Source organism: Struthio camelus, chromosome 1 (genome assembly GCF_040807025.1).
Source record: "Struthio camelus isolate bStrCam1 chromosome 1, bStrCam1.hap1, whole genome shotgun sequence".
Taxonomy (NCBI): Eukaryota; Metazoa; Chordata; class Aves; order Struthioniformes; family Struthionidae; genus Struthio; species Struthio camelus.
The window spans coordinates 75,397,990-75,470,078 of NC_090942.1; positions in this window are offsets into that span (position 1 = coordinate 75,397,990).

Consider the following 72,089-nt stretch of genomic DNA (forward strand, 5'->3'; position numbering starts at 1 on the left):
TATGCCACTGATGAATCCTGTTTTTTTGTGCCACCATCATGCTTTTACGATCCAGCTGGCCAGCCCGGCCTGGAGAGCTTTGCCACGGGAACAAGTGGGGCCCAGTGCTGTGACTCACGCTTCAGTGAGGGGTGCAAAGCAAAGGGGGCAGGAGCAGAGGAGACTGCCGGGCAGGTGACTCAGGGCCAAGGAGGCTTTAAACAACCTGAGGTCTTTGGCTCATTGACCCTGGCGCTGAGAGGCTTTAGCATCCTCAGTGCCTACGGGAATGGCACTGCGGTGTGACACAAGCAGCCCGGGGGCTTCTGGAGGGGCTCTGGGATGACTTTACTCCAATACAAGTGAAAAGGTGATATCAGTACTGTGGCTTCAGGTTTTAATTAAGAAGTATATGTTGGCTGGCTCTTGGAAGGAAGTGGAGGATTTCCCTCCAGGTCTGTCAGTAAGCACTGTGCCGAATACATTTGCTGTTCGTACTTCACAGATTACCCATTACCTGATACCAGCATCTCTGTCATGAACATGAAGAATTTGCATTTAACTAAGGCTAGTAACTGAGCTGGGTATTAGTTCTCAAGGAATTATTTTTATGGTCAAAATACCACCAGTAGAGAAACTGACGGATAATAGATCTGAGGTCAAGACAATTCAGGAAAGAGTTTATTAGAGCATAACATCTAGAAAGAAGGTTTCAAGCCCAGAGGAGCTGCCTAAACCCTGATATTTCCTCAAGAGAGCAGTGAAAATCCTGTAGCTGCATATAGAGGCCGTTATAGACAGCTGTTTGGGCCTCCCTATTAGTAAAGTCTTGTCCTTTTGAAAATAGCCTTCTCTTTTGATAAGTGGTTACCAGCAAGAGAAACCAACTGATGTATTTGCTACTGGTTTATATTTCATCAAAGCTAATGGGATTACACTGAGTGCAGCCTTGTGGTGCCAGGTCTAGGCAGCTCTTGGCTACCACGTTCCCTGGAGAAGACCCTCCCACCTGCGTGCAGGTTTAGGCCACACAGCTGATCTGCGCATGACTCAGTAACTTACCGTCCTCCTCAGCCCAGAGTTTTTGGAGATACTTAGTTTGCCTCAGCCATGAGCGCCAGTAACATACATGTGCACACAACGCATCCTTTCCATTCAAAGCACAGCTGCCAGGGTCACCTTCCCTTCCCAGAATGCGAAATATATTATTTCCATCTTTAAACCTCCAAAATAGGAAATCGCTTAAACATATGATTAACCTTAAGTGTGTGCTTAAGCCCAGCCCTTTTGAAATTCATTCCCATTGCAGTCGATGGTAGTTCAGCTTGTGCCTGATGGCTTTGCTGAGACAAGCTCTGAAACTTTCCACAAGTTTCTCCTATTTTACAGCATCAAGTCCAAGCACCTTTTAGGTTTAGGATGAAGTCCTAAACCATTGTATTTCCACTGTATTAAATACATGGAAAAAAATTGCCAATGATTTCAACAGAGCTAATACTTTGGAGTTTTGTTTTTAAGTTGCACGCTTTAAAGAGAAATCTTTCCTTTCTCCTCTAAATCAGTCTCCATTAAAGATCAAACTAAAGCTTAGGAAGCAAACCAAAGCTTGTGTAAGGACTAGTAAAATTTTCTTATCAGTTGTAATCCATAGTTAATAGGTCAGAAAATGATAGCTGTAAATTATAAGACAGTCATGTTAAAAAATAGGATTCTGGAAAAAAAAGTAACCCTTCTCCCCACAGGAAGTTGGCAGGGTACAGTTTGATTGCAACTACCGTCTTTTGGAGAGTAAGAGTAGCAGCATCAGGCTGAATACATTGTACTGGTCAGTAACCACCTGGTAGCATTGGGATGCGGAATTCATTTACTGTTTCACAGACAAAACCCCATCTATAGCCTACGAAAATTCCAGGTGTCTGTTCATAAAAGAGTAGAGTCTCAGTGTTAAGTCATTAAACACTTATTTTTCAAATATTTCCATCTGTGAAATCCCCTTTTGTGGAGAACGCCAGTTACTAATATTGCACTCCAGCAACTACTGTTCTAACTTCTGCAACACCAGCTCCTCAATATTTTAAACATTAACTTAAACCATTAACAAAAGAGATTTACATTTAATATGTGGCAGGGTAAAAAGAGAAGCAAAGCGCATCTCCAAAAGGAAAACATTTATAAAAGGGTGTATACACCATCACTTGGGCATGCTGAGTCTCAGAAGTAATGCAAAGAGACAGAGTTTGTTTTCCTTTTCTTCTGCAAAATTACAATGAAGTGATAATGACCTCAGGAGTGTATGTGTGTGTTTATTCCATCTTTGGCCCATTTGATGTGGTTTTGGCCTAAGGAAAAGCTAAAGGCTAAATGTATTTTAAGTGGGCTAAAACCAAGATAAACACATGTCCCTGAGGTCATTATTTCCATTAGATGACAGCTTGCATAAAATATCAAAAGCATTGTAAAAACAGTGTAAACTTTAAAAAGTATATTCTTTTGTAGGTCAGCACATCTTTTAGAAAGTGTATACCGTTTCTAGGCAATTGTTTCTCCTATTGTCAAAGCTGCTTCTTCGGGAAAAGAGAAACCAAAGTTTGTTTGGACTTTGGCTGTGCATGACAGTGTCTGGGCTTTGCAAATCCTATACATAGCACTGCAAAATGCAAACAGTGTATCCAAGCAGTAATCACACTCCTCACGTGCAGAATAACTGTGTACATAGAAATATCCATCAGCTACAATGCAACTTCAAAGAGTCAATCTACGTGAGAAAGATTGTCAGGGCTTGTGAAACCATGCTAAGACCTGATTATGGGTACACATGCACCTTAATAAGGTTTGATTTTGCATTTGGTGTGGAGATAATCCATGTTTGTAACCTAGAAAATGTCTTTAGGATAGTTTTGTCTTGCTTTTTGGCACATTTTGCGGGGAATCATAACCAATGAACCAAGAAACCTGCAGCTAACCCAACATACTTGAAAGACATACTTCTCACTCCACTGTTGCACCCGAGGAGCAGGGAATTGTTCCCTCGTATCAGCGCTCTGGCTTTGCTCCTGCCCCCTCAGACTTTATTGACAAAGTTTATCAATAAAAGGGTTCTTCAGAAAACTCCCCCCTTTTCTTCTCCTCTCCCCTGGATCCAAAATTTGCATCCTTTGTACAGCTTGTTTGCAAGTTTTTCTGTCCTGCTGATGCCCTTAGAGTGTTTTTGTGGATCACAGTTTGAAAACTACTTTCTGCATAAAAGGCAAGTAATGGAAAGATTCACCTTCTGGGAAAAAGAGCACGCAAAAACCCAAATCATTCTTTTTCCCCCTTCATTTTAAAGCATTAGCGCTGCTTACCCTGTAGTTACCCAGATCATCTTTTTTTTCCCCTCATTTTTACATTCTGAAAATCAAAAAGGAACCCCAAATTTTACCTTTGTTTTGCCAAAATTATATTGCTGGATCCCGGGTTGAATTAAATGCTGTAAGCATTTCACAGTGCACAGCAACTGAAGCAATTGGGAAGGCATTGTGCCTTCAAGATGTCAATTGTGCTCTGGTTAATTTACAACTTCTCTTTCCCAGCCACTCAGAATAGAAAGAGTGAAAAGCTTTTGTCAGCTAGCAAGAGCATGTCGGAAGGCAAAAGTGCTGCTGAATCTAAATCCACACCTGGGTTTAATCTAAGTTCAGTCTGCTCCCTTCTCCTCAGTCCTGTTAGGCTTTAATGTTGTCCACAATGATTCTTTACTGTAATATTATCACTTTACTGTTGGTTTAGGCAAAGCGCAGTAATTTTTTAACCTCCTCTGAGTGACAGGTGGAAGACCTTTCTACTTAGGGGGCAGGAAAGCCAGGAGAACAGACAGCTTCCAACAATGCCATCGCTTTGCTCTCAAAGGCAACTTTCCTAAAACTAGGTTTTTATAAAAGTTTGTTTGTAATAGAATGGTTCAAAACAAAGGGGGGTAGAGCGCTTAAGCTAAGATTCCTCTTCCTTTTTTTGGATCATTCATCCTTTCAAAGATAATCTAACTGTACTATGCTCTGCTCTTAATAACTTAGCTCTTTTTCACCTGGCATTAGATGAGTGAATTGCATAAAATATCTGGATTAATTTCTGTAATCACTGAAGTGTCGTGATTTTTGTACTTTTATACAATTAGAGAACATAAAAGCATTGTTATGAGTGAAATGTAGGGCTGGGTTCTAGCAGGAATTTTAGGATTCAGATTGGAAGATTATGTGAGGAGTTTAGCAGTATGACAGACATTGCTTACATAACCTAAAAAGGCTTAGAGCAGATTTCAGTTTTATCATTCCAGGAGAGATTTCTTCCATTATTCTCTGCTACAATCTGCTGAACTCTTATTAGCCTCAGTAAATCAACATTCACACTGAACTGGAACGATTTGCATGTAAATCTGCTATTGTCGCTTCATTTATATGGGTACAGTTGTAGCCCGGTTCAAAGTAAGCAACAATTACAGTGTCCATTTTCACTGCATGTGTAGCTCGGCTTCTTCTTCTATGCAGTTACAGGCAACGATATGTTATCACTCCATTACTAGAAGTACTGGCGCTGGCAAAGAAATTATAGGGGCAAGACGAATCAAGTTACGGTGCAGCAGTGAGCTCTGGCTCAAGGTTTTCCTTCCCAGTGCCCCGCATTGGATAACAGGCACTTTCAAGGCCCCTGGTGCTTATGATAGCCACAGTTTCATTTGCAGGGTTTTTGTTTGGCTGGGTTTTGGTTCTGCCATCAAGCGCTCCTCCCATCAGTGACTGAAAGCTTGTCAGTTGTACTGGCAGTAAGTAGAAGAGATATAAGCTGCAAAATACTGAGAAAAAGAGAGAGAGAAAGAAAAGGGAAGGAAGTAATCAGGAGGAACGTGGTGATCAGGGTGGACAGCAAGGAGTGGGGCAAACGGAACAGGCACAACGAAGGGCAAAGGAAATTTGATCTCTTACACTGCAGAAAGTCCATTGATTTCAGTGGAGTTACTGATGATTTCCATCAAGGCTTTTGTTTTCAAAGAAAACAATAAGGAGAGGATCGGGGTGGGGGGGGGGAGGAGATGAAAGAAAGTAAATGGGATTTAGATGGGAAAAGGAAATATTGAGATAGCATAAAAAAGAAACCAAACGCTAACATGCAGTACAAGCCGTTGGTTCTCCCTCTCCTGCTCTGCCCCAGCTGTTTCTTCAAAATAACTAGATTCAAGCTATCTGCCCTTATTAAAAATGTTATTTTCATATTCCCCAACACTGCAGAGGCAACCCTGTATATCAAAATACCGCAAATGCAAAAACAATGAATTTCAGCTGTAGGAAATGGAGGAAATCAAGGCTCGTGACACTGCTGTGAGCCCGCACGGCTCTGTTTTGCAGGGGAATGCAATGCAACCTACCCAGTTAAACTTTTGTAAGAGTTTACACACTGCTCATTTCTGAGGTGTTTGCCTCTGTAGTATTCTGGTTGCTAGGTTTCCTGGCCCCCTTCCCCTCACTTCTCCCTCTCCCCCCAGCACTCATGAAATGACACTGAAAAGAAAGGAAGGGAGGAGAGATGGCTTTAGAGCTTCACTCTTATTTTCCATTCTCTTCTTTCCGTGTCTAGTTCTCTTAGAATGTCAAGTGAGACGCACTTTTTTTCTTCCCCAAGCAGCCCCACTGTACGTATTTTCTGCAATAGCCATATTTTTGTTTTTATTAGTGGTCCTCTAATTCCTCAATTTCCTTTTACAGTCTGATCTTTACAGTATCTTCCTATGACTTTTTTTCAGAGAAATATATGACTGTGTTTAAACTTCATCCTTTTCTCCCTCTCTCTCTTTTTTTTTTTTTTAAGAAAGGAGTAAAATATGCAAGGAGAAATAAAAACTCCTTTGAATAAAAGGGCAATTACACTTATATAACATTACATTTCCTGTATTGAATTTGCATACTGCATCAATAGTTTTCAGAAGACTTCCAAGAAATAACAAAGAAAAGAACAAGAACAGCCTATGCCAAGAACATCCCTAAAGAAAAAAACAGCCATTCTTTTTGAATACTAAGAAAACAGTGTTTTAGTGCTCAGAGCTCACGATATCCTCCCTCATTAGAGAAATATCTGCAAGCTGTAAAGTATCTGCCCTGGCAGAGGATCCACAAATCACAACAATTACCTGCTTCTTTTGGATATTGAATCAGCTAATTACCCACCAAAGTTTGGATTGGACATCTGCTACCTGACTTATTTTAGTATCCACCACAGAGTGCTTCTTGGCAAAGCTTTTCTGCTTTTCCCCTCACCCAACTCTCAATAGGAAAATGGAAAATGATTTGGACACCATCACTAAACATTAAGTAAAACGAGACTACTCCGGTCGAAGGTACCTGATCCCTGGGTGACCTATAGAATTTCTCCATGCTTGGAGCCAAAGTGAGCACTAACGCAGGTGGAAGAGGACCAAATGAGAGGAGGAAGGAGTGGGGGGGAGAGGGGGAAAAGGAGGTGGAGAGAGAGTCAATTAGACTTCTAGTGGGCTGAAAAATAAATAACCAGTAGCCCCTAACGTAATATGAATTACACTTTGGCAAGCACTAGGGATGAATCACAACATCTGGCATCCTAGGTGTTACTGTTTATCTAGACTACCAATAGCATCTGTATAAGCAAGTCCTGTCAGTATCATTGTCTAGTAGAACCTTTTGCGTTAGGAAAAAAGCATAAAATGTTAAAAAGGATTTATTAAAAAAAATTCTTAAACTCTCTGCCAAAACTTCCTCCCCAAGGAGAAAATTCACGAGGGTGTAGACAAGGGGCACTCCCGCTGAAATCATAGGAAGTTCCACCCACTCAGCCTAAGCCTGAATTTGCCCCCAGTAATAAAGGTTTCTGCCTCATGTAAATGAGAGACAGCTGCCTAAACTAACTATATGTACAGAGCCAATGACTAAAGGACAACATGAGCCTAGGGACTTAGACATCCTGGCTGCGATATATATGCCCTGATATACACATCCCTGATATATAGTCAAAATGATATTCCTTTTCTGCCTTCTGACCGGATGTGCCAAGTTTAAAACTCCATCTATATTCATTCTCTAAACTAGTGAATAAAGATATTTTGCAAAAGTATTAAAAATTTATTAAAATATTTAAAGATATTAAAAATTTGAAACAGCAGCATCAAAAAAAAGGCTGTTTTCTTTAGATGAGGACCAGTTCTCCATTAAAATCACTATTTACACTGGAAAAGGATGGACCACATGACCTGACCAGACTTGTGCAACTTTAGCTTCTATGAGACTAGAAAATATAGAACAATGAGATTTACATGGGTAATTTGCCCCAGCACAAGAATTAGGATGAGGATGGCATTTGTCCAATATTATACAAGATCAAGGCAAAACATTGAATATATCGCCATGACTGGCATGTTCTGCTTTGGTGCTTCATTGAACTCACGTTTACAGTAAAGGAGGACTCAAAACTTTGCTTTCATCTCCAGAGATCTCCAGCTGAATTTTTTTTGTGACTTCCACTATTTTCTTTATCAACCAGAAAGAAAGTTATAGACCCCATTATGAAGCCCTGCAAAGATTTAATTAATTAGCTCACCACCCACCAGGCTCAGTAGCTACTAAGTGTCTGTCCCACTAGGAAATATGCAGAGATACCTTGTTGCTGTAACTTGTAAGCTCGTTCCTACATATTTTGCAGTTTCAGCACTGTAAAGGATGTTCTGGGATTGCCCCTGACTAAATAACTGTGAAGGACACGTCACCTTTCCTTAAAAAACTAGGGGTAGGAACTACCTTCCAAGAAGGAATATGTCACTCTACTACATGTTGAAAGCTGCTGCAACTGTGAGATCTGCAACTCAACTGCTGCTTGGACAAGTCGCTACATTTCTCATTGCTTCTCTTTTCCTTACCAACTTTCTGTCCGAAATGTATTTATATATGAGTTGGAACAAGGCCTGCCCCTGACTTGGGGTTTCTATGGTCTCAAACGTCATACTGCGTGCTACATTACATAGCACGCAATACTGTATCATCCACCTCTGAATGTTAAGTCTAGAACTGAACAATGGCTATTTAAATATCAATATTAACTATTTTCACCTGCAGGAACAATTAGAAAATACGTTGATTCAAGGGCATTGAACACTGCAGCTGGAACATCCAGATTTTGTCAGTTCACGCAGGACTAAACAAGCTGTGTTTGGCTCAAAGCAAATTAAGAAAGGTGAGAGGATATGTTCTGCATGTTCAAAACCCAAATTATCTCACAAACAGGATGCAATGACTCTAAAGTGTTCTGCACAAAGCCTTGAGTTTTTCTCCTAAAAACTTGCACCGTGCAGGCACACACTATCATAACAGAGTTTTGTGGCATGTTGAAAATGTAAGGGAAGACAAAAAATTGCATTTGATAATGTAAACTACAAGGATTACTGTACCAATTGTATTATTCATGTACATATTTAATTCAGTAAAAAGGAACTGAACCTGAATTTATTTGTAGCTGCCACAGAATTCCCATTTTATAACAAGATTCCCCAGGGTGCCACAGAAAGAAGAGGGCCTTGATGCAGAATTTAGATCTAGCCTCCACACAGCACATGGACTACGTGAAGTGCAAGCCAAGAGCAGGCGAAGAACTGAATTCTTCCTCCATTTACTCTACATTATTGAAGTTAATGGAACTGCACATAGTGGTATCTGCCTGAGTTGAAAATCAGGGCCAGCAAGTCAGGCTAACGGATATAATTTAAGACCTATTAATTCTGAAACATAGCAACCAGTAATCTGCAAATCTATAGAGGCCAGAAATGGCTTTAGGCCTGGGACATAAACTAGAAGTGGAAACATTTATCCAAAGTTTGGTCACTGTATTTGAGCCTCCACTTTGTGGTTAATTTAGCTTTTAAGCTGAAGTTAATATTGTTGAGAGCCATGAAATACTCTTCCTAAATTTAACAGAACAATGAGCAAAACACTATATTAGTTGCAAGAGTTTTGCTGGGCATAAAGATCTGCTTGAAAGTACCCACGTTCAGATAGAGATTCAAATTCACGAAAAAGTCTTTCACCAAATAAACTGGAAGTACTCAACCCCAGCAGTGACCTCTTGCTATAAGCACACACTTTCCCAGACTATTTCCAAAGTCCACTGCAAGGATAAAAAAGCAAAAATGCTCCTCATTCTGCACGTGAGAAGGACATGTAGCTTCATATGCTTTTCCACTCTTTCCCCAGGCTCAAAGCAGAATTTCATTGTGCAGCCGCGCAGAAAAGGTGCAAGCCCTTGGAGCCCAGCTCCGCGACGGAGCTGCCATGAGGCCGTCTCCTGCTGAGCGGTTGAGCAGGCGGCTCTCTGCAGCCCACGGCAGGCTTTATGCCAGGACTTTGGAGCGCCTGCAGTAACAAAACAGCACCATCACCATCGTGAGTTCTGGGCTTTGCACCACCACGCTGGCCTTATGGCCTGCAGGGACATGTGGGACCCTCCTTAGAAATGTTCCAATTGCTAACCATTATTATGAGTAAAAGTTTTTTTAAAAGCTAGCGAGTTTCCTTTTTGTTAACATAAATAATCATTCCTCCCTTAATTCAGTAGAATTTTGCATATTGAAGGAAACAGAACGGCTAGCATAGAATACATGTTGGCATTTACCCAGTTTTAATAATTAAAGGACAATACAAAATCTGTTATATGATACCAGAAAAATCTTGCACATTGAGAAAGACAGATAGATGGACAAAAAGAGAGAGGGAGCAAGAGAGAATGGGGGCGAGAGAGAGCATGGGTGAGCGCGAAAGCAGAGTAGGCACACACATGAAAGAAAATGTGCATGAGAAGAAAGCGAGAGCGAAAGAGTGAGAAAGAGAGAGAGCAAGAGAAAGAGATCGAGAAAGAGATCAAAAGGCAGAGAGGGAGAAAGGAGAGGGAGAGCCCGCATGAGGGAGAGCGCAAACAAGAGGGAGGGAGAGAAAGAAAAAGAAATAAAAAATACTTCTTCACCTTAAGAAAAGCTAGAAAACAATTTCTGTAATTCTTTTCATCCTAGATTTTTTTTTAATTCAGTTGCCTGAGAACTAATCTCCTATGTGATCTGAGGAACCAAGTGATATGACTCTCAAACATTTATCCTTCATTAACAAAAACATAAAAGAGAAGATTAATAAAAATTAGCCCTGACCTGCTGTTACTGCTTTAACTGTCACCTTGGAGGCCGATCACATTCTGTTTTAATCTCCATAATGACTAGTTCAGAATTCCAGCCCTGAATTTGGAGGCGAGTTGCATTTTAAACAATTAATAGGAAAGAATTAAAGGTGTGCACTACGAGGCAGTGACTAAACGCAACAGGAGAGCTCAGGAAAGCCTTCCCAAGAAAATGGTTGGTGCACGCATGACAGCAGCTTTCTAAAAGAAGTATTGGTCAGAGCAGAGGCCGGAGCATTGGGATAATTTCAAGCAAATAAGTTTGGGGCATTCAGGCTGAAACAACTGATTCAAGTTTGGCCTGCAAGCAATAGTATCTGTACTCTCTTTGTAAATACTGACAGAGGTCGCCAGGTAATTATTTTTCCAGCTATACGTGAGTATAAAATCCTTCACTCTTTCACAAGAACATTTGAAGTCTTCCATAACTGACTGATGTTTCAAATGGATTGATTTTTTTTTTTAGTGGAAGGTACTGTAAAGATGTCTATCATGTTCCTATCCCCAACTGTACGTTTTGAGTCACCAGCCTTGCTTCTTCCATAAACTCTAAAACATCTATTTTTCCTCAAATATTCGCAAGAGTAATACATCAAGATACTTAAGCTTATGATCAATGGTAAGTGGAACAGAGCCTACGTTCTGCAGTGATAAGGGGACAAAAAATGCCAGTGTTGGTCAAAATGGCATCTCACCACAAACCTTGATAGTTTATCTTTACAGGGCACTGATGGGGCTATTCCTACAATAACCACTTTGATTTGGGGTGCCTGATGTCAGAAAGAGCCCCAGAACTAGGAGGGATGAACCACAAGGTGAAATGATAGGAAATAAAAGTAGGTGGGAATACGGGCATACAATAAACAAGGACAGAAGGGGTTAATTACAGGCTGGAGTTTGAAAAGAGTAAACACCTATGAGGAACAGGAACAGTTTAGCAACAGCAAGGAGTGAACTAGCAGCAGTGTGATAAAAATAAGCAAAGGAAAAATTTAGTCTGAATAGGAGGAAATATTTCTTAATGGCAAGGTACGTTAGACTGTGGAATAGTCTCCCCAGAGACACCTCAATTGCTTGAGTAATTTAAAACTAGATGAGACAAAGCACTTGAAAATACACTAGGAGAACAGCCATGCCCTGCCATTATCTAATAGGTGTTTTCCATCTCCAACCTGTGCAATTCAACTGACATTAATTGACATTAGGGTGCGAATCAAAATAAAATACAATCCCTAAATGTTACCAGACATCACAGTGATCATTTTTCCTTTTGCTGCTTTTCAGCAAAGTGGAAGAAAGTAACAATAACTTGAGAGACCTGAATGTCATGATCAGTTACAGCAAACTTACGTCATGTTAAGAAATATTTTTAGAGTAATTTCATTCTGGTATGTTATGCTGACAGCTAAAATCCTTAGCACCTACAAAAGTGCCTTTCAGTTGAGATGCCTCTCGTGGTCCACAAAGAGTAACTGAATCATAGACTGAAGAATTTAGGGTAGGAATAGAGAAACAATTTTCCATACAGAACAAAGTACTGAAGCTGGGGAAGGAAGATTAAAGTTTCCAAATACAACAGCAAAAAAAGCTCTTGAAAGGGCTAGTTAAATCCAGGTTATTTCTCCCATCACCTAACTACTTATACATTTAATTTCCACCTCTCTAGTAGTCATCTAAAGCTTACATGCTGCACAGTACTCCTATCGTGTTTTTTAGTCACTTTGTTTGCATTTGTGTGTAATAGCCTTTACCTAAAATAGCTAGAATCCAAGCAGCCTTCTTCCTGATCGTAATCAGTTCTCTGTTGGTTTAGCTCTGCTCCCACAGAAGTGAGAAGGATAAAACATTAGCTGAATGCTGAAGGCTTTTGAAAAACTCACCCCACACTCCTGATATTGTTACTGAATACACTGAATAATATTTAATACTTTCAAAGCAGTTTTATCCAGGCTAGCTGGTAAATTCTATTAAAGAGTTGAAGGTAACAACAGTTTTAATTTCTGGAATCAGGGGACAGTAGAACATCTTCAAAAGCTTCACAAAGTACTGTAAAATACTGCAAAAGGGTTACCAAGCTCCTACTTTAGAAATGCAGAAACAGACAAGAGAAGCTAAGTGACTTGCCAAAGAGCCATCTACTGGGACAGAAGACAAAAAACTCACCCAGGTAAAGCTGGATGGCCATAAAACCCTAGCATCCAATTGCAAAGCCTTCACTGTAAACAGGCAGGGGAGGTAGCTAAGTCCCAATGCAACCTCAAAGCCCCAGGGAGCAATGCCAGAGCAAAGGTGGTTCAAAATTGGAGAACTTCTGTGCTGCCGGCTGGCAAATTGGTAGAGAAACACTGAAAAAGAGCCACGGACAAGGCTAAAATGTTTTGGCTTTGCATGTATTGTTTCATTACACCTGAGATGCATTTCTGTTAAAAGGGGACTCATGTCATGAAACGGAGGAAATTTGGTAACTGTAAGAGTGCAATGAGATTTAGGCCAATTAATTTGGTGTGAATCCTGGGAGTGGTTCCCCAAATGGAAGGCAATAGCTTCCAGCATTGGTGTACAAAGTTTGTTGTAATTTTATTTTCTCCCTTCCAAATAATACTTTTTTTAAAGCAATGATTCATGTTTGTGAGTGGGAAAAATTAACTCACTGAGCCCCAGAAATTTAACTTTTTCTGATTTGAGTATAGTTTCAATATATTAGTACAAATCTCCTTAAATTTAAGCCTGGGTCTTGCTGATGTTAGTCAACTCCTATCGAAAACTTTCCATATATTCTCAAAGCATGCCTTTTTATCTTATTACCTTAATTTTACAGGAACAGCAGCATAAAGAAATTAAGCAACTTGCCTGAAGCTGCACAGGAATCTGTGGCAGAACAAGGAACCGAAGCTTAGTTTTCCACATTCCTGCCAAGTGCTCCAGCCCTTGGATCATCATTTCTCTTCTTCCAGCACTGCAAAGGAGGAATGTGTCTATCAGCTTTCTGAAAACCTTACACAAGTTGGAGAAGTCTTTGTATCCTAGGCCCAGGAACAGAATAAAGAGTTCAGATAGGAATTCATGGACACCAGGGTCAAAAGAAGAAAGTAAGCCAAAGAAGCTCCAGCACTTGCAGTCGAGTTCAGACTTAATTCTTTTCTGCAGTTCTACCTGTGGAGAAATTTCACTCTGCAATTTTTCCATTTTCACCAGAACCAACAATTAAAAATACCAAACTGCTGCAAAGAGTGATGCCTTTCATAGTAATCCTGTCCAGGACACAAAATGTTAATCCTTCAAGAGTGCCGGTTTTAACAAGGATCTTGGCTACATTTTATAAGTAAAATGCATCATGACGGTTCAATTTAACACATGATATTTTGGACTCCTATTTATACAGGCAAAATTTTACCCCTTTTTTTGTAGTCAAATTATCCTGACCTTCCTTCCCAATGATAAGGATGCCAGTGAGAAAGATTCCCAGAGACAATTTAAACTGTCCTGAAACATCTGTAACAGCAGATCTGGCCCAATTTTAAAAAAGGTTTCCCAGAGCATTATTATATAAGCATTGGTAGAGCTGAAGTGGGGGAATTGGGAGCTGAATGACACCAGCCTGCTTGGGTGACTGGAAACGGTGGGCAGAACCTACCGCTGGAGAAAAGCCCTGTCCTGTATCATAAAAACTCATGCACTGATCCACCAAGAAAACAAGGACAAGGTTACAGGTGAATGCGGATCCAGAGGAAGACAGTAAGCATGGTTTTGTGCCATTAAAAAACAGACAAAAACGTGTACGCAAATAGAGCAGCACTATGCATTTCTGTATATAGCCACCTTGTAACAATGACAGCCCTCACCCCGAGTGGCCCATCTTTTGCGGGAGAACGGAGCGCCCTGTTACTGAGACCTAGTTTGCTCAGGATTTTGTAAATTTTCCCTGATCGAAGTTGCCTAGCAATAGAAGTGTGCAATGTGGTCAGAAGACTTCTGCTGGGAAATGTGCTCCCATTTAGCCCACTAAATTCATTTCATGCTGGCTAGGGAAACCTACTCAGACAGTTTGTGTGTTCAGTGTTTCTTCTGACCTGAAGTAGATCTGAACTAGCAAAAGGAAAAGGCTCACGCAGCTGCTAATGAAACACCTCAACCACGTATTCCCCTGTCCTGACACAAATTTACACTTTTAGCATCCATTCCTAATTTATAGTTATTTGAATAATTTTTGACATATGAAGAGCTCTCTCTGAGTCATCCACACCACATAAGGCAACCCACATTGAAAGTTGACTCTTTGACCTTTTATTCTCAGGCCAGGGAATGAGGCATGCCAGGCACTAACACACTCTGCCCCGGGCACTACTCTGGGTAAGTTACTTGGACAGCACCTCTTGCCAGCTGATTCACAGAGTGGAATCTGCATAAGCTCTTGAAAAGAAATGCTCATTAATATTCCTAGCCAGAGGCAAGTGTGCTACAACTCAGTGAGACGAAGGGTCAGGGGAAGGGAGGAAAAAAAAAAAAAAGGAAAAGAATTGAAGGCCTCATAGAGTAAGTCAATACCCCAAGACAAGTGGTTCCTTTGTTGACCGAAGAACAGACCATTCTCCTCTTGGAAGTTTTATTCAAATAGACTGAAAACAAGGAGATATTTTCTAGTCTATTTTTATCAATAACCCAAGAGTATCAGACTAGGACAGCCCCCTCCACTAAGACACTTGAACAATTTAATGAAGCAAAACAAAAGGATCAGGGAATTCCATGGAGCATCAGCCCCCCTTCAGCCAACAGAGCAATTGCTAAAACTCCGCATTTAGCTCTAAATGTTCCAGGGATATGTTCACTTTCCCAAGTATGCTCTCATCATCTATCCATCACCTCCTCCTCTTCTCCCCATGTGCCTTTCCTCATAATATCCTCCCCTTGTGCTGCAGAATTTTCCATCTCTGTACAGCAAATGGCAGGTATTTTGCTAGTACTGGGAACTGTATGAAGACTACAGCAATACATATGTTTTTATCTAAAAACAGGAATTGCCTGCCATTTCCCTCCCCCACTTCCCAAAAAAGCAAAAAAAAGAAAAAAGTTGAAAAGAGGTGGTTATGTTATAGTCATTCATTTTCTTTTGATCTAAGTGATATATCACTTTTCCTATTAGGATTTAATTTGCTTTAGTATGAAGAGATCAGCAAGTGAGTTCTGTTTTAATTAGACAGGTACTAAACAGTTTGATAGCAATTTGAATACTGACAAGCCAGAGTGTTCACTGGTCCATGAACAGAAATGATATTACAGTGTTCAACCTACTTGAAGAGAAAAAGCCCCTTAAATATTTTACATGCAAGGGAAAAATGGAAAAGAAAGGTATGCTGAACGATGAGATGAAATATGGGCTATGAGATACCAAGATTGATCTGTAACCCACCTGTAAAACTTATAAACCTACCTGTTTGTTGCTTCTGCTCCCTAACAAGTGACCTCATTTAGCAATATTTACTGCAGGTAGGGGTGTAAAGTTAGAAAACAGAACCTAGAATACTCTCTATTGTAACTGAGATTTTGGAGCAATCAGTGCAGACATCAACCCCCAAGCAGAACGCGTCATAAACGTGCCATAAAACACAGCTGAATTCATGGAAATGAGGAGCACACAGGTGTTGAACTCATCTGGGTAAGCTTGTTGCTCCTTACCATGGTGCAGTCTCTGTGGGCTCCTTCAGAGTCTTCACAGAGACTTTTCGTCTTTTGCTGTTCTACATAATTTTTGTGCTGGGGCTTTCTCCCAGTATCCCATTAACAACAGTAGGTCTTTGCTGACACTTTTGCCTCACCTAGCATATGTAAGTGCTTGCCAGTAATCAATTCCTTAAGAAGGTTACGTAGGAGTCTTTTCTGGACCAGAATAGACTCGTTTCTTCACTCATTTCTCTTTTACTCCTCCTATAGGAGCTCCTTCTTTCCCTCCTTGCCATTCTCTAGGCAAATCACACTTCCAGCAGTGGTGGCAGTAGCCCAGCAAGCAAAGGGTCCGTTTTGTTTAGGTTCCTCTGTTATTGCAGTCCAAAAGCTAGAACCAAAAGCAGTGCATCAGTATTATTACTTAGCCAAATAGAAACACGCATATCTGTACAGTCCCACCTCTCTTCTAGGAAAAAGCTGGCACCTCCAGCTCCCAAAAGCATCAATACAAGCCATTGTAAATAGTATTAACTCAAATGTCCTAATCATGTGTTGCACCCACCAATAAGGCACTAAATTGACTTGGGAGAAACTCTCTGTATCATTACATGTATTCCTTACAGTAAAATCTATTATCTTTGCTGCTGTCATTTGCATCAGAAGAGATATTTCTCATGTCACTCGGGCAATGAGATAGGTAATATTAAAGATCCAACATCAGGAAAAAACAAAACAAAACAAAGCAAAACACCAATAGCGATACCAGTGAAAAATAAAAAGTGCTAGGCCTAATGAAAGACCTCCCCATAAGACACCCAATAGCTCAGATCTTCCGTTAGTGGACAGAAACGGAGACAAGCAAGTGGTTCCGATAGTCTAACGGTGAAGTCTGACATCCAGAGTCACAAATTCTCCTTTAGCATTTTAAATAAACGAAACAACAGCTAGCTTTAAGTGCAAGACTGGGAATTTCAAAGGAGCCAGGTTCTTCAACGTTTTTGCAGTATGAATGCCTAACTCCTGCAATTTCTTTGAAAGTCCCATCATAGTATTTAAAACAGATTTGTCTGACGGACCATGTAGCACTCGTGGGGAGTTAGAGCTGCCTAGTGACTGGAAGAGGACAGTAGAGGAGTCAATGTTATTGGTTTCCATTCAGGCTTTTTGACTGAATCACTGTGGATAATATAACCTTGCTTTCTTAGTTCACATGTAGATAAAACAGATGAATATTTCCTCTAGTACCTCAGAATTATATTGTAAAGCTTATTCAGTTACAATACAAGGTTGTATCTTTCTCATATAATCACCTGGAATTAAGCTAATCATTCTGATGGAGACCTGCGTCATTTAATACTGGTCTTCTAAACTGCTCAGCCTGTGTAACAATGATTTCTCACTAGTTAAGGCCACAGCCTCTCAAAATTTCAATTTCCCACACTTTAAACTTATCCACTGCATAACACTACAAACAAATTATCACTTACTCTGGGTATCTTTCCCTGTGTTTCTTATTCCGTAGCCTTAGAAACTTTTCATTTCCTCCCTCTTCCTGTCTCTTCTCTTATGAAAATGAATTTTGCTTTGGAAATAACTTTTCTCTGCTATTTAGCACTGAGGGTCAGCTCACTAAAACCTCTTCAGCAGACCTCAGCTTTCTGCCCTAAGCACAAATATATTCTGTTAAATGAAATCGTAAAAAAGTAAGGTCACAGAGAAAAGCAGACAAACAAAAGTATTCAGATCCAATTTGCAATGGTTTGCTCAGTCTGGTAACTTCATCCAAACAACAAGTTACAGGGGTACGTGCTGTTGCCTCTGCTGTCACGTCTAGAGTTTCTGGAGCTCCGTAGAGCAAACACATCCCCTGAAAAGCAACACGGTTTCATGCTGGTTGCTGTAATAACAGTCTGACAAGCTGGCATGTTTGTAAGCAAGACAGATATTTATTCTCTGGCTTCAGAAATCTGATATTGGTCAAATTTTAGAAAACTCACGGCAGTTCAGTTCATCAAATGAAGAGATAACAGTGACAGTATGCTGGAAAGACATTTATAAGTGCATTTAATGGCATATTTAAATGCCAGTGGAGGTAGACAAGGGCCAACTGTTTCACTGAGTTGCATGTTGACCGTTTTAACTTATGTGTTTCAAATAGCACTTTTGCAGCCCTCAATGCCCTTCTTCTCGACTTTTCTGTAATGTCCCTTCTTTCCAAGTTTCTCTCCTCCTTCTTTGTTATTTTCCAGAATTCTTGTTCCATCTCAAAGCAATCAGCTCTAGGTAAAATCTCTTGTTCTCACTTTCTTTCTTTCCCAGGAAAAACCTAACTCTCCCTTTCCGTTGCTGCCTTGCGTGTCAAATCTCGCTTACAGCCATCTGCCCTTATTTCCTTCCCTTTACGTTATGGTAAAAATATTGTGATGAGGACCTGCAGTTTAAAAATGCTGATCCTTCAGGTCCTGGCATTTTCTTACTCCTCTTCCCTAGCACTTTATTTTATCAGTTCCACCAGTTTCAAAGTCTTCTCCTCCTCTTCAGGTTCACCTTTTCCTATGAAATACTCCTGGAGCTTTGAAAAGCTCTTCCAGTGTCTCCCATTGCATCCCCTGCAAGGACGACTTCTGTTACTTCTGATAGTTCTGTAACTATCAAGTTATAAAGCACAGGGAGATGAACAATAGTGACTACTTATACTTTTTGTATTGCATCACAGATTTTGCTTATTTAGGGCCTTCAGCTATGCTCACCTGCTGTCTAACATCCTCTCACTTTATTCTCCCACGAAAGTCAGTCTGGAATTGGATGGAGAATAAAGCTTCCAGACAACTAAACACATGCCTTTAAAGGGATTGCAGGAGGCTAATTCCCACTGCTTGCAATACATTCAAAGATGATAACTGCAATGACTTTGAATTCTCCATTCTGCTTTCAAAAGTGGCTTGAAATTCAATCAACTCTAGGTTCGTAAGTGCATGAGGCCCTTGTAGAAAGAGAACTTAGAAGCTTGTTTTAAATCTTACCCTCTTCTGAATAGGGACTTTCTTTTTTCTTTTATTTTATTCATTACCAAAGCACAGGTCAGACCTATGACCATTATGGCAGGGCATCACTACTGCTTAACATTTTTTTCCTCCATTCTGCAATATTTAAATACATAAAACTAAAACACATAGAAACATCCAAACTGTGCTCTTAGCTAGAGTCATGCCAGAATAAAGGGTTTTTATGGGAATAAAAGACTATTGTTAGTCCCTTAAACACGCGTATCTTGCACGTCACTTCTTCCCTGATTTACAAGCTCTCCACAGTAACACCTATTGCTTTCTTTGAGACAAACTAGGAGATCTGATTGGGTCATCCTCAAGCGATTCAATCTGAAGGTGATTCTTTCCTAAGACTAAAATGCCCAACAACTAGGTGTGAATGAAATCCCATCTTTGTTCAGCTTCTACCTAAATTTGTCATCACCAGTCTTTGCCAGTGAGCACCCCTATTTCAAGTTGAGGTCTCAGTCTAGTAGCTGTCCTCAGAGCATACTGACCAAATGAAGCCACTTAGGGCAACTGGGATAAACAGATCAGGACTTCTGAGGCCAGAGTAAAGTTGACTGCTTGCACATAAATGTATAGTCCCATGGCTACTAAATTTTAATATATGGAGTTATTTAATAGCCCCACAGTTTCACTGCTGGGCTGTGGGAGATTCACCTTTATGTCTTCATTATTTGCAATTAAAAGAGGTGCTGAGATTCAGATCGTCTCCAGCCTGCTCAGTGACTGTCCTACCACTGTACAGTTTGTGTGTTGGGGGAATGTGGGAGAGGAAGGAGAGTTTCCCTTCAGTCTTCTGATAGGGTAGGACACAAGAGCATAAGAAAGACCCTGCTAGGACTGACCAGTGGTCCATGCAGCCCAGTAGCCTATCTCTGACAGCAGCAAGAGGAGATGTCATTTCGGGGGAGGATGCAAATAGGCCACTTCTGCCATCCATCCTCTCTGCACTCCCTCAGCACCCGTAACTGTTGTATTAACAACGTTAGAGGGAGCTTCTCTATCTGTATCTTCAGTATGTGTTCAGGGAGCTGATGCCCGTGGATTTGTCTAATGCCTTTTTGAATCTGCTGATACTAGAGGCTGGTATGGTTCTGACAAGTGTCAGGAAACGGTACGTGACAGAGAGTCCTAGATGGAGAAAAACATCTCTTTCTTGTCTGAAGCTAAATGCCCAAGTCATTTTGAGCAAAAAGGCACAGGCTTGTCCCCTTCCTATATCTTCTCCTGTTGGCTACCTCAAGTGTTCCCCATTCATCTTGCTTTTTGGTGTAGGATAATGATTAGAAGCTAGCTCCCTATGTAACTGATGAAGATTTACCGAAAAAGCAAAGAAAGGACTGGTACAACACCGCTGCTAGATACAACGGAAACATGAAAGTTAAAAAGAAATCAAAACATTACTTGTGGGAGAAGATTAAGAAAAAGCAAAATGAGCATTACTCCATCCCACATATAACAGTAATACATTGAAGTCAGCTAAGTTCAGTCCAGCACATTCTATTTAACAAAAAGAGGACTATGAAGCTGTACGTATCTAAAGAATGGATGCACTCAGAGAGAAAAGGCTACTTACATTTCAACTAATTTTAACAGAAGGAGAATTCAGCAGTGGTAGTGTAACAGGAGAACTGTGTTGTTCTAAAAAAGCTGTAATATTGCTTGGGCTCCTGGCTTACGGAAATAACCGGCATAGGCTGAAATCTTGTCCACCCTTAGAAAGCTCCAATCGAGTTAGAGCCACAGTGACACCTATTAAACTGTCCTTCCTTTTTCTGCCATTTCCTCAGCACCTCTGATCATTATCGTCCTTCTTTCTCCATATTTTTTATTCCTTTTATTTAACCTGAATTCTGAATTTTCTGAACATACCATGTTCAGTTTCAAAGAGCTGGAAGGGACCTCGTGGGTTCACCTTGTTCCTTTTCCTGTCCCAAGGCAGGATTTATTCCTTCTGTACTGCTCCTGGCAGATGTTTGTATAACCTTTCTATAAGGGACGGAACAATGGCGTTTCCATAAGCTCCCAAGGCAATGATGCAGCTCCCCACTACCCTTGCTGTTGCAAAGTGTTTCCTAACATTTAACCACAGTTTTTTCTTGCTGCAGGTTAAACCCATTATTTTTTGTCTTAGCCATTTTGAACATGGAAACGGCATTATTCTCTTTCCAGCAGCTTTTATGTAGTGGCATACAGTTGCCATTTTCCCCCTCAGCTCTCTCTTCTCTGCCTTAAAAGAGGTGTATTTTACCCTTTCTTCACCATTCACATTTCCTGGACCTTTGATCACTACTCCGATCACTGTTCTCTTGTGGATTTTCTCCAGTCCATCCACAACTTTCTTGAAGTGCACTACCCAAAATCAGATGCAGCCTTAAAGCTAAGGTCTTACTGATGCTAAATAAAGCAGGAGTATTTCATGGGTCATATAGGCCATACTCCTGCTTATATATCCCAGCATGATGTTTGCTTTTTCACAAGAGCATGACACTGTTGACTCTTGTTTGGCTTTTGCCCTACTGCACATCTCCGATCCTCTCCTACATAACCTGCAGGACACTGTCTAAGGCTTCATTCTGCACCCTGTACTTCTGCAGTTGGTTGTGTGAGCCTGAGCGTGACACTTGCAGTTCTTCCTGTCAGACTATTTTTTATTTTTTTTTAACTATTTCTCAGGTTTTTTAGTTTTTTTTTTTTATTCTAATCCAATTCTCCAATATCCTTTCAGTCTCTCCTAGCATCATGCTGTCTGGGAATTTAATAAGCATACTCTCTGTTTCGTCACCCAGATTGTAATTGAAATATTGAATAGTACCAAACCCAGGACATACTTCTGCAGAACACCCTCTGTCCATCCTTTTATTTTGACAGCAACCCCCTAAAATAACTCTCTGCATTCAGTTTTCTAATTGATTTTGTTCCCAATCTACAGTAATTTTGCCAATATTAGGTTTCCCCTACTTACTTATCAAAATGTCAGGAAAGACAATGTCAAAAGAGTAACCAAAGTGAAAATATGACATCTGCTGCTCTTCCTCTATCCACAAGATCTGATACCCTCTCATAAAAGGAAATTGGATTGGTTTGACATGATTTGTTCTCAACAAATTCATTTGGTCACTATTCATCTTGTTAACCTCTCTGTGCTTACACAGCATTTGACTGGCTACTTATTCCAGAATTTTGGGGGGGGGGGGAGTTGAAGCTAAGATGACAGGACTAAAATTCCCTAGCTCCTTTTTCTTCTCCCATGCAAAAGCTGATACAATATATACCTTTCCCATTGCTTTGGTGCCTCATCCATAGTTCTCAAAGACAAACCTTTGACAGCTCTGGAATGACTTCAGTCATTACATTACGCAACCCAGGACAAAGTTCATCAAGGCCGGCTGATTTTAACATGTCTAGGTATTCTCTGTCCACTTTTAGAAATAACTGAAACAAAGTGATAGTGTTCTTTACTCTGAGTTATTGATCACCAAAACACAGTTTTTACAGAGGAATATTTGTAAGACTGACCTAGTCTACGAGCCTGCAACCGGCTGCAAACCTGAGTCCAAAGTGAGGCAAACACTCACAAGTTCCATTGTAATTAAGCCTGTTTAATTGACCCTGTTATGGCTCACTTTCTCAGCTCTCTTGTGACTTGAGAGATGATATTTTCCTGTTCAATGTCTCTGAAAAACATGAGAGTGGCATTTGTGGTGGTAGGTCAGCTCTCTTGACTGTGTGAATAATCACAGACAACAGCCTACTGTACTTGCACTAAGTTAATATTTCACTATCTCCAAGAAAAAGATTTTTAAAACACAAATAAACAAACAACAACTCCTTTTGTTTGCTGTCCTTCTTTTCAAGTATCAGATATATCACAAGACACTTGAAGTTAGTAAGAACAGGAACAATAAAAGCAAACTAATGCCAGCAAACCAGTCATATGCTTCTTGCTTTTACACAAATCGATCATGTGTTGTCTCCTGCAGCTAGATAGGATGTAGCTTTGTAGGTACTTCAGATCTTTCCGATCTGTGGTTAGTACAACTCTTTTCCCCTAAGAGTTGTGACCATTACCAGGACATATATGCTGGCAGTTGTCGCTAGTTCTGCTCACATGGGAAAATCCCAGAGGCACTTTTTCACAGTTATTTTACTTTCCAGTTCTACTGTCATTTGGATGAAGGTCAATCAATGGATTAACTTCTGTTCCCTGAAACCCACTTACTGCAGCCAGGCAAAAAAAAGCTAATCGCTTCTTGGAGTAGTTTCTTCTTCTCGCCCACCACCAACTAACTAAACTTTTTGGAAGCTCACTTCAGAGCTTGTCTCACTAAAATAGAAAGGCAACATTGAATGCCGTGATGTAGTCCAGCAAGCCTGGCTTGCCACCTAGAAGTGAGGTAGGTGCACATCTTAACTGCGGCAGTTCTGAGCCTTTCCAAAGACAAGTACCTGATCCTGCAAGCGCTTACCGTTGCGTGAAATGGTCACAACCCCAAATTCCTGCAGTGAAATCACTACTATTACGCAAGTCTGTAATAATCCTCCAAACCAAAAGTGCCTGCTAGTCTCGGTAAACCTTGAAAGAAGAAATACCTATGTGCCTATAGATAGCAAATGTGATCCTCCGCTGCTGAATGGCCCAGGCTGCTTCTCTGCCAATACAAAATGCTATTAGAAACAGCTGTACATAGTTGTGCTTTGAATTAATGTCACGGATGTATCTCCCTCAGATTCCTAACCAGACCTCACTGAATCTTCCCGATTAGCAAGCTGAAGACGCCTCCAATAAATGTGCCTGCTTTTCTCCCTCTTTTTCAGAGAAAATTGAAAGCAGTTTCTGCTTGGTAAAATATCCTCACGGATGTTGGGAGGAGAAAATAATTTGGGAATAACGGCACCAGGGAAGCTGGAAGTCAAACTCCTCATTACTCTAATCCCCAAAGCTTTCTCGGAAATATGCTTCTTGATTTTCCTTCTTCCTCTCCCTTTGACTCTTTCAAATATTTGGATGAAGCACTCCTTTTGCAGTCAGAAGTGACACCCCATTTGCTTTCTGCCTTCCCCTAGATCAGCATAATTTTTTTTCTTAAGGAAAAACAAAGCATTCTCAAGTTGCAGCTCTTGACGGGCAGCAATGCCGCATCTTTCTATCCCTGCATGCACACACAGCGAGAGCAGCAGCAGCTGCCACCGGTGCACAGACCTCCTCCCCTCGGACTGACAACCTGTCTTAATGTTGAAAAACAGTTCAAGGTAGCACTTGAGACCAAACGTGCCATTTTCCTTGTCAAAATGAAAGCTGTAAATTTTAAGCCTAATGCTTAATGTATCCAGATATTGAACAGAGGGACTTTTATCCTCAGCTTAATGGTCTGTCTAAAATCATCAAAAAAGATTACTTAAAAATTCAAGGTCCTCAGAGGTCCCATAAAAATTGTGTGGAGCATTTTTTCAGTTTTTGGTCGTTTCTTTTCCTTCATCTTTTTCCCCCCGCATGCAACAGGAAAACATGTGGCGAGAGGTTTTAATCTCTTTTTCTTTTCCCCTCCTCTGAACTTGCAAGACGCATGGACAAATCTGGCTATATTCAAAGGACCAGAGCGTCAGCTAGAGTAAATCATCCCAGCTCCACTAGTCTGAAAGAAGCCGGGATGATTTACACCACCGGCAGATCTCGCCTGAGCCGTTCCCTTCAAGAGCGGCACCGCGAAGTGAGATCTAATACATCCAAGCAGCCCTCAGAGACGGCAGTTCCAGAAATCGCGTCTCACTCAGCCTGCCCGCTTTGCGGGTTTTGTTTATTTGGCTAACGTCGCTTAGATGCCGGCGGATTTCAACGTGCCGTTTATTTCGTTTTCAGATGTTAGACTGGGAGAACCGGCTGCTCTTTTTTAGCAGGGATTTTAGCAAGGGCTTGCACAAACCTACCCTCTGTTGCAGTCCTGAGCGCAGAGGAATTAATGCCAGCGGGTTCGCAGCGTTATCGCACGCTTTCCCCCTTTCCCCCAAAACAACGAAGCCTCCCCTCCTCCCCGGCGTGGCGACACCTCCAGCGCCACGACACGGGCTCGCACCGGGAAAAGGCTAGAAGCGCCGGGCAACGCTGCCTTCAGAAAACTTCAGTTTTAGCACGTAATTACTATCCCTGCCATACACTAAAAATCTGCGTAAATGTATCCTGACAAATCTCGCTCCCTCGCTGCTTTAGTTTGGCAGAACTTAAATCCAAGCGCGTTTTGAGCCTACACAGCTAAAAGCTTTTGAAGTGCGTCGGCATCTGTCCGTACCTACGAGCCACATTGTGCAGCCTGTGCTCAAACATTTGTCTGTTTGTCTGCAGCTTGCAATAAAAAGCATTATTAAAATAACAAGCGTACACAGATTATAGGCTGCGTTTTGAAATGTTGGTAAACACAGTGTTTATATGTCAGACCACAATGCTTCCAGGGAAGCTGTCGGTGGGAGTCAGCCGTACAAAAACTTTCTGGTTGTTTCTTTACGTTCCCACCTTTTCGTTATACGTCCTTCAAAAAAAACACGTACACTTTACTCACGTTGTGGCAGCTTCTCGGACAAAATGCGTTCAAAGATAAGCCTGATGTTGTGCATCTGTAACTAGCACTTCTGCGAAGAGACAGATTCCAGGAATTGCCTTGTTCAGTTCTATTTTTGCGAGAAGCAAAAAAAAAATGTCGGGTGAGAGCTTTGCTTCATCTGCCTTTGCATATATGAACTGAAACCTTACCACTATTCTGGAAAACAGAAACATGTAAATCTCAAAGTTTGAGGTTTTACTTCATGATGGAACCTACTCAGCTCCCTATGCTCAGCTGCTGTAAACTCAATTTTTCTTTTTCCAAAGTCTGAGCTATATCAGTTTATATAATCTGGGGATCTGTCCCTGACTCTGCGAAATGGTGCTGCAAACTTTACAAGGCTTACTCGCAAGATTTCTAGCACCTCCACTTTCTATTTTTGGCTACAGTATCATAGAAGCGACCTGATTTTTGCTTTAAAAACAGTCTTTCAGCCCTTCCGGGTCCAAACTGCTGGCACACTTTGCTAGCTGTTTAAATCCCTAAAAAGAATGTAGTCCCCCCTCACATCTAGGCAAAGGTTTGGATTTTTTTAAAAGGTATTTTTATGTAGTTGTCTTCTTTAATGACGGACATTACAGCAGAAAAAATATAACCTCCACAGAATATTATCCAAAATATGCACATTCAAATTTGAAATCAATTGAAAATATTATATCCATTTTGTAAGCTTTCCATGAAAACACAAGAGTTTGTAGATAATGCTTGAAAATGCTGGAAAAGCTTGTCCTTACAGTAACTGTGTCTTTCTGGAGGGCGTGAAATATACTTTTATAATGCCAGATCTCATACATCGACAAATACAACAGTTCCAGGGAGGAGGCAGATGTGCCTCTCAGAAATCCTGCCGCAGCTCTTGCCATGTGTCGCTCGAGACGAAGTGCCAGGCAAAGAGCTGTGAGGGATTGCTACTGTCTATTACCTGCGCCTGCTCCTCTAGGTTCACTTGAGCGTTTTAAAAAAAAAGAAAGAAAGAAAGAAAAAAAAAACACGATAATAAATGCATTCAATAATTGTTTGAATTGCTGCTGTGCATTCTGTCATAAATGGTTTATGGATAACCATCAATTCGTTCTGCTCATCACTCTAACAAGTTCAATGTACTATTCAGAGCAAAGGATGACTATTTATTTAACAGCTTTTGGCAGGAAAATTTGTTGTGTGCCACAACTTTACAAAGAACATTAAAATCAATGACAATTTATAAACCAAAGACTTGGAATTATGCTTTGGATTCCCATAATTCATCAGAATAAAGCTGTCAGATACCTTTTATTATAAATTAATAGCATGCTGTCTGGAAGCCTGGTACTGGCAGCTGTTTTGCCAGGTTAGTAGCGACATCTAGTGGTTATTTTTAGCTATAGCTACTGGTTTGCTTTTATTTCCTAGAAATACTCGCTGCTGCGTTAGCTCTTGGTAGTACCGAAAACGTGCAAAGAAAATCGTGCTAAATTGTGCAATCGTTAACATCACTTCGCATTACTTACAAATTGTAAGTACAAAGAAACAGTAGCCATCTTTCCAGTATATTTTTAATAGAATCTTGAAAGTTGGTTATTGGTACAGAGTTCATTTTTATATACCTCTTTTGCCAGCCACCTTAGATATTTATTACTCTTGCATTACATTTAACAGTGAATTTACTCGTTTCAGAATGGACACTTTTGTAGTCTTTGTAATGTACAATTATATAGCGGGAAGATATGCGTTTCTCTCTCACTGTATTGTTTTTGAAAATCCAGTTTTAAATGGTCTAAGATTCAGCCTTTTTGTACTCTTTCTCATTTTAAAGAATTCTTTAACCTTCTGTAAATCCCTTCCCCCCCCCCCCAAAAAAAAAAAAAATAAGAAAAGCCCCACACCTCTGGAATTCTTCTTTCAGTATCCATTTCAATTAGGTAGAAATAAAAAGCATTATTGGATGCTGCAAGATGGTAGACTTCTATTTTTTTTCCACATTCTGCAGAGCAGTTACTCTTGCTTTAATGTTAATAAAGTGAAGGAGCAGTCTTTAATACATTCCTGTTTTTCATATTTTTTTTCCTCTATTTCCTGTGACTGCAGAATAATACATAGAAGTTGTAAAGAAACAGTATCTGTTTCCAGCAGCTTTGCTGGCTTACAGAGGTCCTGATGATAAAAAGAATACATGAAAAGATAATGTGTGAAAATTTTCTTTCTACTGTATAATGTCAGGGGATATAGAGCTGATAATCTTCCAGCCGTAAGAGTGAATGGTAGCAGATGCATATACAGTAGTAATCTTTACATGCTCACACACTTGTTTTTCTGTGTATTCTGATCTGATTATATTCTCAAGAAGAAAAGTCCGTGTTTATTTCTTCACTGAGAAAAATAATCGGCGCGTGACTCTCAGGCTACCACGATCCCCAATACCTGGCTGCTGGTGTCCGCACCTTCAGGGGTGTCAAGGTGACATCCGAGAGGGTGACGTGGCCAGGCGCCTGTGGGGACCGGAGCGCAGCACCACGCTCAAGCCACCGCAGGCTGCCTCCCGTCACAGCTGGCAACATGGCAATGGGGCTACTGTCTCCTCCCTCTCTGAAGCTGCTGTTGCTCATGGTCAGCTCCCAGCCTGCTTCACAACCCAGCCAACCTTTGCAGAAATACCTAAAGTTTCACTCCAAGCCTACGGTTTATTGACACACCAAATTAGGAAACCTATTTCCCTTTCCATCAGTCCGTAGGCTGGAGAATCCGACTCAAAAAACATGCAAGATGGGCGGTAAACATCCTGCCTGACTTCAGCAATCTAAAGGTAGACATCTAGATCAAATAACCTCTGTAAGGCCCCTACGTCATCAACAGGAAGGGATATGCATCTCTGAAATGGATTTATCACACCTTTCCGAGATAAAGCACTGCCTGAAAGTACTTATCTCTTCCCATTAACTACAGAGGGAATCGAGCCGACTAGCTTTGACTGAACGCTAGAAAGCTGAAATTAAGTAAACCCATAGATAGGGAGTTGCATAAAAAATAAAAGCAGCGAAATAGGGGGCTTTCTAAGCGGCCAGAAGTCAGGCAGCTATCTGATAGTCACTCTGCTGCTAGCCCCCAAGTTTTCCTTTAACATCAGCCTAGCATTTCTACAACAGGCTACAATGACCTTAGAAAAATATTAGCCCTTTAAAAACCAAAAATGCACCATCAAAAACTAAAGCATAATATATATTCCAGTAGAGGAGCCTCTTTGGAGGAATCTACACAAAATAAGAACTGTTAAGTTTTTATCTCATAGGACTTCAAACTGTTCCTTGTTCTTACAATTTTATATTGAATCTCACAACATAGGGGGTTTCGTCCTAAAGCCCCAGCTCTTGTATCATGTGACACTGAGATGCTTAGCAGGGCAGGGAGGTGGGACAAAAAAAAATTCCTCCACCTCACTTCTCTGCCAAAGGGTTTAATAGGAAGATGCTAATCTACTATGAATAGTAGTACCTCAAGTTCAAAATAAGGAAAATGCCATACTCATAATTTTAAAGAATCTCACAACTTCTAAGGCAGCTGCCTTAGGCCAGCCAGTCTGATCTATGATTTTTCTCATGCAACATTTTGAAAGCAGTTTCATGGGGTTCCAGAGGCCACTCACCAAGCAGAGGCCTGGATTATGATTTCTGACGTAGATTATAATTTCCGATTTATCGTTTGTTGCTATATCGCTCTCAAATGGAGTCCGTCTGCTCTAAGCTCCAAGATCTGTTTGCAGCTCCTGACACGCTGCTGAAAATTGCCCCCAAGGACAGCAACCCGCCTGCTTCGCAATGCTTTCACGATTTATTTGTGAAAAGATATTAGGCCAAGGTGTTAGCCAAAACCTGTCCTAAGAACTTTTGGGAAACATCTCTACTCACTTTATTGATTTCTGCTAATCCAGCATACCTGTCACTTAAGCACTTCCTCTGAACAACTGTGTTTAGCCTAATGGCTGAGCCGTTAGGCCATCCCTGGCCCCTCCAAGGACCCCTGTCACTAGCCAAGCGGGGCTGGTAGGGGCTATTTGTACTCAAGCAGCTTGTGATTCCACTCTCTCGGCACCAGCCCTTGAGTGAAAGCGCAGGCCGGGTGCGGGCGCTCGCCGTTTTACAGCAGTCAGGTTCCTCGCCCTAATAACATACAATTAAAATCATGAACGGAGATACTCAAAAAGATTAAAAAGGGGCAGAACGGCTATAACTTGTCATAAAGAGTAAAGCGACTCACAGGATTAGCATATGTCAGCACACATACATTTCCGAAAAGGCTTGTCACAGCTCATCATAGCAATGGATTTAGCAGATCCGGAGAAAGTCATTGCCCCCGCCTCGCCCACCCCATTTTAGCCACCACGAGTTATTACTGTGCCATGCCACCCGTCACACGGAGGGTGGTTTCAGCAGTAAGCGAGAGCTAGCCCGTTTGCAGCAGCCCTTCTTACAAATCAAGGCTCTGCAGAAGGATTCAGGGGGCCAAATTCAGGAACAATCGAACGGTAAAGTAGAACGAGCTGGACTTCTTCTCGACTATTTATATCCTCCTACTGATATGCAAATTAACACAAGGGACTCTGCAATGGCGTAATTGACATGCTGGGGAGCTGGAGGAAGGAACAGCAGTGTAACAGCAACCCACACTCTCCGGGCTGGTTGCCCTTCCCACCACCCTCCTCCTTTCTGGACTGTTTTCCATAAAACTAATGGCAGGCTTTTTTAACTTTCAGAATCCATACACCAACTCCAGCTAGCCATTCAGGTTCAGTAGGTCAGCTGTATAATTAAGTTATAAAATAATACAAAAGGGCTAACCTCCAACAAAGTAGGGAACAGCTGTGGAAACCTGCCCCATATCCCCCACTGTGGCTCATGCTACCTTTTCCCTCTTTCATTTCCAACCTGAAGTGATCTGCGCTGTTCCCAAATCCTAGCTTCAGCCTGGGATTCATACTAACGCTAAAAAACTTTTAACTGCTTATTTTCTCTGAACTTCTGATGACTTGGATAGCCTCACAACTTACCTCAATTTTGCCCTAGCTGAAGGCCTCTCAGCAAAACTAGTCAGTGCGTCACCTCTAAAAGAGAAGTCTCGCACAGGGCTGAACCACGTGTTCAGTTCAGTTTGGCACGTTCCCCAGACAGTAAAATAAATAAAAGAAGACATTTAATTATTCTGTGGAACTCTTTGCCACAGATGTTACCAAGGCCAAAAAGTCAGTTATGCACAAGTAAGCTCTTGCAGTTTATGCTATCCATCACTCAGAGAAAAGGATGAAGAGATGATTTCTCTCATGGCCAAAACTACTCAACAGTTGTCTCTAAGGGAGTTTCTAGAGTAGTCCGCCAAAATACCTGGTTCTCGTCCCTGCCATGGCTGGACGCTGTAATGGATGATTACTGGCCTTATCCAAGCACGAAACTTCCTCCCCTTCTAAATATGCATCTAAAAGCATAATAAAACATATTCTAAACAACTGCTCTGTTCTGGTGATCAACAGAGAAATTTTGCAAACCTTCATTTCCTATGATATTGCAATTTTCAGTACTTCTGGTTCCAGTAGGGCTAGAATTACTCTGTCGTGGAAAATAGCTTTACAGGGATAGAGGACAAGCCAATGATTTCTTTAAGGATATACATACATATGTAGACACACACACACACTCTCCTGCCATAGTCCCAACTCTCTCAGTGATTAGGTACCTATTTTTAAAATGACCTTTTTGTGAGTGGGTGCTTCCTTTTTTGAGTGCTGGACCTGAAAGTGGCTATTTGAAATGAGGAATGCGTTGCCACCAACAGCAGCCAATAGCAGACGCAAGCAGTGACAAATTCTGGAAAGCACTTCACTAAATTTATTATTTAAGCTCAGGCAAACTAAACTGAAAAAAATTATGTAAAACAAGGTTCCCAAAGCACGGTTTACATCTATTTTTGCTTCCAAGTCCCTATCTATTCAGTAGGTCATAAAAGCATGCTGGGAAGCTGTTTGAATTCCTCGGATGAAAACTGCAAAAAGCCTTCTCCAAATCAGAACTAGAGCTAGGCAGAAAACAGGAGATGTTTTGCATAACATGTTTGCAAGCCAGGGAGCAGAATGCTATCCATTGGCAAGACTGACATGAATCAAAATTTGCTTGTCTTATAGGGAAGAAAACCTGTGCACAGAAGCACACCTTTAGGCTCAGGTGAAGAGAGAAAAAGATAAGTACCGATTACAACTTATTTCAGCTAATTTTTTTTTAAGTCCACTTTAGCCCTATTCTTTGCTAATGGATCCTGAGTCCTTCAGTAATCAGGAAGCACGAGCTTCGTTCTCTGTTGTCATCTAAAGCCCAGTCTTTCCGATTCTCATGTACAATTTTACCTAATGAATACCCTACAGAGGGAATAACAACCTCATGAGCGCATAGAAAGCTTTGCTAAGCCAGCTATGGTGTGTAAGATTCATGGTCAGCATTTTCTCTCCCAGCTAGCTGCACTAAAGACAGGGAGAAGTACTAGCCTCAAAGACCATCTCATCTGCAATGGACAACAGCAAAAGAATACTACCAATCTGTCCCTGGAAACAACTGCCTTCATTAACAACATCAGCATAATACTTTTTAGTTACTCTTCCAAAGGCATGGAGGAAAAGGTTCAGCTACATAAGCACAGATAAAAGCAATATTGCAAGTGAAGGAAAAAAAGAAAGAACCAACTTTACCAGGTGACAAAGTAGCAAAAGTAAATGAAATGTCAGCAGTTGATTTTTGATCCTCATAATTTAGAGCCTTCAGTGCAGAACTGGCACCAAAAGTTCTGAGGTTATTTCTGAGTTATTTGAAAATAACAGAACTACAAAAATAGGGCCATAATGCCTGCTCCCCGGAGCCTCACTACTGAGAAATATCAGCAAAGAAACCTTAAAATAGCTTTTTCTCTTTATGTTTGGAACCCTTCAGCCACAGTCCAAAGGTGGAGCAACATGAAAAAATAAAAGCTGACTCAGAAAGCAAAGCTAACAGCTAAAATGCGTATTAACCTCCTAATGGTTAAGAGGGGAGGTTTAAGCGTGCAGGAAATCTGAGTTCTGATTTGCCTACATAGATGTTGAATTAACAAAATCTAGGTCTCTTATTTAGATGAATCTATACTTAAAATACTTTACACCAGAGAATAAGAAAAAAACATTTCAACCCACCAGTAATGAAGTTCAGTAACAATATACAAGTTGTCTTAAAGTTACGGAAAGTACCGGAAGGTAAACCTCCAGATGGTGCACTCTCCATCTTCACACATTAAAATCATTGTATAAATATTTATATAATGTTTATAGCACTTTGGGAGGCTTATAGACTAAAGGGTTAATTCTACAAAAGGAGAAGTCATGACAGAGACCCTAAAACTGTCCAAGATGCAATAGTAAAGACAATTCAAGGATTGGGGAAAGTGTGGGTATTCACATGTTCAGAACCTGTGCTTGTCCTCTACATTGTATTGTCTCTCATAAATATAAATGGTTTAGAAAGTCCTCTTGCTGGTGGTACAGATTGTGCTTAAGCATAATTTGAGAAAAGAAAGATGTGGTGGATGGCCTTAACTTGTAAGGTAAAATAGGGGGAAAAAAGCACATCTATATTACCGTATGGGTTTGAGCGATATTAGTTGCAAGGCAAGAAGAGAATTCAGTTCCACAAACAATAAAAACATAATTGTAACAAAGGAGCTGAACAACTGCAACCAAAAACAAAAAAGGAACATCAAGAAACACTGAGAATGAGAGCTACTGAAGCTAGCAGCAAGATATTATTTACCCAAGGGCAAAACCTTTTCATCCGATCAAGGATGCGAATAGCAAAATCAGAAATGCAACAGCTTCAGCATCCCTAGATGCCAAATCTGCTCTCCTCCCTCACTGGGACAAGCACATTGAACAAGGGGTTTAACTGACAAGTGACTTCTCAGCCTGCTATATTCAAACATCCACCTCCAATGCTTGATCCTAGCTGTCAGGTAGACAGAAATGGTCTATCCAAGCTGCAATAAATGATGAAGAGTATCTTCTGTAAGATATTGGCTGCACTGCTGGTGTTAGCAGCAGGGTTTTGGTTTCTATGACCCTGGGACCCCGTTTGAAGATCAACAGCTGATGGAGAGAGATGGGATCCACCGCACTAAGCAGAGTAGGCGTGTCTTTGCCAACAGGTTGACCAGCCTGGAAAGGAGAGCTTTAAACTAGGAAAGATGGGGGAAGAGGAGTGGTATGGAAACAGGGTAGTCAGTAAAATGCCACTCAAGTCAAGATGCCTCCAGTGGGTGCGTGCAGCCAAGGGAGAGAGCATGCAGAACATGGCTATGGAGGATCCTCTTGCACCCCTCCTGGGAAGCTTACTTGTTCAATTGCCTCTCTGAAACGCCTGTACACCAGTGCATGCAGCATGGGGAATAAGCAGGAAGAACTAGAGATCTGTGTGCAGTCACAGGGCCATGATCTCATTGCAGTTACAGAGACGTGGTGGGATAGCTCGCATGACTGGAATGCTGTCATGGAGGGCTGTGTGCTTTTTAGGAAAGACAGGCCAGGAAGGCAAGGTGGTGGAGTTACCCTTTATGCGAGGGAGCAACTGGAATGTATGCAGCTCCGCCTAGGGGCGGATAAAGTGCCTGTTGAGAGCTTATGGGTAAGGATTAAGGGGCAGGCTAATATGGGCGACACTGTTGTGGGGGTTTACGACAGGCCACCTGATCAGGAGGAAGTTGTCGGTGAGGCCTTCTACCGACAGCTGGAAGTAGCCTCACGATCACAGGCCCTGGTTCTCATGGGGGACTTCAAACACCCTGACATCTGCTGGGAAGAGTGCCCAGCTTGGCACAAGCAATTCAGGAGGTTCCTGCAGAGCACTGAGGATAACTTTTGGACACAGGTGGTGGAGAAGCCAACGAGGAGAGGTGTGCTGCTGGACCTTGTACTAACAAACAACGAAGGTCTAGTTGGAGATGTGAAGGTTGGGGCAGCCTTGGCTGCAGTGACCATGAGATGGTGGAGTTCAGGATCCTCCAAGGAGGAAGCAGGACAATAAGTAGGATCGCAACCCTGGACTTCAGGAGAGCAAACTTTGGCCTCTTCAGGGACCCACTTGGGGGGAATCTCATGGGGTAGGGCCCTAGAAGGAAAGGAAGGTCCAAGAAAGCTGGTTAATATTCAAGCATCACTTCCTCCAGGCTCAAGATGGGTGCATCCCTATGAGTAAGAAGTCCAGGAAAGTGGGCAGGAGACCTGCATGGATGAGCAAGGAACTCCTGGCAAAACTCCAACAGAAGGAAGAAGCATGAAGAATGTGGAAAAGGGGACAGGCCACTTGGGAGGAATACAGGGACGTTGTCAGAGCATGCAGGGATGCGACAAGGAAGGTTAAGGCCCATTTGGAATTAAATCTGGCAAGGGATGTCAAGGACAACAAGAAGGGCTTCTTCAAATACCTCAGTAGCAAAAGGAAGACTAGGGAAAATATGGTCCTGCTGCTGAATGGGGTGGGTGCCCTGGTGACAAAGGATACAGAGAAGGCAGAGTTACTGAATGCTGCCTTTGCTTCAGTCTTCACTGCTAAGGCCAGCCCTCAGGAATTGGAGACAAGAGAGGAAGGCTGGAGAAAGGAAGACTTTCCCTTGGTGGAGGACAATTGGGTTAGAGGTCATTTAGGCAAACCTGACACCCACAAGTCCATGGGCCCCAACGGGAGGCACTTACGAGTGCTGAGGAAGCTGGCAGATGTCATTGCTAGGCCACTCTCCATCATCTTGGAAAGGTCCTGGAGATCAGGAGAAGTGCCTGAGGACTGGAAGAAAGCCAGTGTCACGTCAGACTTCAAAAGAGCAAGGAGGAGGAGCCAGGAAAGTACAGGCCCGTCAGCCTCACCTCTATCCCTGGAAAGGTGATGGAACAGCTCCTCCTGGAGGTCCTCACTAAGCATCTGGAGGACAAGAAGGTGATCAGGAGTAGTCAGCATGGATTCACCAAAGAGAAATCATGCTTGACCAATCTGGTAGCCTTCTATGACAGAATGACTGGCTGGGCAGATGAGGGCAGAGCAGTGGATGTTGTCTCCCTGGACTTGAGCAAGGCTTTGGACACTGTCTCCCATCACATCTTCCTAGGTAAGCTCAGGAAGTGTGGGCTAGACGAGTGGACAGTGAGGTGGCTTGAGAACTGGCTGGATGGCCGAGCTCAGAGGGTTGTGGTGAATGGCACAGAATCTAGTTGGAGGCCTGTAGCTAGTGGTGTCCCCCAGGGGTCAGTCCTGGGTCCAGTCTTGTTCAAAGTATTCATCAGTGACCTGGAGGAAGGGATAGGGTGCACCCTCAGCAATTTTGCTGATGACACTACACTGGGAGGAGTGGCTGACACAGCAGAAGGCTGTGCTGCCATTCAGAGGGACCTGGACAGGCTGGAGAGGTGGGCAGAGAGGAACCTCCTGAAGTTCAACAAAGGCAAGTACAGGGCCCTGCACCTAGGGAGGACTAACCCCAGGTACCAGTACAAGCTGGGGGCTGACCTGCTGGAAAGCAGCTCTGCCGAGAAGGACTTGGGAGTGCTGGTGGACAACAAGTTAAACATGAGCCAGCAGTGTGCCCTTGTGGCCAAGAAGGCCAATGGTCTCCTGGGGTGCACGAGGCAGAGTGTTGCCAGCAGGTCGAGGGAGGTGATCCTCCCCCTCTACTCAGCCCTGGTGAAGCCACACCTGGCGTGCTGTGTCCAGTGCTGGGCTCCCCAGTACAAGAGAGACATGGCACTCCCGGATAGAGACCAGCCGAGGGCTACGAAGATGATCAGGGGACTGGAGCATCTCTCCTATGAAGAACAGCTGAGAGAGCTGGGCCTATTCAGTCTGGAGAAGAGAAGACTGAGAGGGGATCTCATCAATGTGTATAAGTATCTGAAGGGAGGGTGTCGATGGGATGAGGCCAGACTATTTTCAGTGGTGCCCAGCAATAAGACAAGAAGCAACAGACAAACTGAAACACAGGAAGTTCTATCTGAACATGAGGGGAAAGCTTCTCTCCTGTGAGGGTGATAGAGTATTGGCACAGGTTGCCCAGAGAGGTAGTGGAGTCTCCTTCTCTGGAGATATTCAAAACCCATCTGGACACAATCCTAGGCAACGTGATCCTGCTTGAGCAGGGGAGTTGGGCTAGATTTCCAGAGGTCCCTTCTAACCTTAACCATTCTGTGATTCTGTAAAGAAGTTCAAATACCCAAGAGAAGTGTGAGAAATGCCATTTAGAATTTGGGCATCAAAGTGTCAGTTTCTGTTGTCAAAACTGGAGGGAGATGTCTTATGACTGCAAAATAAGTGCAAAAACAAAGTGTTTAGCAACACATGAGCTACCTATCCAGACTTGTAACTGTGAATGTAGATGTCTCAAAGAAAATACTGTCAGTCAAATATACAGAAAGATAAAAACTGACTCTAACAGAAGTCAATGGCAAAACTCCCATTGACTTCACTGGAGTCAAGATTAGCTCCTTGTTTCAGAAAGACAGAAATGGAGTTGTTCAATCCTATTGTATCTTTGACTTCTCCGCCTATGTACCATTTCCAGGGGTAGGTGCAAATATCCTTCCTAACCATTGGATGACATCCACCTGCAGACAGGACTTGCACCATCCACCACAAGGACACTGCTGCTGCTCTTCCATCTCTGACCATACTTTCTTCATATCTGTTCTTCAGAGCCAGTACTGCCATTTCTAAAGCCATTGCAGGTGGCATATAGAAAGCTAGAGTATGCAGAAGGCACAAATTATATGTGGGCTCCTCCTTGCAGCAGAGCTGCAATAGTTTAGAGGTCAGAGTAGGATGCAGAGATGCCCCACATAAAATTTCAGTGTTGGAGGGATAAAATTTCAAGTCAGAAAAATGCCACCCTTCCCGAAGTGGGTATTTACTCAAAGATGGATCCATTTCACTTTCTGCATGACAAGGGAAAAAAGTCAGTACATGCAAGGCTCTCCAACTCCATGCAATAATGAAATTAGATTCCCCCCCCCTCAAAAATTATACATCACTACTTCCTTCTGTCACTTGCATTTGGAATGCCAGTCATTAAGGAGCACATTCAGAGTCCACTGACTTTATTATATCTAAACCAAATCATATAGAAGGTATATATACAACTCAAGGCTAATTCTCTTAAGCTTCCCCATGATAGATATGAAAACCTGACAATAACTCTTCAAGTTATAAAGTGTTTAGATGTTGCTAAAAAAGCAATCATATTTTTCAGAAAAGTGTGGAAGAGATGTTTGATTATCTGCATAAATCTAACTTCTTTCCTGAGCTGTGAAAAAGATAAGATTCCCCTCTTTTCTGAAGAATTCTTATTTTCTTAAATAGCATCTTAAAGATTTTTGCATGTCCTTTCCTACCCCTGCCTTGGAGGGGAAGGGGAAAAAAGACAACAACTAGGATTGCTGAGTTTAGAATACTTCAATTATTGAGAAGCAGCTGTTTTTCAAATATTGTTCTCAAATCATAATAGAATAAAAAAGTAAATAAAAGAGAACATACTTCAAGAACAAAGTATATTTGATTTCAAGGCCACATCTCAGAAAAGCATTTAAACATTTGCTTGATTAATTGAGATTATTCAATTCTGCAAAAATAGGCATCCACCTAACTGCTTTGCTGGACTGAGCTGGAGACTTGCAGCTCTGTAATCCTGACATTTTCCATTCCTGGTGCTCCTCCCACTGTAGGAAATGTTGTCCTAAAGGTGCATCAATAGCACAGCAGATAGCCACCAGAGCATGTGTGGTGCCCAAAAAGCCTAGCCAGCCGTCAGGCACCACAGTGCTTATGCCTAGATGTCCAGGATCGTTTATGATGACATGGAGGACATGAAACAGCAGCTGCCAAGCCCTCTTCATGTCTCATGGGCCCTTCTAATATTGGCAAGCATGAACATGGTTTATACCCTTTTTGCACCCTTTTGGAGCAACTTCTGTGGGTCAACAGGATTTGTTCAGTTCTTCAGCTAAAGGTCTGGGTGCCCTGTGAAACTGCAGGCAGATGAGGTGTGGCCCCAATGATCTGTTAATCTGAGTGCCATGAATACATGTGTTTGGAGGGCCCTTCTCCTGCTGTGTCTCCCCCGCTGGTGCCTCCATGCCCAGACATTCCAATTATTTGCCGTTCAAACCAACTTCAATCTTTTCCATTACAGTTCTCTTGGATATCTGATATAATGAAGAATCAACACCATCCCTCTCAACTGCTTTTTCACCTGGCTAATCCCACAACACAACACTTAAGGGAGGAAGGGGCAACAACAACAAACAAAAAAGCACCTAACTAACCTCTATCTCGGGCGACAAAGCTGAGGCAAACCTGACTGCTGGGACCTGGAGGCTGATGGATGGAGATGTAGTAGCCTGGCAGGAAAAAAAAAAACCACCACACACCTACTGCATTACTAGAAGAAGGCTGGGCATATGTAGCCACCATAGCATAGCTATAGCAGTAGGGACTGTTTCCTAACCTGGATAAAACCCATTTGCCTCAGTTGTATTTCTTCACCTCACAGTACTGCTAGTAGAATAAACTACTAATTTTCTTGTCAAATTGCAAGAAGGAGCCTCCCTCCCATAAGGAAGGGTTGATAAACTTCAATGTCCTGGATTTGCAGGAGAGGAAACTATCCAAAGAGTATGAAGGGGTATGCATAGCTGAAAGCAATGGTAGGGGTAGTCTATTAGTATCAGAGATGTATATCTTACTGTGTTGGACTTCAGTCTTACCATTTTCTTATTTTTCTAAGTCCTAAGATTTTAGTGTTGCACTTCTATCTTGTGAGGGAAGATATTTGAAACTGGCTGCTCTCCCCCTACAACAGATATAGAGGAAAAGGACAGAGGGTTTATCGCTTTTTTCCCCCTCCTTTATTTCATAAAGGCAGCATGACATTTGTTGGCCTGTTATCGCTGATGGCCATAATCCCAGGAGTCTTGAAAGCAACTTGGTGAACATTAACATTGAGAATGGGTCAGGGGGCTTCCTGGAGCACACACTCAGAGCACACTAGCTGTTCTGTGTGCATTTACATTTAGCCTTTTTGCTTGACTTGTGATCTTAAATTCTGGGAGCCAATACATAATAAACCAAAGCAGCTGGAGAAAGCGCTTCCTGGATTATGCCCAAGTGGAGCAGTTGCATGAAGGATTTCAGCAGCTTCCAAGGAAGAAGTTCAAAGACATCAAGGCGTGTGACAACTCTGGCAAGCTGCTGAAGTCTCCTTGGTGGAAAATTATGCTGAATATGAACTGTTGGAAAAACTGTCTCTCTCTCTCACATACACAAGACAATACAATTTATCCCAGCGACTTTATCATGCAATTCCCTCAAAGTAGTAAGAACTATCCCTTCTAAGATCTTAATTTAGCCTATTTCTAGTTTTATAAGATGATCACTTACAGTTATAAAATAATATCAAGCCTCTTTACCCACATTTAGTGTAAATAATTTTAGCTCCATTGTAGCTAGGGGAACTAACCAATGCACAAATCCTGAGAATTCAGCTCCCTGTTCACAAAGCAAAAATAGTATTTGCAAAAGCCTACACTGGAAACCCTACAGATAAACAAGATCAAACTCTTCAGCTACACAGCTGGATATCAGATAAAATTCACTGACAAGGATGCAGTGACTGTGGCTCATAGTGAGGTAACAAAGGCAGAATTTGGCCCACATTTTTGTGTGTGCACGCTAAGAAAACAAACCCTTTGGCTATGTATACAAGGGGAAAATATCTTTAAACAGGAATCATATAAAGGAAGTTTGTAGCACCACTGAATCAAGACAGCCAGATCTTCAGTGGATGCAAATCAAAGTAGCTTCGCTGGAAACCATGTAGCTGTGCTAATTTATACCAGCTGAAGATTTGGCTCTCAATCCAAATAGCAATCTCAACAACATTCTTGCTGGAAATAAAAATGGATGTAGCATTTACAGATGAATGTTCAGAGTGTTTTATGAACTAATTACTCCTCTCAATACCCTTAAGGTAGCCAATTCTTCATTGCTTTTCCAGGGATATCTCAATTTTGGGTATAAAAGGAAGATGCTACCAGGCCTAAGAAAAAAATCAAGGTGTTCATTTTCTATGTGTGCATGTGCACTTCTCCCTGTTATCAAGAACTGTATTTTCTTTTAAATCACACCTCCAGCACCTAGCATCCACCTGAACTGCCTGCTCTTTCCTAGAGTCACACTTTCTCCAGCACAAGGTGGTACTCATTTGGAGCGCTGCAGGAATCCCTTCACTCCCCCACTATAAATATAGTATCTGTACTGCCAGTAAGAAGAGGTATCACCTCCTAAATCATATCTTCTAGGAAATGGATTTTAAAATCCTAGGGAAAAAATTGCTTCCTTCTTCCTGTCTTTCAAGGGCAGAAGATAATTAGCAACCGTCTGTGCTTGCTCTCTACAGTCTCTCAACCAGCTCAGCTCTGCACTTTCCCTACTCCCACCCTGCAACTGCCTCTTTCACGCATGGACACAAAGTCTGAGCAGCGGGTAGCAGGTCACAGATACGGCAGGGAGCTCTTGCACAGCTTTATCACCTGGTACTAAGTTTTCAGGGATGGAAAAAACTACTCAAGTATTCTTTCTCAGTAAAATTCATTTAGCAGCCTCAGGTCCAAAAAGCATGCTTACATAGAAGCTCAGGGCTGTAAAGGCTCACAATGCCCCTGTCCTGCCAGGCAAAATCCCAAAATTCTTTAGCTTTAGAGATTGACTTGTGAAGGTCAGAACCATCTTCAGTTTTTGAAGTTAGAGAGTTTTTTTCCTTTCCACCTATTTCTAAGCTAAGCTATAACCACTGGAGTTGAGGAAGATCAGGTTTCTTTAAATGAACTGTCAGGTGCCTGCAAGACATCATATGATTACAGAAAATAGAATGTGGAATAGTAAGACCAGACTAAAAATTTCGTAAACAAACTCTTACAAAAGGAACCTCTGGATTTGCATTTTATCACCTTCATAGTGAACAGTGCAATTCTAACTTCAATTGGTCATAACCAAAAACACATATGGATGTTTATTGTACAGTTCTGGATTAATGGGTCAGTCATTAGAAAACACTCTCAATGATGCAACTATATAGAATCATAACAAGGTTGTTAGGCGATTCATTATTTAATATAAATAATTAACCTTATAGTTTCCTTTTTTTGTCTTTCCTTTCTTTTTAATTTAAGAGAATGTTTTACTACATCAGGATTAAGACTATGAATCTTGAGCCTGCCTGGTCATGTCGCCATCCAAGACAATAATCATAAGTAACAATACTAAGTTCTTTTCCCATAGATGTTTTTACCTACTATCATATTTTAGATGTCTTAAGTATGTATTGACTAAAAACATTAACATCTATGAAGCATACCAGTAACAAACTATAGCGCAAAATAATTAAAGCCAGAGCATGTTATGCTAAGTATTTCTTGCTATATAAATAGATATCTCTAAAATAATAGCTGTAACATTAATACAGAGTGCTTAAATAGCACTTAAACACAGATTTCAGATTTTATAAAAGCAGGAATCATTATCTCCAATTTACAGATGCAGAAACAGAGGCAGTGTGGGCCAAGGTGGGTGGGCCAAGATGAGCCAGTACATTAATAAAACAATCCTGGTTTGACTGCAGAAACAAACAAGCAAAAGGAAAATCAAGACACGTATTGATGTAGGGAGGATGCCACCAGCACTGCCGTATTTCAACTGCATGCATGGAATATTTCGTACCTTACCATCTCTGCCACATTAGTCCTCTCCTGGTAAATGTGTGTCTCTGGAAGATGACCTTTCAGATTTTGCCACTCTATCTAAAGACACTACAGGCACAACAGCTGCGCATCCTGGCTTAAAGATCTATGATGGGGTATAGCCTACCTGAAAGCACCTCAACAAATGAGACCTTGACTACATCTATCAGGCTCTGACTGACTAGATTGTTTTCCAGCTTGTAGCAGGTTAAAGAAAAAGAGACAAATTTTGTTATTAAAGTATTGGCAACTCTGCGCTTTTTGTAATACATTTGGGGCCAGCAACCAGAGGGTGTTAGAACTTATGGAGGACCCTTATATGTCCTTAGACATAGGAGAAGCAACAGGGATTGGCCTGGGGCTACACAATTAGCAAAACTATTGGTGGGTTACACCAATGCTCTATTACAGAGAGCAATAAACACCTAGGCCAATCTGCATGGAGCAAAGGGGGACCATCAGCAGATGTCCCACACAGAAGCCCAATTCTGAGGGGGACCTTCTAATAGGTGGAATCCAAGGCGTAAGCTGAGACCAACACATTAACCAGCAGGAGCAAAATGCCTGCTCCCTTGGGCCTGTGATGTTGATCTACACTGGCAGGGACTCCTATTTGTGTAAGTGTGCCATTTATGTAGCAGGTTAACAGTGCTAGAATCTCTATCCAAGTAATTTTTAGATCATATAGCACTGAGACATATAGCAAGAGACAATTGGCACAAGAAATTCCATTTAAACATAAGACTTTTCTACTTTATGGGTGTCCAAATACTGGAACAAGTTGCCCAGAGAGGTTGAGGAATCTCCAACCTTGGAGATATTCAAACCCAGCCCAGTCCTGAGCAACCTGCTCTAGTTGACCCTATTTTTTTGGCAGGGGTTGGAGAGAAGGATGGAGGACCAGACTATTCTTTGATTCATAGTATTCTAAATCTCAGGGACTTTTGAAACTTGTTTTCCACTGTTGCCTCCCCAAAGTGGCAGTGAATTATTTATCAGAACATACCTATGCACAACCTACTCCCTTCACACACAAGGGTCACCTTGAGCTTTAAAGGAAACTCAGGGTCAATGGTACATAGTTGCTCCTGTTTCTTTCAGTTTCAATATAAGCCTTCTAAACAGCAAATGTTGCAACAGTCAGAACAAAGCAACCAAGAAAGGAGGCAAATGAGCAAAAAATCTCAACTAGCTTTTCTTTATGGTTGAAAGCACATCGAACTCGGTTGTGAAGGATGGATTCAGGAAGTGCTGTTGGGATAATGAGGTTTAATTACCAGATTTCATTACATCATTGCTGTCATTACAGCATGAGCTGTAATGACAAGTGACCTCCTCTCCCTTTTAAGGAGACTTATAGCCATCAGAAGGAACATGGCAGTGTCACCAGTATTTGTCCATCCAGAATTTAGAAGCGACTAATCGGCACTGAACTGACTATTGTGAAGGCAGAGAAAAAGAGAACAAAGTTTCTCCCAGCATGGAAAAAACACATACAAGTTCACAAGGGCTGGATCAAGACTTTCAAATGGGAGTACAATTGCACTAGCTTAAAAAAGCATGGAGACAACTCAAAGAAAGAACATGTTTCTTCTGCATTACTGTTGGAAGAAAGTAATTTACATCTGTCTCTCAAAGAGTACAGGTCTCTTCCGAGAGGCTGCTTCAGAGATCCTCCCTAGAGCATTGGGAAGTCCCATTTGGTTCCTCCTTAAGTGAGTTTCCCACCTCCCAAAGGAGCAGGCTACCTGAGCTCTCCTCCATTGCCCTTCCCTTGAGCCATGAGACAATGGTAACTAGGGCAGCAGCAACAAGGCCTTCAAAAAAGCAGGACTTCAAAGAAGTCCTGTGTCTCATTTTGTTGCCTATTCCTACAGTTTCCTATGCCTATTAGCCTGGCCACAGCTAATCCATTTGATAAGGATATGGGTTCTGGTCTTCTTGACTAACTCTTGCCATACAGCTCAAGTCACACCTTGTCTAAACAAATAAAATGCTATTTTACTAGCAACACAGCTCAATGCTTTGCAGAAATACTGGAGTTAATCCCCAACAACTACCTTTCTCTCGAAACCAGTATGTCCACACTAGCATGGTGTGCTTCCAGGTAAAGAGATTCATGCTAATGAACACACGTCTTTCAGAGTCTCAGCAACAACCCCCGAGGCAGTATTACAGATGCCTGCAGCCATCTCAAGGCATTAAAACCTTCTCCCCATAGGCATAACGGTATCAGTGACACTGCTGCAAAATAAGCCCTTTTTTCCTCTTGCTTAGAGAGAGGTTACAAAGAGGCCAAACTATTTCTACTTCTAACCCGGACTTTAAAACCCAACTTTCAGCTTACTCTTCTGTGAAGTGGGCACAAGAAAACTGGATCAGATCCTTACCTCAAAATAGATCCATAGCCATGAATACCAACCTCTGATGACACAATAAAAAAAAAGACACCACAGTGTTTTCATAGAAAACAGAAATAAGATCACATACAATATTAGCAGTATATTTAATATCTCAGACTGGATTAAAGGTTTAGGGTATGTCCATCTCCTGACAGCGTAATTTTTTGTGTGGCCATGAAGGACAACAGTTTGTTTGGAAGGAAAATTTAATAGAAAGTGTCTTTTCTTCTTGATGAATTACGTGCCACAAGCATTTTTTTTTTTTGTAATGGCTCATCCACTAAAGGAAGAATTTATGGCTGTTTAATTCCCAAAGTTAAAGGGGGAAGAATGTAAGTGCTGCTGCAAAGGTAACTGGGCTACCAAGAAGCAGATGGCTTTAATTACCTATTTACAGCATTGTTTACATTGGGAATTTGAAAGAGAGACACAGCTTAGGAACAATACTCATTGTGGGAACACTCTGTACATTTTAATTAATCCAGATTTTAAATGGGAATAAAAAGATTATCGAATGTTACCCTAAGTCAAATCGACACTTCAAAATCATGTGCCTTGCACACAAAGGTTTACATACACCAGCTGTGTACAAAGATGCACAAATCTGTACATGCTGAGCCTGATCCTCATTTTTTGCTCCTCGTTTCCTGCTGTTCCAGTCCTGCAACGAGTTCACAGCCACATGAGGCAACATTACTACATGGAAAAAAAATAATCAGGTTTGCTGGGGCAAATTTGTTTCTGGATTTCGGTGAGGTTCTGTCAGAGGTGACTTTAACCCTTGATGTTGCACTTGAGTGGTGAGAGTTTGATCCTCTCACAGTGCCAGAGCTTGATCCAGCAGAACGCTGTGGCTGGGCACTGGGCTCCTGCAGACCTAGCCCTGCACTAGCTTGGGCTAAAGTTACAGTGATACTATTCTGAGCCAGTCTAACAGCTCACTGCTGCTGAAGGTGGGAGGACCAGTTCCCTCTCACAGCACCACCTTCCTTTCTTCCCCACCCCAGATCCTGTTGCTCATCGCCTGTTACTTTTAGGGATCGTCAGACCTCTTCCATGAGCCAATGCACCTCACTAGCCCAACAGTAAATCAACTTGGCCAAAAAAAGAAAAGGATTCTTTGCCAGGCAGTGAGCTGAACAGATACACCAAAGCACTCAGGAGTGCCAGACCCAGCTGAAGAGGAGGGCAGGACCATGTGCTAGGAGCAGCTGAGCTGAAAGGCAGCCATCAGCAGCAAGTGTCAAGAACCTCCCATTACCTGAGGTAAGCAAAGCTGCTGAAAACGAAAGCACAGCCTCAGACCACCTTCTGCAAACTAGTTTTAACTGAACGAGTGCAAAGTGCTATAGGAAAGTGTCAATTAAACTATGGTTTATTTCAGATCTTCTCCTTCACCCCTCATTCCATACCTAGTGGTTTTTTGATCCAAAACATGCACAGTTAAAAGCAACCAAATTAGCACTAGCTAACCAAACTACACAAGACTCCTGCTCCTGTGCATGTTCAGCACGCTAAATCCTAAGCACGAGGTGTTCACTTGGACCGCTCCAGCCTACGCCACATCTTCCACCCATTTACTAGATCAGTTTAAAATTACACTTCAATTTAACTGGTTAATGGATGCCAGGCATTATCTACAACTCAGGGCAACACCAAGTGCCTTTCTATAATCAAAATCAAACATAAGTAGCATAAACACACTAATAAATCAAGTGAGCAAATTATATCTGCAAAGAAAATATGCATAAGGAAGGGCTATTCAGCTTCAGTGACTCAGTACAAACAAACCCCTGGGGCAAAGAATAATTACAGTATATTCTCTACAAATGAGCAGAATAACCAAATCAAGCCTAAATTCAAGAGTATGGCACTGGCTCTGAGGTACTTCTAAGTCAGAAGAAGAAAAGACAGAGGGATCATTGTGCATATGAGGAAAATTGACAACATGGAAGCACTATTTCCGTACCTTTCCTGGAAAGGCTGAGAATATGCACTACCTCAGAGGAAAAAAGCTGGAGCCAAATATACTATTACAAAGTAACAGTTACTAGGAATTTTCCTGGCGATTTGTGGTATAACATGCCCTTCAGGAATCATGTCTGACATGGGACTACTCTGTTGGTGCTTGGTATGGTGGTGCAGCTTCAAAGACTGGAGGTAATTAGTTCATTTTCACAATCCCATAAGTTGAGATTGAAAAAATTCTTTTCTTAAGCTGTTGTATTTTCCTCGAAAGTCATTATGTAAAAACAGTCACTTTTTACTCAGCTGACACCATAATTAATCTAAGCTCATGAATATTGGGTCTTTTTGCCCCTGCAAGCTCTTTAGACACTTCCATAGCTCTTAGACTTAAACTGTAAAAACCTTTAGGACTGAGACCACATTGCTCTAAGTGTTTACACTGCAAGGCCTGCTCATGGGTGAGGCTACTGCGAGCAATGCGGATATTCCTTTGTGGCAGTGTTTTTGAAATTTAGAGACCACAAGTAGTTTACAAGACCAACATCACCTGCAAAGACGACTTTAAAAATCCCAACACAGAAGCAAGCAAGCAGAAAATTTAAAAAGGAAAATAAAAGTAAGAAGCGTTCAAAGCTTAGGCTTTCCCCCAATCCCAGTTGCCATGGTTTCCAGTGGTAACAAGGGCATCTCGGGGTGGGGTATTTTTTTCCTCCTCCAAAGCAGTCCAGCTGTTTTTAAAGAGTTGGAAAGGAATGTTACAGCCCAAAGGCAAGAGCTGATGTGGAGAGATAATGATACTCGGTTTTGTCTGTACCCAAGGCTAGGCCCACTTTAAGAGATTTGTTTTATGAACCAACCTCTTCATATTGAAATGAAGGATTGCAAAAGGTGCAGGGCCTCAGAGCCCTTTCTTTGTTGTTACAGAAATGTCATAACTCCACGGAAAAGCCAAACTGCAACAACATATGCTGGCTGAGGACCTATTCTTTAGGAAGAAATCCTGGTGTGAAAAACAGTAGTGGCAAGATTCCCACTGCATTCAATAGGACTATGTTCTGTCCTTGAGGGTTTCTTCTGTTCTTCATCTATGACTATTTTTCAATCTTTATCTTACTCCTAGATTCCAGGTACACTTTTACTGCCTCATTTTATTTATAGACAGTGGCTTTCTATTAATTTTAATACTTTTATCACTCCTGCTGTTGCAATTTTTTGGCATACTGACTACAGCCTTCTGGACTGTGCTAATCTGACAAGACTGAGACACAGACCTAACTAAAATTGTCTAGTACAGCCAACACTGTGCTTAAAATAGTTTCACTTTAAGTCTATTTTTACTGTCTAGGACAGGATTTAATCTTTCAATCATAAGGTTAAGCCTTAGATTTTATTTAGAAATGTGTTAAAGTTTTAAAATATCTGTTTTACTATGTGTATTTTCTGAGGTAGGTTAGATAACTTCAAACCAATACAGAATTAAAAGGCATGAGTTAGACTTCAGCAAGCAAAAGTATCAGTATACCTTTCTCAAAAAGATAAGTTATTTGAAAGTCTGATTATAGTCTTGCCAATACAAAAATATACCTGAAGGACATCCAAGAAAGTGTACAGTCACCCTGCCTCTACACTGCAATTTTTTTTTTTTTTTTTAATTTTCCCCCACATACCAGTTGCTCACAATACTGTGTTTTGTCCGCCTTCCTTACGCAGCTAGAAAAAGCAAAAGAACAATTGTAAAAAGTAAATAAAAATCTCAAAAGATTAGTTTCTGTTGGTTCTTTGTTCAGCTATGGGCTTGGACTTAGAGGAGGAGACTTGCACGAATCCCTCCATTGCCTTGTAGTCAATTTTAGCTGGAAGGACAGAGTTATCGGATGGTATAGATAGTGCTAGGAATTACACCACCCAAGTCCCTTACCCTTGCATATAGGCCCAGATTTATTCCTTCTCTCACACTGTCCAGAAACATCTGTACTTGTTTTTCTCTTTTGGTCACTAAGTAGCAGCAATTCTGAGTATCTTTGCTGAGTTTGCTGTTGAGTTTTTATTAATAAAGGTTTTCCCCCACACTTTCTAATAAGCCTTTCAAGCCAATCTCCAGCTGGTTCAGGACAGAGCTTATGGGAGGCAGCAGCACCTGCACCTTGGACCACAGATTTTCAGTGACACACTATAAATGCAGTTACAAGTAACATTGGGACAGGAGAGATTAAAGAAACTTCTACCATGCCTCATATATCATATGGGAAAAATGCCATTTGTTCCCTATGAATGGTAGATTATAAGGGTGACGGGAGCATTTTGTAGTCCCAGAAGGAAAACACGGTATAAGTTACAAGGAACTGGAACAATGCAGTCTGAGAGCAGCAGAGCTGCCACAGCAGGCAAGAGGTACCCCAGTCCCAGGAGAGGGGAGACTGACCCACCAGCTGCCTCTCCGAGGCTCATCCCTCCCCAAGATGCCCCCAAGGGGGTGAGAAAAGAGATCCCATCTCCACCCCTGCCACATGCAGCCGCATCTCAGCACCAGTGGACCAGCATTTTGGCTGCACCTTGGACTACTCAAGTCTCAAGGGCTGGGAAACCAAGCAGCTGGCCACTTTCCATCTCACTGCAGCAGTCAAATGAAATGCAACCGAGATTCAGCTCTCTTTGCCATGGATTTCAGGGTAAGGAATAGTCTTGGACACCAGGATACCACAACATCTTGGCCCTTTGATCAAAGGTATCACTGCCGAAAGAAATCAGAAGAAATTTAATTTAAGAGAGGTCAATAGCAAAAGGAAAAGTCAAGTTGGTACCTCATGGTTGAGGAACAGAGCGGATAACAGGGACTTTTGAGTTCTGGCCTCAGCTCTGCACTTGATTCAAAGTTTTTGATCTCTAGCTGTAGACAAGGTTTGTTATTCTGAGGCCTACGTAGTTAAACCCACTTATAATTAACCCTCTTTTGAAAAAAGTTGTCCTCAGCAACTCATGTTTCAATTCCTGCTCTAAGCTAGGTACAGTAATGCCAACCTCTGTTAGAGGAAGAGCAAGAGAAGCTTGCTTAATTGTTCATAAATTCCTTGAGATCTCAGAAGATGAGTAAAATATTAAAAATATTAAATATTAAAATTAAATATTAAATACCAAGTATGAATTCCTTCTAACCTATTAGAAGTTGGAAAATAATTTTCTCTAGATATGCAGAATCATCTAGAAGTGATCTATGACTGATGCTATGAGACATTAATGATATCTACACAAGTAATATGCAGGCAAACAAGTCTATGATTCTCATTAGAGATTTTTTTAAGGTTGTACTAATTTATAAGTATATGCTCATTAGCAAAACTCATACATTTCTAACATCTGACAAGTACTGCCACTAGCATAACACTGTAATCAAAACCTACAATCAAAGATATCAGCCTAGAGCATACTGGACCCTAATCACTGCAAAGTTAACCATTAGAAACAATACAAATTATTGAAATGAGCATTAAAATTATTAGTTTAAAAGTCTAAAAAAAGCCATTTACATGCAGTATGTATTTGTGTCAAGCATACCTTTTTCTGCAGATCTTTGACACTTACAGCATGGACAATAGATTCTCCTACTAGAGAATTTAAGTTTCTTGCCATATCAGGACTGTCTGAAGCTACTTGTCATTCTTCCCAGCTTTTTAAAATAAAAATTCTCTCTTGCACAGAATCATTTTTCTAGGAGGAAAATATGCATTGAACTTGTTTTTATAAAGAAACTACTCAGTTTTAGAGCTTTTGGAGAGGGAGAAGGGCAGGAAGACATTGGATTTTACTCTCCCAGGCGAAACCTTTCCCTTTTTTGGTCATCCAAAAGGGGCAGTTGCCTCAATGAGAAATGAAGTTTTGTTTTAAAGCACATTTGCTTAGAAATGCATACCACCAGTTCTTTTTGAAACGGTTAAAATGAAAATAATTTGATGGTTTCCAATAACTGTCAATATTCGTTTCTCGTATTGGCAAGCTCTAACGCTATCACAATGGCTACTGGGTTGCAGCTTAGCCGGTGGAGTAGCTATAGTGTAAAATTCTTCCAGGTAAGTACTCAAGAATAGCTAGTGGCTTCTGTTTTTATTAACAAAAGAACTTATTACATCACAGAGTAGTAAGCTACTTCAAAAGAACAGAAAAACCCCCACACACCACATACACGTTGCCCAACACAATTTATCTGGTTATTCAAAGGAAATGAAAAGCTACTGTTGACATTTGTGTGCTTTGAGAATGTAAAGCACTGCAGAAAACTAATGTTAAGTATAACCCTAACAATACTCATTATCTGAAAATGTTAGATTAATTTTTTTTTGTTCCTCCCACAAACCATTCTTCATTTTTTCAGGTTAATGCACTGCTTGTGAAAATGACAGATTGTTGGTAAGGAAGACTTAAATCCTTAATTTAGCCTTACAAAAATGATAACATTGATTTACATGGGACAACTTTCCTTATGTTAGTCTAATAACATGAATACCATGGGCCTTAGTTTCAGAAACACACATCCAAATACCTATTTATTTTAATACCTCTGAAAGTCTGACATTCCCAGATTGATTCACTCAATCATCCTAACTAGGAAGTTAGAAGCTAGTAGTTCTGTTAGAATAAAAGATCTGGGATGGAGGCTTCCGTTTCAGATAAATGAGGTGATCATTTTTTGTAAAATTAATAGCACAATTTTTTTTAAGAAAAGTTTTAAAGTCTTATATTTATCTGCTATACTGCTAAAAAATAGATTTTGAAACTAGCTAATAGTCAACATTATCAAGAGTGACAGGTAATTTAGGTGGCCCGACTTTGACATGCCTAGGCGGGGACACTGCCAAGAACGTGGCTATGAGAGCAAGGGAGATGTTAAATCATTAGAACCCCTCAAAAGTTTTGGGCCAGGCTGTAATCAGCATCAGTCTTTGTGCAGTGGTAGCTGTGCACTGGATGCCTGCCCAAAAAGGTTTCTTTAGTCTCCCACGCAGCCAGGGACTCCATCGTTTCACTGCTGCTGCACCGTACCTTCAGCTACTTCTATCCGTAATTAAAGCTGACATATCTTACATGGGTTGTTCACCTTTTATTCAGAATGAAGAGTGTGCAAAAGATGGCTGAGAGGTTCACAGGAAGGAAGCAGTTAAATGATAAAAATGTGAAATGTTATGCAGCAAGCTGTGTACAATTAACTAGAATTCAAATATACACCTTGTTCCAATCCAAGCCATTTATCAGATAAAAATAGTCTGCTAGAAGAATGTCATGATTAATGAGGTGAGACTCCAGCTAATTACTGTTTCCTCCAGAAGTAATTAGGTTGGCATTGCTAATCAAGATGAATGAACACTCTGACCCGCTTTTTTAAATGTAAAACTATGAGCTGCAGCAGCAATAACATCATTTAGTTCAGGCAATGTAGTCTTTATTAGGCTTGTAGTTTGATTAAATTCTTTTGTTACACCAGGCTTTCCACACATGAGCAGATGAATGCTGTGATGTTCAAAGAGTTTGTCACCCTTAATTAAAGGCTGAAAAGGCTTGTTCAATTCACAGGGCAATACACAGGACAGCTCTAAATTGATAGCTTTTAAGTGGGGGATAACTGAGGGAGTCATAGGGTTTGCCCATCTGCAAGATGATTCCCCCCTCCTTCCACAATTTTCTGTTATAGTAGCTGGAAAATTAATATCAGATATTTTGTATTGATTCCATTAGGCAACACTCATTTCATCAGAGCACCTTTTCACACACAGCTATACAGCTTCAACTGTATAAAGTGAAACCATTATGAATTAAGAGAAAGTAAGCCATAAGAAGCATGTTCAAAATATAACCTAATTTATCATGCTGTTCCTGACTGTGACCCTTTTCCACAACTAACGGGACCCAGAATAGCCTTCTCTCCCGTTCTTTCAGCAGTTTATATCATGACAATATCTTATTTCATGCTTATTTGGGGAGAACAGGGAAATATCTCTATGACGAACAGTTAATATATGGTTGTTGTCTTTTCCACCACTTCTCATTATGCAAAGGTCATCCCTATTCCTAGGATTTATTTTAACTAAATGCCAGGTGCAAATTGTCACCTGAGAAGTTTAATTCAAAGCAGAATTTGACTGGATGGCAAAGCAAACCTTGCCCTGTGGTAGTGTTTTGGACCAGCTCGCCACTGGGTTAAGGAAAGCGGCACAGCCAGCACAGGCCAGAAAATAGGACCATGAAGCTGGGAGCAGAGACAGGGACAGGAAGGGGCAGCAGGACAGTAGGAAGGAGAGGCAAAGGTGAGCACCCTAGGCTTGGCCCTTTCAGTGGCAGCAAGCTCAGATACAAGATCAAGCTACTCCACAAGTGCCTTCGGGCAACATAAGCCAACATTCATGATATCCTTTACACAAACCACTACACCCAGCTCTGGAAGTTAAGCAGCCTTGGACTTGTGTATGAGTAATTGGCCAGGAAGCTACCTACACGCCTCAGGTAAAACATGAAAGATCCCTGCCTAAGCACAAGACCCGTGAGAGTCAAAAGACACCATTTGCCTTCCCTGCTGCTGCTCAGCTAGTATACAAGGCAAACATGATATCCCAGACCCAATAGGCAGAAAACATTTGCTTCCTCTCACACCTCTTTCACCCCATTTAGTTACATCACTGCAGCCCCCACAAGCCCTATTCACGTTACAGTTCCATAGCACTAAGAATAAAGAGACATTCCTTGTCTCAGAAAGCTCACAGTCTCATAAATCATGCCAACCCACTGCGTCTTGCTGGCACAAGGTTGTATGCCTTTTTCTTCTTCAGTTTTCTGATACTTAATGATTTAACAAAAAAAATCCTTACCTAAAGGGTGGGAATAATGCCTCTTTCCTTCCTCTGCCATCTGGTTGATATTTCCGCTCGCTAGATTGCAAAATCCTATTTTTAACCTCTTCTGCTTAATGATATTCCTACGCTGCTCACTGATTGACATGTTTGTGCCTCCTGCTGCTTCTTCCTTTCCATCCTAGCATGCAAGGAGATAAAGCAGCATCTCCAAGGCCTGACATCTTGCCTAGGTCAGCAGACTTCAAGCTTTATCACCTCTAAGGAAGCAGAGCAATGGCCAGACACCCACATTGTCCAAGGATCATCCCAAGCAGTCATTTAGAGCTTTATAATGTTGTTCTCGTTTGGGAAATTGGGCACCAGCTTTTCAAGGAGGTGCTCCAGGTGGAAACACTGAAAGAGTTGATTTCAGACACCAGTGCTCATGGGTGGATATCCCAACCCACAGCAGAGCTCCAGCTGCTCACTAGCCCCACATGCGGTGTCCATCCGGGAATGATGTGCACCCAGTACCGCAGGAAGTAAGCAATACCCTATCTCGGTCTTCACGGAGAAGAAGTCAAGAGCAGGGTCTCTTCACTTCTAAAGCTGCATGCCCTTCATAAGGAAGAGGAGATTTTTTTTGTTGTTGTTGCAACCTTTATCTCTCCTCTAGGCCAGAAACCTTGCTATAGCCTACAGAAAATCTTCCTTCCTCACCAATCTCTCACAACCTCTCTCGGCTCTGATATCTAAAACTTCCCCGGGGCAGCTGCAGCTCCTACCCCTACTGTCCTCCTTCCACCTGGGCTCCCAGAGCTGCTTTCTGAGCAGCAGTTTGGAGGCAACCAAGCCCTTTATTAACCTTTTCAGGCCTGCTGCCATAGGGAGTATGTGCACAGTCAGATAGCACAGTTGGAAAAACACAGTTGGAAAATCAAGAGCCCTGTGAGCCCAGAGATACAGCCGAGGGTTTTCATCCCATACAGAAAAATTCCACAGCCTTTTATTTCTAGAATATACTAAAAGAAAAGTTTATTGCATGGTCCCTTTCAGGGTCCCAGCATTGCTGTCTGGCAGCCACTAAGTGCCACGTGGCAGAGAAAGAACTGCAGCACCTGCTTCAAGAAAACCCCAGCCACATGCAAGTTCAGTCAGATAAATCCTCTCCAGACTGAGGAACCTAGAAGACGCTGTAGTCTTTGCCTCCATAGTCCTTACATGAGTCCAGATCATTTGGAAAGGTGTTAAGTACGTGGCGCCTACTCCAGGGCTTGTGCTAGATGAGTCAAGCTGGCCAAGCAAGCAGTCTCCAAAGCGATGGCGCCAAAACAGAGGGAGGCTGTGCAGCCCCTTGTGCCCTGGCTTAGGCATGTCCAGCTCAGGGTACTGAGGGTCCACCCATAGAGGTGGATCTGGGGGATTCAATTTTTAACTTACACATGACCTTTTTTTCCTCTCTTTTCTAGATAGTGAAGGTTATCTTAGAGTCAAGGCTACCTTATATTGGAGTCAGAAGATGACACTGTCATCCAGTACCTTTGATTCATTTTTGTTTTGTTTACTGAATCAGCTTGCTGGTTACAGAAAGAGATTCTTTCAATGATAAATTTTCTAGGAAACAAGCAAAGGAGACATAGTTGTAGTCCCTAAACGCTCCAATTCTCTTCCCTGCCAGTACCCCTTCAGGGCTATATTGCAGTCGCACATAAATTCACCTGCCACTTTACTGCATGGTACTAACTGTGTAGCAAAAAACTCATCTCACCTTCAAGGTGAATCTGCCCCTGCCTCCATTTAAGTATTTGACCAAGAAAACACGCTGTGTAAAAAGTTATTAAAAACATTTAAAACAAGCAAAAACCAGAAGTTTCATATGAACGCATGCCTAGTTTTTCAGAAATGCACACGGTCTCACAAATGCAGAGATACAATTCCCACATAACCAACAGAGAGGTGTGAAAGTACAGACATTACGTATATTGCTCTGACGCGAGCTTACTTGACTAAACAAGCTAAGTATATCTTTATTAATGCAGCTGGTTCACGCATCCCTGGGTTGTCAATGGCTTCCTTAACTGTGTAGCTCTTTAAAGCAAAATATGGCATTTCTGAGCTGCTGCACGCTACTGGAGCAACTATAACGAGTTATTTACGAAAGGTTCATTTGACCCACCCCAGCTGTAGATGCTTATTCACTCTTATAAACACATACTCTTAAATCCTGTTGTGAGGACGTAAGTTAACTGCCCCAAATGAAAACAGGATACCCTGTAGAAGCAAGCAATTTCTAAAATCACTCTGTCTAGTCACAGTTGTGCCACAAAAATTCCCTTTCTCTGTATGTAGTTATTTCCGTGCCTTCTTGTTGACTGAGAGTGCCCCAAGGTTGTTCAAGCTGTCCACCTCCAAAGAGCACCAGCAACTCCAGCTCGGCTTGAACATATTCGCTTCTATCTTTCAGCCTGCTGCTACTAGCAGCGTAGGCGTTGCATCAGTGTTATTCCTTGGACTCCTTCAGATGCATTGCTTTAGCTGCCCCAAGGAACGGTGTAGTACATTGGGACTGCTGGAATTTTTTGGCTCTTAACTTCTTCTACTTTTGGTCTCTGACTATTCTCACAGTGAGCTGTCATGTCTACTCAAAGGTTTGCCAGGAAACAGACCTGTTTGGACAAGGGGTGTGCATATGAACTCTCATTTTGTTTAGGACATAGGAGCTCTGATTGCTTTTTTTTTTAAAGTAATTTTTATATTAATAGAACTACAAACATCTCTGCTGCCAAGGGCTGACCTCTACCCTAGCAGCGTAAGCAAAATTATTCTTAGTTCCCCTGTTCTTTGCTGATAATAGCACCCAAGGGTAGCTTAAGAAATACTGAGAGAATTAAAATATTGGATGGGTAAATGAAAAAAAGCAAGTGAAAAAATGCGAGTGAAGTAAGAAGCAATAATAAGCTTATGAGGTCACTGATGGTGTCCAGACTTCATTGGGATGTGGGGGACTTGCAGTCATTTGCACTGCAGCTATCACCCCCCGCGGAGGAAGAAGGGTGGAGTCCGGCTCTCATCAGTGAGGTCATCTCCTTTCTAATCCTATACGTCTCGTGTTTTTGGAGCACAGCGGCTGTGGTTTTAGCAGGAAGTGAGCTCAGCCCTGACAGCCAAGGGGCGTGCATTGTCAGGAATTTCCAAATCGCCCGGCAGCCCAGCCCGCCCCCCAGCTGAGATTATTTACAAGTCCCTCGGCTCAAAGAGAAATCTAGGTTTGTCAAGATCCACCTACTTTATGCACATTGTGTGCTGTTGATGCATCGCAACTTGGCAGGCCCAGGGATCTGACCAATGAAGTCCAGTGCGCGCATGGGTAGCACTGAGTTGGTGTGAGTTACGTGGAAGAGTCTGTCCCCGTGCACCTTTGTGGCACACTAGCTTTTTAATATGGCCACCAAAATTGGGTGTACGAAGGTGAGCAGAACGAATGCTCTTCCTCTTTCCATGTCCTTCCCCAGTTTTCCAGCCACACGCTGGAGTTTGTCAGGTGTTTTAAAAGCGCAACTTGGATCTCCACAATTCTTTTCTTGCACTTTTCAGAGCTCCCCCGCATTGCGCCAATGCAGCTATGGGTGAGAGAGTGTGGGGACTCGACTGGGCTTGTCTGCTGTGCGTTTCCTTTAGTTATTTTTTTTTAACAAATCTAATTCAGATTTTGCAATTCTTGATGTAGTTTCTTCTTACTGAAGGAATAAAATGGAAAAGTCGCTGATGATTTGTTCTTTCACTATACTTCAGTGCCAATGCATCATTTAGCACCGCAGCAGCCATCAATACCCACTCAGCCACTATCGTGCAGCTTTTCCCTGTCATTCACTGTGTCATTTAGAAAATGATAAAAATTCCAGCTTAGAGCAGTATATTTGCTTTTGTGGTCCCCTACTTCCAGCAACCTTTTAAAGCACTGAACAAAATTAGCAACAAATTACTTCATGAATACCGAGCTCTTTTGTTACAGTATTCTGAGAGTTTGCAATACGGTTGGGTTTCAATTAAATTTAAGAAAAATTAAGCTTCTCCGTGTGGCTGCTTGCTTAGACAGTGAGGTAATTATATATAATAAGGAGATCTGTTTAACAATTGCTCCCAGTCATGGCAACGTCTCACCGTTATTGTGTTTAACATGAAGAAAGACTGTTATATTGTTTTTAGAATGTGGGAAATCAGCAATAGCTGGGACACGTCATAAGCTGAACTCTTAGAGGAGAATTCTTAACATTATTATTTGCAGTACATTAATTGTTCCTTCTTTCACGTCCTTTCAGTGAGACTGATTTCACACATAGGTTGAAATACATAGTGTGAGATCCTCAGTATCTTGTACCTTGTGCCTTCAATAGCAAGTACAGCAAAAAGTATGATTAAATCTAAGATTCTGTTGATCAAAAGCCACACAATTCTGTGGATGCTGATTTTTTCTTTTTTTTTTTCTTTTTTTCTTTAAAAGAGGCCACAGCACAGAATTATCATTGTCCTTTCCATAAGCATCAAAGTAATGTCATGGCAGGTAATAACAGCAAACATGATACTGGAAGAGACCTCTTCTTCACTGAATGCAGGCCCAGTGCTCCAATGCCTTCCTTTCAGCAATCATTTCATACTATAAGATAAATAGAATTTTGATTACTGTTATTTTCAAGTACGATGTATTTGAGGAGACAAAAGTACTTTTGCTCCCCCTGCCCAGGTAGCTGTAAGGGTGCATGCACTGTTCCTTTAGGAGTAGAGCGGTCAGCTGAGCAGAGCGGTTTGTGGAGCATTTTACCCTGGCAGATGGAAAGAGGAATTTTACAAATAGTGCATTTTTCCCTTGTGCTGGTGAAGTCTCTTCTTGAGAATTAGAAGAAAGCAGCTCTATTCTGGAATTCGTGTGCACTGTAGCGTGGCATTTTGAACTCAGCAAAGCAGCTGGAAAAGAAAATGTCAAAGTTCAGTTCTGTTCCAGACTGAGTTTGAATCTTGGCTAAGCTTAACTAGGCAAGTTAGGAATGTAAGTCAGCTTTCTGATGCATGCCACAAAGGGCTCAGGCCTAAGAAAATAACAGTCACGCTTTTTTGAAGGGGGCAAAACATAGACGCCTGTGAAAGGATCTTCTCACCTGAGCAGGAGGAGGTAGCAGTGGGGAAGTGCAAGAAGTCTTAGGTGCCGAGGAGCTGGATTAAGAGACGTTTGAGAATCAGTGCAGCTCATTTCAAAACTAAGCACAGAGTGGAAACTTCTGGTAGGGCAGCGGTAGCCAACTCGAGCTCCCAAAGCGTTCAAGCACAGCTCCCACGCTGGGACTGTGTCACAAGCCAACAGTAGAACTATTTGGCACAGCTGGTTTCTCGGAAATCCAAAGGCCCATCTGTGGGAGAAAGTTATTGGGTGAGTAGGTGATAAGGTAGCCAGGAAAAGCAAATAAACACCAAGAAAAGCAAAGAACCGCACTTGGGCATGGAGTCAGTAATTACCACTCAGGAAAGATGTTGGAGTCATTGTGGATAATGCTGTGGGAATGTCAAATCCATGCTCCACAATGACCAAAAAGGCAAATAGGACACTGGGAATTATTAGAGAAGGAAGAGCAAACACAACAGAAAGCCTAAGTGTACTGCGGGCCTGCATCTGCTTGAAGTTCTTGTCATTTATCTCAAAAATGATGCATGGGATATAGAAATGATAGGGCGACAGAGATTATCAGAGTTATGGACCAGCATCTGTGCAGGAAATAGTTAGATACCTGGGACTCTCCAGCCTGGAAAAGAGAGAACTAAGTCTTCAAAATGCTGGTGGGTGTAAGGAAGAGCAACAGCTTCATAGCTGCTTCTCAGCACCTAAGACCTAGAGGACATGAAATGAATTTACCTTGCAGCAGAAGTGGAATGAGCAGAGGAAGCACCTGTCCATGTAGCACCTAATTCAGCTCAAGTACAGATACTCCGGATGCCAAAAGTATAAGATGATTTAAAAAGTAATTTGACAAATTCATGCAGGAAAATCTAGAAAAGGCTGTTGAACACAAAGCCTCAAGTCTCCAGCCCCAAAAGTCCCTGAGCCACAGGACAGGGATAGGTTTCACTATACTTTAGCCCCCTTCTCCTACTCCCCTTTTACACTTCCACAGTAGGCAGAAAGCGTCTTTAGGTCTCATGCGGTATTGCTGTCCTAATGTACCTAAATTAGCCCGAGGGGCTGCTCAGATGAACATCTGTTAGACTGTCCTAAGACCCAGCTGTACGCCTGGCTCTATCTTGCAGGATCCCTTGGGAAAATCTTGATATCGCCTACCCACGACTCACTCCCAGAACTACCTCTCCTTTTTGCTCCTTAGGGTCTGCTCTGTGTCTGGTATCTCTTAGCTGTACAAAAATTTTTGGTAAATCTTCATTTCACCAGGCAGGTTGCTAGCACTGTTGCAGGGAATAGCAAGCAACAAACTACTGGGAAAAGAAGAGATGGTTTGTAATAAAAACAAATTCACATTCCTATTGCAAATTCTGATTCTGAGCCTGAAGTAGCACAAGGGGAAACACGGAAAAAACATTGTGCCTATCAAGCCCATGAAAGCAGTTACATGAAGTTCAAGAATTAAGGCCACTGGGAACGTGCCTGTCAGGGCAAAGGAATTGAGGAGAGTGATTAAACAAGGCTGAGCAAGTTGTACTTCTTACTACTTGAGTCCAAATTAGAAGAGAGCTGGCATGTAGAATGCAAGTACCTGAGAAAATTCCAGTATTTTTATCTCTTCAAAGAAAAATCTGAATTGTTCCAACATTCTCCAAATCAATTGTATTGTTTAAGTGTATTAAACTGGCCTGTGATGCTTCATTCAGTGCATTCAATATGTGCGCTTTGTGGCACACTGGCTTTATGAGAGTCATTCAAGAGCACGGTTTCTCTGTTATCCTGATGGGATTTACTTTCCTGTGTTGCATCATCTGGCTCGGTCACAGGGAAGTATTCAGTATATTGTGGGAGGTGCGATCCTCCAGGGAGCCCTTCTCATAGAATAGAAGAGAGACTAAGCGTCTCCAGTAAAGCAATGTGCAGATAGAGAAATATAGTTCAATTTTTTATTGCATGAAGAACAACTATATGCTCTTTGTAAGCCTAATAAAGTATTACGCATGGTCTATTTTCACTTGGATTGAATCAGTTAAAATCATATTTTGATGTTCTTCAACCTTTCCTGCAATATTAATATATTCTTTAAAGAAATTACTATGGCATTTTCCATCAGAAAACAATTTCATCAGAAAATTCCTAATAAACTTTAATAATCAGATTAGGCAATTAATTTTCAGTTTGACAATCTGACTAAATAGGTATTTGCTATAGGAGCAAACAGTACAGGTTTGTAAAAGACTTTTTAAAAGCAGCTCTCTGCCTCCAATCTGAAGCAATCTAGCCCAGAGTCTGTTAAAAAAGTTAAGTCTAAAAAAAACAAAGATTCCAATCTAAATGTTGCAGAAGCTGGGGAGTGACAGCCAGTCTTCCTCAGGTTTTAGTCCTAAGTCCTGTCTTCTCTTAGGGCACTTTGAACTGAGCACATTAAACTCATCATCTCTTTGAACAAGCAGTGAGCAATGATGAAAAATGAAACTCTGGAAAAGTCAGCATGGAGAGGAGGAAAAATACCGTGTCGCCCAGAAAACAGTTATCCATTGTAAAAGTAATCTTTAATCTTAAAAAAGTAACACAGATTTTTTCCTCCTTTCTTTGAGTGTACCAATCTTTAAGAATTGATGATTAGCTGTAATGGTGTGCTCCCCCCCACCCCAGCCAGACCATTCACCCATAACCCCACTCGGGCAATAAACCATCAGTAGCGGTCGTGATGGCTGCATCTGATCAGGATAGCTGCATCTGACTCAGAGCTGAACCTGGGGAAACAGATAACAGCACAATAGCCAAGGGCTAATTGAGCATGCACCAGTGGTCATGATGGCTGCATCCAATCGGGAGGGCTGCATCCGACTTAGAGCGCAATCTGGGGAAACCGATAACAGCGCAATAGCTAAGGGCTGATTAAGCATGCACCGACCAAAATACGGCCGATATGCAAATAGGGCTATGAGTCAACCAACTTACCCCATAAATAGGGGGCAGCCCAGAGCCCGTTGAGCTATTCTGCACAGCAGCAGGCTGCATGGCAGAATCACCCCTTAAGCAGGGACGCCTCTCAAGGCTACTCCTCAAGGTCGAGAGATTGCTTACCTGCGACAGATCTTCAGTAAATGACTAATAGCATGCTAAAACTTTGTTACCTCTGTTAAGTTACTGCTTTGATTTATTGTGCACATAACCCTTAGACTTAAACAGTTGACCTAGTCTGGGACTAAGATTGGATCCAGCCGCAACTAGACTCCTCTGAGAAGGAGTTCAGAGAGCAAGGGGTCCACTCTGAATGTCGTGACTCAACAGGAGGGTCTCCTTGACACTTTTGTCTGACCCTGTCCTCCAGGCAGGAAATAACCAAGTGAACCTTGCCATTGACCCTTGTTAAATTGCTGTCTTATTTATGATTGAACTTTGTTAAATCATTATCTTATCTCAATAAAATATATTGCTGCTTCTCTCTTCTGAGTGAAGTGCATCACTCCTCACTCATCCCTGACATTACCTTTGGACTCAGAGCTGGCATGGAAAATTTCAGTCCAAGTGGTGAAAGCTTGAGAAAGTTAGAGAAATTTGAGACGAAGCCAGCTATAGGTGAAAGCTGGTTTTCAGCCTTACCTCCAGCAGATGCAACCATTCAAGGATATCAAACCCATTTTCTGTGGTGGACACCAGCCAACATCCAGCATTGCCAATATCAAGGCAAGCCATATTCGGTGAAAGAATCAGAAGAGATGAACGTACTGTACAGGAAATAGCATGAGGACTTGCATTGAGATTCCTTTTGCTGAGACTGCAGCTCTCTGACCTCTCTTATACCTGGCTAGCATTGCTGGGACCAGGTGAGGTCTGCACGGTGTTAGTAGTTCAGCATGCAAAATGCTGTGCTCAAGCTGAGGAGCGCCCTGCTTGGGTGCAGGGTGCTGTGTATGTGAGCGTACTTCCAGGAACGAGCTGCTATACTCACTCAGCTCTCCATGTGGATGTACAGTGGATTTACAGCCCCCCGGGATTTACGCACCACAGCTCACAGGACGATATATCTGTGCTCATACTTGACTATCCATAAGCAGTTTATAGAAAAGATTTGACTGAAGGGTTGTATGTTTGAGCTTCCCCTCTAATGTAACTCAGAAAGCTGCAAGGAACGAAACAGAGACTTTGTTTTAAACACACAATTATATACATTCATTCTATTTCAGGAAAAAAAAAAAGTTCTTCCACAATTTGATTGACACTGCTTGGTGAATGCTCCTGGTTGTACGCTATCTCATACAATGGCGGGGACCTGTATACAAGCGTAATCAATGTCTCTGGTTAAATGAACTGAAAATATCCTCTGAATTTTAACTTCTATCTTTCATGTCCATTTGAAACTACTGGTTTTACTCTTAAACTGCCCAGGAACCTTAGGGACCATCTGACAGGGTTTCTGTTTAGCATTAATTTTATATTACTGTTCCACACTTTTTTGCTTTCTTAAGACATGTTCAACATGCTTCAAGGCAGCAGAAGCACTGTTTCTAAAAACGTAACTGATAGCTGACTCCTGGATCTCCTGAAGGAGTAATGAAATGAGTGATGTTATGGCCACCCCTGGAGCCCTAACTATAGAATTATGTCCTCTCTAGATGTTTTTCCTGAGTAAAAGAAGAAAATAGTATCTATGTGTTCACATTATAGCAAGGACAAAGCACAAACTGGGCAATGCACATGCATTTCGGACATGTGATATTTCCAGAGGCTGAAGCTGTCCTGCTGCTTGCATTTCCTTTCTTATATACTTCTTCAGTGTAGATTGCTACCTGAGCAGTTTGTTTGGTTTAGGCTGGAATTTTTTTAATTCTGTTTTGCTCTTTACTTTTTTATTTGCGTGCTAGGTGTTGCTTTGAGGAGACAAGTCAAGCAGAAGGTACTCTGAGGTGTCTTTTCATCTGTCTCTGTAAAATGTAGCTTGAGAGGAAGAATAGTGTTCTTTTTTTTACCAGAGTGCTGTAAAGCAAAGCATCTTCCTTATGCATCACTGGCATTCAAGATTCTTCAGGCAGACTTAGGTCCTCTATTAAAAACTTACATTATTGAGTTCGCGTGGGAGAAATAGAGTAAAGTTCGGTAAAAACTTTCTTCCTGATGCAAAAGAACATCTAGATCAGTCACAGCTACTATTTCTCTGCAGTGTTAATGAGAGAAAAAGCAATAAAAATAAATTTTTGTCACTCAGAATGTGACTCAGAATAAAACCGCTGATTAGGAGAGATTTTTTTTTTATTTAATTAAGTAGTTACTTAATGAAGGAAAATGGTACTTTAAATCCAAGTATCTAAGCCTGCAAAGAGTTCAGGAACGCTGTAAGTGTTTGTATTTCGAAAGTAGCCTGGGCTAAGACAATTATTCCCAAAGATGTGACATCTCAGTTTTATAAATGGGGAAGGGGACTTAAGGTTCTAGCAAGATTGGCCAATGCCAGCAACATCACAAATTTACAATGAGGAAAGTATATTGCTGGGTATAACATTACTGACTTCTTTTTTTCTCTTTGAAAATTCTGGCAGGAAAGATCATTTTATTTCAATGTTTTTTCTTAAATTTTCCTGTCTAAAATCTCAATCATAAGAGTTTGGACATGTAAAAATTAAAACATTCCAGCTGAAAATAGTACTGGTACTATTAGTACTTCATCAGCTTAGATAATTGATGGCTATTATTAAAAAGTTTTAAAGTTAAGTTGAATTTTGGAAAAAAATTGCTTAATGAAAAGCACCTTCTTAAGCAAATATATTTTTCTAAAGAGAACCAAAACAGCATCAGATGCAAGTCTTTGTACACAATACAGAATTGAAACCAGATATTTCCCATAGGAATGTCCATTTCTTCACATTTTCCATTTTGACCAAGCGGCTGCTTTTCTACACACAAGTAGGAGGTGGGGGAGGAAGTTTTATGAGTATTTTTCTATTAACTAGTCCTATTGTCTTTGCTTACTCTTTATATCATGACTACATGCTACTGGGATTCCCACGCACCCCCCGTGCGGTGTAGGCACCTGCCCGCTAGTCATGGGGAGCGGAAGAGCTTCCCTCAAAGGCTGACTGTGAGCCACTGGCATTAAAGTGAGCTCCCTTCCACCACCTCTCCATAAAAGCGATCCTTGCAGCCGCCTTCTTCTGCAGCGACGGGGCCTGATAAGTTTATCCTGATTTTTCTAGTGATTCCCCAAAACGTTCCCCGATGGTGGGCAGCAAGGAGGCAGGGGTTACCGGGGCTGCAGGTGGCCGCCTGCCAGCACCAGCTGTGCTGGGACAGGCTTGGATGTCGCCAGCCAGGGCTGCGTCACATCCTCTGGAGTCTGGCCACCAGCTTCCACTGCGCCAGAATTTGTCTTCTAATTTGTATTCCTTCGTGGCGCGAGCTCTGGCAAACCACCTACATTTTGTGCCTCAGGTTACCCATGTATAAACTGCAAAATGATAAATGGTATCTGTTCCCTAGGTCAAGGGAAGCCCACAGCATTTGAAGTCCCTACGAATTTGCAAGTCTTCCTTCTGTTCCTCCGATACATACGGGTGCATCTAGATACGGGAGGTACTTTGAGATGCCAATGGCATTTCAGCTTTTCTTTATCCTATATATGATGGGTGTGCATGTGGGGAATGTTTTGCCAGGGACACTTTGGCCCACAGTTTCAGTACTTGTGTCCTACTTGGAAGTTACTGTGTTATTTTAAACTCTACAAAAATGAAAAATCTTCAACCTTTTTTGAACATTTCTACCAGTTTCATCCAAAACAGCTTCATTCTGGCATGCCCACCATGGAGATTTACTACGGAAGAGATGACAGACCTGAGGGCATAACACAGAACTTTAATGCATCTGTGGCCGCAGAAGCAACTTCCCAGAAGCCCAAGGGCTGCACCTTGTCTTACATAAATGCACCTGACTGTTGGGCTAGCATAGATCTTCTCCCCTGCTCCCACAATAAGTCTCTAATTAATTAATGAGCTGCAACGGAAAACATTAACCCCTTTTTGTATTTTTGTTCATATATGGCATTTTTTCCTAACAGTTTGTTATCTTTTCCTTGGTTCCTTCATCTTTCATACTTTCCCCTTTCCTTATGTTCCTTCCATCTGCGACCCTCTTTCCATCTCCATTCCCCAGCACTTTAACTGATTCTCTCTTTTTTTCCTTCTTCCCTGTCACTCCAGCCACGGACCACGTGGAAAAGCAGTGTTGCCGTGCCAGACCGTGGCAAATCATGCTGTTAATGCCCATCAGGGTAAAAACTAGGAAGGGCAAAACTTGCCCTGCGCACTACAGCGGACCAGGATTCATCTTCCCACGCCTTGCAGCTGGGCATCGCTGCAGATATTGGGAAGCGGCTGGAGCACAGCAACCAGCGTAGCCCTGGTGTCCTGTCCAATACCGGCCCCTTCCCACATGTTGGTTCCCGCAGCGTGCTGTTAGCTGGATCAGGGAAATACTCTGGCTGAAAACAAGCCGTTCCCAAAAGCTCCTTTTGGGGCTTTTCGGGGTGAGCTTGCACTCGCAGCAGCTTCTGCACCAGTCAGTGACGAGAGGGGTTCACTTTAATAGGTGGGGCAAGGACACTAACGTTACAACTAAAACACTCTTACTTCTCAACGTTTCAGAGCAGGCTTTAATCGAATCGAGAGTACAAACTTACCTTGCAGAAAACTCTGGGAAATGGAGAGGGAGGTTGAAAAGGTTTCCAAATCAGAGCAAATGTAACTTCAAAATCATCCATGGATTAAACAATTGTCCCCAAGCTGGTTTAGAACTCATTTCATTTGGATAAAGTCTCCTCACTTCATCTGAGCTTTTCTTTTGTGTTAAATACGATGTGTTAGCTGGTATATTAAATATGGAGCATGTTAAAGGTATTTTAATATAGAAAGAACATGAAATGAAAACATGATAAAGTCAAAACAATTTTTATTTCATATCAAAACAAAATGTTTTAATATTATTAAAGTAAATCAAGAAAGTAAAAATGAAATGTTTTGACTTTTTCTTGTTAAAAATATTTGTCAGAACTGACACATTCTCACAAAACATTTGGATTTTGACAAACAGAATTCTTTTTACAGAAGAATTGTTTCAGTGAGCGCTAATTAAAAACTGGCTAACTCACAGATCGCAGAAAACATAGTCGTCAGCGGTGAATTATGACTGTGTGTTAGATATATGGTGGAAGGAATCGGTTCACGGCCCAGCGCTATTCAATACTATCACCTGTGATCCTGAAATTAATATAAAAGCACTTTTGACAAATTTCAAGGTAATAAGGAGTTTGGCAGAGCGGCCAGGGCCATCACAGTGTGGTCAGGATCACCTTGGGAAACCAGTGCTTCAAAAGCAGTGCAGACTGTGCTACCAAAATGGGAACCCTGCCTTGGCATGAAAGGACTCCGAAATGGATTTACAATCTATAACCAATGAATAACTAACCATTAAGCAAATGCCGGGGAGGAGCTAGTAGGATACAAATAGGGAAGCGACAGAGGAATATGGTGCCCAGTACAGCTGGGTATAGAATACAGCTATGAGAAAAGTATTTATTTGACAGTTAGCCTGTCAAAAAGAAGAAGATTGAAAGGGCTCTGGGAGAAAAAAAACATGGTAAAAAAAGACCCTTTTTTTTTTTAATGGAGGAAGTTAAAGCAAGGAATTGAAGGCAGCTAAATTCAGAGAGGAAATAAGGCAACAGTTTTTACTGGTGAGGCCGACCGACCATAGGAACAAGGGACCTGTCAGAGAGGGGAGCTCCCCACTCCAGTGCTCTTGAAACCAAGGCTGGCTGGCTTACTGAAGCCAGTAGGTGCTTGGTTCAGTCTAGCAGTAGCAGGAAAAAAATGTATATGGCCTGAATTATGGAAAAAAATCAGAGTAAGCAGTCTATTAATACCTACCACACTTAAAATCTGTGTGAATCTGCTTTTTAGTTATTTGCACGTGGTAGCTAATCTGAAGACATCTGGGAAACTGTCAGTGATTCTGAAATTACATTGAAAATCATGAATTTGTTATCAGTTATCAGTTTGCCAACACTGGTAGAAGGTGGATGTTTGGAGTTAAAACACTGTCGTGGAAATGATGTCACACCAACATTTCCAACTTTCAAAATTTTGTTACCAACTGTAACAAAACTGACTTTTTAACCGTTAGGGGGAGGAAGAAGAGAAACCCATTCTAGGATAACTGCCTTGACATAAGATCATCGAAATGCAAGTTAGATACCTACTTTCCTTCCTAATTCAAAAGAAGGGACTTCATCTGTTTCTCTCCCATTGCCCTCGATTTCAGGAAATTTTCAGCAAACAGAACACATTTGCAGAAACATTTCAGTCTCAGTGCGCACCATTTTCTTGGGCAAAAAAAAAAAGATGTATTAAAAAAAACGATCAATTTAATATCTGGGTTTAATTCCTGTTTTTGCTACAAAACTCATTGTGTGAAGCTTGGTTTGTAATTTATATTTCTATTATGTTCCTTTTTACTTGTAAAATGTGATTATTACCTTCTTTTAATTCTGTTGCAAGGTCCTTGGGGGAAAGACTATCTCTTTTTCTGTGTATGTATATATACACACAAAGTAAAAAGCAAAACAGCTTGGATGTCTAAGCTCATTTGTAGCATAGATAATGTTTGTTCGTCTGCTGCTATATTTAAAAAATATAGTCAACAGTTAGAACAGAAACTGCTACTGAGAGATATTATCTGCCATCCATGACTTGAATATTATATATTAAAATATTGAATTATTTGAAGAAATGGAATTATTTTATGCCATGTGTTTCTTTGTAGAACAATACGACAGTAAGATAACATTTTGCAATTTCAGATCATTTCCCATGGCAAGGAAATTACATTTGCCAGCCAGCTGGTTTTTTGCTCCATTTAATGTACACATGACAAATATTGGTTAGGACTTATGTTTTTAGTAGAACGTGGTTCAGAACTAAGTCTAATAACTGACTCAATGTCAGAACACCATATATCAGCCTCTGATACTTTCAGTTCTCAAAATCTAAACATGCTTTGCAGTTTTCGAAGTCTTTGATTGTTTTACTTCTAGAGTGGGAGGGTTCATGTGTGCGTTTAATTACATGCTATTATAATATACATCACATTATAAAATATCTATAATATATAATAATGGACATTATATATTATAATAGTGCAGCATATAGAATAAGATGTTCTATCCTGTATAAATAGGTCTGATATTTAATTACATTACAAGGTATATTACATTGATATTGTCTGTATTAATTGTATGTGTTATATTTGTTATACAGAAATATAAGGGAAGGGATTTGCTTTTTTTAATTGTGGTAATAGTAGCTGTTGATTTTGTCTATAAATCATTGTTCACTGTTTGTGTCTCTGACAGTGGGGACTCCTGCCATTGTTAGTATACAAGTCTAGGACCTAGACAATCTAAATACACAAAAGATGGCAGGAAAAGAGCAATGGAGAAAACAAAAATACTGACTGAAATCAGATTATCTAACAGGTTAGTAGCACAGCAAGGTGTAATATTGAATCACTTGCTCAGACAGATACACGTGTCTAGTGAATATAGCTGATAATATATGTCTATTTGTTCATAGCACAAAGGAAGATTTGAATCAGCAGTAACATCCCATTTGGTCCAGCATTATGAGACATAACACAGTAACAATAATATTACTCAGTGACAAAGTTTAAAATATTGCTTATTTTTGGCAGTCATAGTAATTCTTGAATTGCAATATCCTAACACAAGCATGCACTTTTCAAGTGAGGCAGCCATAATTTAGGCTACTGAAAGATACAACTTACAAAAACTTGGCACAAAAAGTAATCACAGCACCTTGGTCTCACCAATTCATTGATGCAATCCATACATTATGTCTTGTAATTTGAATTACTCAGCCATCTCCCCCTGCCATTCTTCTCTGGCCTCCCTTGTTGCAGACTAGGTTAAACAAAGCAAGGAGAAATATTTACAGCTCCCCCACCATACACACATACAGCTGAATAGGCATTAACCAGCACCTTATAAAAATTACAGTCTTTCTGATTCACAGTCCATTAAGCCAACTGCAGCAGCTTTACTGTCTTAGCCATAGAAAGCGGGGCAGAGAGATCTTGCAGTGCTATTCTGTGCCACAAGGCAAGACCAAGTATTCTTGTTTTGCATCTTTTTGAGATGGCCATGAGATATCTTTTTTGCCTTACCATTTATCCTTGCACTTTCCAATAATCAGCTGGAATAGGTAGGAGCTGGATAGAAATCTTCAGATTCATGTCAACACAACAAAAATATCTCCCTACAGAAGATCTAAGGCATGTTCCAATGAGAAATGCGGGGGGGTTTTTCCTCATGGTTTTCCTCTCAATTTTTTGGTCTAGAGAATCCTAAGCTGTTGAAATGTAGCTTCCCTACATCTAATGACTAAATACATTTCTGAAATGTGAAGCTCAGATCTTGCAGGTAGACTTGTGGTTTTGGGACACCATGGAAAAATCACCCTGAAAACTGATGGATCTCCAGTTTGGCATCCAAACATAAAGGTATCCAAAATCACTGTTGCATTTAGAAATATATGCTAGAGAAACAATAAAATAAATTAAAGATGACACCTTCATAAAGAGGTCTTCATTTTTTCATAGAATCACAGAATAGCTGAGGTTGGAAGGCACCTCTGGAGATAACCTGGTCCAACCCCTCTGCTCAAGCAGGGTTACCTAAATCAGGTTGCCCAGGACTGTATCCAGTCAGGTTTTGAGCATCTCCAAGGATGGAGACTCCACAGCCTCTCTGGGCACCTGTTCCATTGTTCAACCACCCACATAGTAAAGAATTGTTTTCTTGTGTTTGAGTGGAATTGCCTGTGTTTCAGTCTGTGCCCATTGCCGCTCATCCTGTCCCTGGGCACCACTGACAGGTGGTGATGCTTTTTCTCTGCCACAAACTGATTAGCTTCAGTAAAGCTCTGATTTATTCTTGTCACTCTGTTTGATATCTTCCTCCCCACCAACCTGACTGCTCCCTTTCATTCATTCCTTCATCTTCTGCATGAGCCCTCCACTTTCCCCCATGCCAGTACACTTTTTTCATTAATAGCTCTTTTTTTCCTGTCTTTTCCCCTCTGTATTCCATTCTTCTGCCATATCCTTTTCTTCATTTTTCTCCTCTCTCTCCATGGCACTTTCTCCTTTTTTCTCACAGCAGCACTCTTCTTTATGAGCCCCTGCAATTGAAGATGTCTTCTTTTACGTTTCCCTCTATACATCAGTAGCTTAGACAACTCAGCCACTGTAACCACAAACATTTGTATGTGTTAAGAAAAGAGGAATATATTTTCTTGGCTAGTGCATAAGATGCAGAAAAGACTGTTTCCTATTGTGCAGTACTGTTATTAGTGGCATTACAATTAGTTTTGTTTGTTTTAATCTGCTTCTAAAAACTTGGTACAAATCAGTATCTGCAGATAGAGATTACACTATTTGGGCTCATGTTGACTAGTCAGGCTATCTCTAGCATACACAACAGCAGAAAGCTTTTGTTTCTCAAAAAGCCCTAATACAGTCTGACGTCCACATGACAACTTAATTCACCTGCATGCATAAGCTAGCCAGCTTCACTTGATTATAGAGGAAGCACAAAGAGGTTGCTAGGTGTATTGGTGCAGGAAAAAACAAAACAAAACACTCTTCACTAGTTATCTGAATTGCTAACCGGGGACAGGTGTGCTGGGACAGTCAGGACCAGGCATTCCTCGTTCAGCTTTTAGAAACGTCTGGTACCCAAACCCCAAAGAATGAATACTTGATCAAGGGGATTGCAGCAGCTAAAGCTATTCATCACTTCTCCAAGCCTGAAAAAGAGTTTTGCCTGAAAAACTTTGGGAAGTCGGTAACAAGAGCCAGTGAGAGCCCAGTAATTCCACCTTAACAGGCCGGATCAACACTGTGGTTTGCTAAGTTTTGTGTGTGAGACCCGTTTCATTTTGCAGCAGCCTGCACAAGAACGTTATTAGAACAGCCCAGAGAGGAAGCAGGGCAGCAGCTGCTCACAAGCTGATGGATGCCTCAGACCAACTTTCAGAGATCATCTCAAGCATTTAAAAGGTCAAATAAATGAGGCTTTTGTCTTCCTCCCTGCACATTCTTTTTTCTTGTTGTTATTTTACTGATGAAATCTGGGGAAAATATGCTGCTGTTTTTATAGTGCAACACAATTGGCAAACCCTCACTTTAGAGAAGTGTAGGTTGCAGCACGCATGACTAACGATTAATGATGCTCATTAAAAAATGAAGTTCTGATGAAATTCATTAATGCTTGGCTTGAGTCTTGCTAACAGTTACGCAACATTAAGAGCAAGGCAATTACAGATCTTGGCTGCAACTCATTGAGAGATAAAAGAATACCCTT